This window comes from Homo sapiens, chromosome 20, assembly GCF_000001405.40.
Source record: "Homo sapiens chromosome 20, GRCh38.p14 Primary Assembly".
Taxonomy (NCBI): domain Eukaryota; kingdom Metazoa; phylum Chordata; class Mammalia; order Primates; family Hominidae; genus Homo; species Homo sapiens.
Genome location: NC_000020.11, coordinates 7,671,343 through 7,743,431, shown reverse-complemented (window position 1 = coordinate 7,743,431; position 72,089 = coordinate 7,671,343). Strand labels below are relative to the sequence as shown.

The 72,089-nt window shown below is 36.5% G+C and overlaps 1 long non-coding RNA gene across 4 annotated transcripts; it reads right to left on the bottom strand.

Moving 5' to 3' along the window:
* Positions 1-18,435: 18,435 nt before the first annotated feature.
* Positions 18,436-45,079, bottom strand: LOC105372518 (uncharacterized). Of its 4 annotated transcripts, XR_937230.2 has the most exons (4): positions 44,949-45,079; positions 42,540-42,627; positions 41,264-41,421; positions 38,974-39,150 (listed from the first exon to the last, which is right to left on the bottom strand). It is a non-coding gene; the product is annotated as an uncharacterized LOC105372518 (long non-coding RNA). The 4 variants fall into 4 exon arrangements; XR_937232.1 differs by lacking the exons at positions 38,974-39,150; positions 41,264-41,421 and adding an exon at positions 18,436-18,587; XR_937233.1 differs by lacking the exons at positions 38,974-39,150; positions 41,264-41,421 and adding an exon at positions 18,436-18,587 and having other exon boundaries at positions 42,544-42,627.
* Positions 45,080-72,089: the final 27,010 nt, after the last annotated feature.

The following is a 72,089-nucleotide window of genomic DNA, read 5'->3' as shown; positions in this document are numbered from 1 at the left end:
GCCTGGCCACAATACATGCTGGATTCAGGTAAGCAGTGGTCATTAAAAGGCTCCCTCGATTACAGTACTATCCTGCAGTTTACTGCAAGAGGAAAGAGAAATGGGAAGAGATCCCTTATGTATAATATTTTATTCTGCTTTGGCAAAATAAACCAATGGAAAAGAAATGCAAAATCATTGTTCAGCAAAGGAAAATACCTGTTTGGCTGACTGACAAGAAAAAAGATAATGATACGTTGGTGGTTCAACTAAATAAGCATACTGTTCTCACAGCGTCATCACCTTATGTGGAAGCTGCAGCTGCTCTGCTGGCCCCTAAGCTGGAGTCCTCACCCTACAGAGTTCAGGAGTTAGGAGCAACAAAAGTGGTCTTTCCCTCTCATTCCTGACAGGGAACTCAATTCAATCAGGATGCCATTTTGGCTCTGGGAGGACAATTCCCCTTACAGCTACTCATAAAAGAGTTTGATGCTGCTTACAGGCCAACCTATGGGATTTGTTTGGGTCCACTCTCCATTTTCTACCTCTGACTTGTTTAATTGGAAAAACAACATGCCCACCTGTCAGCAAGATGCAAAGTGGATAGAGAATCTGTTCTCCTCAATATTTGGTACTCATATCCCCACATGGACAAATGTCTAAAATTTTTTAAACATATTTTTAACCTTAGAGAATCAGAGAATGGGTTTAGATAAAGCTCAGGAGGAAACTTATTGACTGCATGCTGACTCACCCGGCAATCTGGTAAGAACAGCTGCCTAAGTTGCAGTGCCCGCCCTTTATCCAGGATTGAATGTAAACACTGCAGATAGACCTAAGCTGGAACATGATTGGGATTGCATTTTGGCTGGTCTGTGGAAGGGGGTGCCCAACCAAAGAAACCTCAGTAAGGACCAGGAATTTAGAGAGCAACCTAATGACAGTTTCTCAGAGTTCTTACAGTGGGGTTTTGAAGAGTTTGGACAATACATGGATATTGATCCAGAAGCCCCAGACAATTTAAAAATGGCATACATGAGGTTTGTTAGTCAAAGTGCCACAAATTCTTGGAAAAAGCTGAAAAAGGTGGACAGGCTTTTATGAATGTCTTTGTCTTAGTTGGTGGATATTGCTTTCAATGTATTTACTGATCCAGGTGAAGAAATGGAAATAAAAACGAAAAATGTACAAACAGCTGACTTGTTGGCTGAGGCTTTGACTCAAGGAGTCCCTAGACCATGATAGGGACCCCTGCAAGCACATCATCTAAGGTAGGACCACCTTGGCCCCAAACTATCAATAAAAATGGTTGTCTTACTGCAGGTCCCAAACAGTGTGCCTATTCAAAACGGAAAGATGACTGGAAAAAAGATTACTCATGCCTCAAAAGCCCAGTGCTGGGAAAAGTTAGCCTTCAGTTCACCTAATTCCCCAGATGTCTAAAGGGCTTGAAGCAGATCAGGAAGAATGGGGCTGAGGTCTTTCTCCTGACCCAAACCATACCTTCTGTATTTCCCATATGGAGCCTTGGGTAGCAATGACAATAGGAAATGAGTTTTTGAAGTATTATGTAGATGCCGGTACTGCTTATTCAGTATTGAACACTCAGTTGTCTAAATTTTCTTTTGAGTTTATAAAAGTGGCTGGGGTCTTTGGAAAGATACTGCCAAGATTACTTCTCCGAACTTTGTGCTTTCAACTAGGACAAACTCATTTAAAAGCTGGTTTCCTATACATGCCTGAATGTCCTATTTGTTTGTTGGGACAAGACTTCCTGGCCAAATTAAATGCTTAAGTTACCTTTTCTCTGCATTGGATGAACATTCAGGGGCCCCCAGAAAAAGCCTGTGTTCTTCAGGTTGCCTTCTTGCAAAGAGAAGTTATTGAAAATGCCCCCACACAGGAAGAGGTATAAGACAGGGGTCCCCAACCTCTGGGCCATGGACCAGTACCAGTCCATGGCCTGTTAGGAACCAGGCCACACAGCAAGATGTGAGCATTACCACCTGAGCTCTGCCTCCTGTCAGAACAGTGGCAGCATTAGATTCACACAGGAGTGCAAACTCTATTGTGAACTGTGCATGCAAGGAATCGAGGTTGTGTGCTCCTTATGAGAATCTAACCAATGCCTGATGATCTGAGGTGGAACAATTTCATCCCAAAACCATCACCACCACCCCCATTCCCCACCACTATCTGTGGAAAAATTGTCTTCCATGAAACCAGTCCCTGGTGCCAAAAATGTTGGGGACACTGCTTTAAGAGGTGAGTCCAGAAACTTGGGCAGATGAGGCCAGGGAAAGTGAAAACCACACTCCCAGTGTGAGTCAAGGTTATGCTAGAGTAACAGTGAAAAACCTAAAACAGTACACTAAGGGAGAACAGGCACAGTGGGGCATTTAGCCTTTATTGTTTGCCTTCTTACAATATGAGCGCATTAGACCCTGTCAGATCCTGTGCAATATGCCTATTCTGCCACTATAGAAGCCTGGACTTAAATAATATACATTTATACAGGATTTGAGGGCCAATAAGCAGATTATGGAAGACATCCATCCAGCGGTCCCCAATCCTTACACACTACTCATGACATTGCCTGGTAAGTTTGGCTGGTTTTCAGCCTTAGAGCTAAAAGATGTCTTTTTCTGTATTCCCCTGAATCCAGAGTCCCAATAACTGCTTGCCTTGGAATAACAATACCATGTTCTAAAGCCTAACAGCTGTTTTATTGGACAGTGCTTCACCAAGGTTTCGAAAACTCTCCAACTATCTTTGGGGAAATACTTGCCAAGGACCTGTGAGACCTCCAATTAAAAGATGAGACTTTGTTACAGTATGTTGATGACATAGTAATAGCCTGCACTACTAAGACAGACTCTGACCAGAACACTATATTGACTTTAAATTTCCTGGCAGAAGAGGGATACAAGGCCTTTGTGTTAGGCTGCTTTGCATTGCTATAAAGGAATACTTGAGACTGGGTAATTTATAAAGAAGGGAAGTTTTACCTTGTCCCATGGTTCTGCAGTCTGTACATGAAGCATAGAGCTGGCATCTGCTTCTGGTGAGGGCTTCAGAAAGCTTATATTCATGGCAGAAGGTGACAGGGGAAGCTGCTGTATTACATGGTGAGAGATGTCCCTTTCATTTACACGTCCTTGCATTTTCAGAATATCTTCCTTTACTCTTAAAGCTTTAATCACCCTTTTGTTCCTATTTCCATTACTGCAATGTTTAGAATAGCACAATAATACTGTAAACAAACTGTCTCAGAATACTGCTACTGGAGAAAACCTGTCAAATTGTTGGATCTGTCAGAAATTCCCAAAGATCATTCAAGATACACATTTTTCATTAGTGACTTCTTAGATCACAGACTTCTTAGATGTCCACAATCACACTGTGGTTCATTGTCTGTGAATAACGGAGAGTTTTGCTTCTTCTTCTTCAATCCTTTTATCTTTCATTTTTCTCTCTCTCTCTCTTTTCTGCTTGCCTGGGATCTTCAGACAAGATTTGATAGTAATGATGATAGCACATGTCTTTATCTTGTTTATATTTTCAATTGGATGGTTTTAGTGTTTTATCATTACCTGTGATCAGGTTTATGGTTTACCAGGCTATGGAACTTATCTGTTAAAAGACTTTTTTGTTTTTTAATAAAGACTGGTGCTATGCTTTGAATGTGTCTTTTCCAGATGTCATGTTGAAACTTATTCCCCATTGTAGTGGTACTAAGAGGTGGCACCTGTAGGGAAGTGACTAAGATATGAAGGTGCTCTGCCCTCATCAATGAATTAGTGTCTTATAAAAGGGCTAGAGGGAACTGGGTGAGGTCATTTTATGCCCTTCCTTCCCTTCTTCCAAGTGAGGATATAGCCTTCAAAGTGACATCTTTGAAACAGAGACTGGGCCCTCAGTGCACAGAACCTCTTGACACCTTAATCTTGGACTTTCCATCCTCCAGAACTGTGACAAATAAATTTCCATTCTTTATAAATTACAAATGATGAGGTATTTTGTATAGTAGTGCAAACAAACTAAGACAATTGGGTATTGGATTTTATTAAATGCATTCTGTGAATCTATTGAGATCACAATTTTATCTTAATTTGTGAATAATATTAAATATGCTAGTGTGAAAGTGGTAAAATAGATGAAAATTTTATTTAATTTTAAATAGTTAAATAATTAGATTAATAATTATCCAATATTTAATTTGAATAATACAATTAATGTAATTTAATATACTTTTTGCTAATAAAATATTATAATTTTGCACTTGTGCTCATAAGTGTAAATTGAGTTGTATTTTTTCCTCATATATTTAATTTCTGGTTTGAGCATTAAAACCTCATAAAACAAATTGTGTGTATTCTTTCATTTTCTGTTTTCTAAAACAGGTGAGTTTAAATTTGTTTGTAAACTCTCTGGGTCTGGTGTTTATTTTTGTGGTTTGTTTTAAACAACTGATTTGCTTGCTCTAATGGTTATAGGTCTATTTAGATTTCCATTTTTTTCCCCAGGGCAACCGCTGTCATGAAGGATTTTTTAAAATTCAATTTTGGTAAGTCTTATTTTTGCATTAACTTTGTTTTTATTTGCCTGCATTTTCAATATTATTGGCATACAAATAATGAATGAATAACTGAGAAAGGAAAAATATAAGGGACACAATTTGGAAAACAAATAGTAAAATGTTGAAATTCAAATATATCAGATTTTCCATTCAATATGAATATTGTAAATACTCTAATATAAATATTAAAATGTTACTTGTAAAAGGAGAAACCTTAAATTTAAAAATTGCAGAAAGGGTGAAAGAAAACATCTGAAAAATGTTTGTAAATCACACAAACATTAACTAGAATAAAGTTAGTATAGACACACTAGTATCAAACAGGGCAAAAAGAAGAGATAAGGGGAGATATTTAATGGTGATTAGTGACATCACCAGGAAGATATAATATAGTAATTTTAAACTTATAGCTATAAAATTTCATAGTATTAAAATAATTAGTGTAAAAATTGACAGATCTTATGGAGAAAGAAAAATCCATAATCATATTTGGAGATTTTACCACCTCTCTTTCAGAGTAACATAAGGACCAAGATTCAGGAAGGGTACATAAGCTCTGAACAACACAATTAATCATGCCAAGTTAACAGCCAAATTTGTAAATATAAAATACTATGTTAACAACTGATACATGTGCACGATTTCCCACACACATTGAAAATTCACCAAATAGGCCAAACCCTGGATCATAAAACAAGTCTCAACAAATTTCAAATAATGCACCATATAGAGTATGTCCATTTACTATAGTGGAACTAAGCTAGAAATTAACTGCAACATAAATATTAAGAAATGTTATTTAAACAACCTGGGGTTAAGAAATAATCACAATAGAAATTAGAAAATATTTTGAACTGAATTATAATAACAACATTACATAACAAAACTTGCAGGATCCAGCTAAAGTCATTGTTGAAGGGAAATTTATATTCATTTATTAAATAAGAGGAACCACTTGAAATTAATCCAAGAACCCATTACAAGATGTTAGAGAAAAAAAAGAGTAATTAAAGCCAATATAGAAAAAGAGCAACAACTAAATTTAATCAAGGAAATGGGGGGAAGAAACTGAAATAGATGAAATTTAAAAATATAATAGAAAGTATCAACAAAGCCAAAAAATGGTTTTCAGGGAGGAAAAATAAAATGATGCCTAACTGGAAAGACTGGTAAAGAGAAAGGACATTTAAAAAACTAATAAAATCAGGGATGAAGAGGGGCATCATTATGGATCCTGCAGACATTGACAAGACAACAAAATAGGATTATGAACAACTTTATCCTAATAAATATAAAAATATAGAAGAAAAAATATTTATAGGAAAACAAAACTTTCTAAAATTGACAGAGAAAAGAGAGAAAATTTAAATACCCCCACACATATTAAAGAAATAGAATCTACATTTCACCTACTGGGGAGGTGAGGAGACAACTCCAGACTCGGATGCTCCCCTAGTGAATTCAAAATAAAATCTTACTTTGAATTAATTCCAGACATATATGAAATTGTAAAAAAAAATTACAGAATTCTATGTGCAATTTATCCAGCTTTCTCAAATAGTAACATCTCACTATTGGTGAATTTTTATGAAATAGTTAAGGAAAAAAATAACAGAAAAAGATACATATATATAAACTTTCAGAGAATAGAAAAGAGTCATCAACTTCCCAGCTTTCTTCATGAGGCCAGCGTCATCTTGATCCAATATCTGACAAGGACAATATATGTAAGGAATACTACAGGCCAATCTCTCTGATTTGAAAATCTTAAACAAAATATCTTTAAAAATCAGTGATTTACAGAAATAAAATCATATCATCATCAAATTGGTTTCATTCTAATAATATATAAACGGTTAAAGATTTTAAAAATCAATAGGTGCAATTCACCACAGTAACAAAAAGAGAAAATCATATGATGATATGAGAAAACATGAATGATTAGATTCAAACTATATGTAAAAGAAACTGTTAAAAAACCAGAAATAAAAGGGAACTTCCTTAATCCAATTAGGTGTAGCTTAAAAAAAAACCAGTAGCAAGTATGCCATGATAAAATGTTGAAAGCTTAAGATTAGAAATAGTGGAAAATCTTATATGTTATTTTCTAAGAGTACTACCTCAAAAATAAATGACTATTTTAGGAGAGTTGGGCATTTTTCTAATATTTAGGAAAGATCCAAAAACCAGTGGGCAGTATTCAAAAGCAGGCCTGCCAACTGGAGTTTCCTGTGAAGAAATCCATTGTCTTTTAAAGGAAAGGGTTTGACCAGAAAACGCAATGACCTAATCCAACTATTTTAAATGACTTAATTGTATGTTTTGTTCTATTTGGATTGGAAGGTAACTATGAAATTAAAGATGATGCATTTTGTTAATGTTGAAATCTGTCTGGGCTATGATTAATGAGATGCCTCATATTCTAGTCACATTGATTGCCTTAATCATTGTCCATCTCTTTTTTCATACATTAATTACAACATGCATTTGTGAATTTTTCAGTAGACTGCCATTTTCTATACAAGGGAATGAGCTTAACTTAGATTAGCTGTTAAGAAAATTGACTTCAGGGTCATCCATCTTTGTAGGTTGACCTCATTGAGAAAAATGATTAAAAAGCCTAATTTTCTATTTTACATTAAGGTAAAATGTAGAAAATGTTTTGCCTGTACAAGGGCAATAGTGCATTTTCCCACATTTTATATGACTACACTAGTTCTCCCTTGTCTGTGTATTGAATTTTGTTGTAATAATATAATTTTAAAGTTAGGGATTTTAGAATGTATAAATAATTAACTCTTCCCACAATACTTTGTAGTTAGATTCTGCTTGAATGTGGCACACTGTTATAGCCGACCAACTGTTCCACTGCTGAATAGCTAACTTTTGGAAAATTCTTCCTTTTTTCTTTTTTCTTTTTTTTTGGCAGAGTCTTGCTCTGTCACCAAGGCTGGAGTGAAGTGGCATGATCTCTGCTCACTGCAATGTCTGCCTCCTGGGTTCAAGTGATTCTCCTGTCTCAGCCTCCCAAGCACCTGATATTACAGGTGTGCCACCATGCCCGGCTAATTTTTTCTTCTATTTTTAGTAGAGACAGGATTTCACCATGTTGGCCAGGCTGGTCTTGAACACCTGACTTGTGATCTTCCTGCCTTGGCCTCCCAAACTGTGAGGATTACAGGCGTGAGCTACCACGCCCAGCCTCTTCCTTTTATTCGTTGAAAGATTCAGGTATTCTTCATAAGTGGTGTCCCATGTATAATGTATTGATTATTCATTCATACTTTCCTTTTTTCTCACATTGTCACATTGTTCTGCTTGCCATCTTCAGCACTCCATTTTGGTTTTACATGCTTTATTTTGATTTCTGGTTTACTTATTTTATTCTAGCAATCTTTATCTTTTCTATTAAGCCAATAGCCTTAGTACTATTTCCCATAATTGAAGACCCTCTCAGGCAGTAAGACACATGCTATATACACTGGAGAACACTGTCCACAAGGATCTTTTGAAGTTCTTTTCTGGGATTTGACAACCTTATACCTTTGTAATTCTCTCTTGAAATTTTTTATACATACAATGATATGAGAAATTACCTTTCCCCTCATGGCTTTATGCAAAACATATCATTACAATCAAACATCATTCACAAGAATTTCACCTTTGAGAAGTCAGGGACGATTGTCTATCTCTTTCAGCAAATATAATATACCTCTGTGTGTGTGTGTGTGTGTGTGTGTGTGTGTGTGTGTATAATATATATATAATATATATAAAATATATATATAATATATACATATAATACATATAGTGATAACTCAATTGATTTGCATGGAATTAGTTAGTGAGGGTCTTATGTAGAATATATTCGTGTTAACACCCAAAGGTGCTTCTCATCAGTTATGGATATACCAGGGCCGGTGACAAGTCAAAGAAGTCCATCTTCTGTCATTTTTTCTCTTCTTTTTCATCCTCTCTTAAGGCTCAGTAGGCCACCTTGACTAAAAGCCAGGAGGCAATGCATGAGGCTGGCTCCCCAATCACCCATTGACCTTCCACCTCCTCCTACTGGTTCTAGGTCAACTCTTGGTCCTTCTGGTTATTGTTCAATACAGAGGGATGACTGGCCCAGGTTAGCAGCAGTGGCAGATGATAATTGCTTTGTGACGATTGTTATGATCGGGTTTCTGCCATCTTTCTCTTGGAAAACCTGCAGTTTGTCAGTTATCAGATGATTTGTGCAAATGATTGATTGATTTGATATTAAAAATAGAAGTATATATTGAGCATTGATCATAGTGAAAATAAAGCAAAGAATTATGTGCACAGAGATGTGAAATGTCCCTTGTAAAACAAGTGGTAAGTAAAAAGAAGTGAAGAAACTTCAACTTTTATAAATATTTGTTCAGGAAATATGATGTAATTGTCATACTAAGTCAAGAGGTTAATATTCCTGTAAATAGTGTAGCAATGGGTATGATGATTTCTGTTACGCAAACCACAGAAGTAGTGTATATGATGTTTTATTTGACAACTATATTTGAGTCTGAGTCTAATATAGAATGCAGGTCTGCCCCAAATACCTCTTTTTTCATACTTCACACCAATGGCAAATATGCCATAAAATATTCAAAGGGTTAAAGAGATCAACTTGCAGAAATCTATTTTCCCAACTTTCAAAAATACCTCTTTGGATGTTCTAAAGGGATACTAAAGGTAATATTTAAAGATGATGTACTTTAAAAAGACCTTTGTTTCACAAACCTGCAAGATGTCCATATATATATAGCATACTAAAATGTATTTTAACTGGTGTCTATTATACAATTAAATAATGGATTAAACATTAAAAGTAATAAGGTTTTTATAAGAGGTGGCACTCTGCTAACATTAATAATTACCATCATTAATCCTGCAAGACTTTCTTGCAGGATTTTATATTATTTCCTTCTGCCAGACTCTTCAAACACTCCCAAGGAAACAGTCCTCAGTTATATTGAGTCCACTGCTACATAGCTTAAATTAATTTGTCTTTACATTGCCACTATCTTGAAACTTTTCTCTGCAGGACCCATTCATTACCTGAATATGTAGGAGAAGCAGAATGAGTAATGGGCAAACCACTGCACCTTCAATTAATCCTAAATACTCCTTTTCCAACTTGAGTTAGAAATTTGGATCCCAGACAAATTTTGATTTAGCAGGAGTATACAGCACAGAACTGGGAGTTGGGAAAGTCGGACATTCACCAAGGAGTAAACAACAATAGGGATATCCATAGGGTTTTGTTTTACACTCCAGCTCCTCCTAATTAATGGTAACTGCATACAGTGCTGTGTGGAGAAGGGTTCTGAGTCAAATCAGATTCAAGAGAAAATAGTGCTGGGAAGCACTATCAATAATTCTGATATGCATGGGAAGGGCAGCAGACAGCATTCTTGTCATATATTTACCATTCGATATCAGTGGTTATTAGCAGGGGGGCAATTTTGCCTTTCTGACCTCCAAGTGAGGTTTGGTAATGTGTGGAGATGTGTTTGGTTGGTAAGAGCTCTGCTGTCATTGAATGGACAGAGTCCAGGGATGCTGCTCAACACCACACACACAGGACAGCTGCCCACAATAAAGGTTAGCTTGTACAAAATATCAATAGTGATAAGGCTGAGAAATCTTTTCCTGCATAATTTTTAAACATATTTTGTTAAATTCAACATATCTACTGCCACACACAACTTCACTAACTTATTTTTTTCTTTCATCTACATTTTTAAGTGATTAGCATTCTCAGCAAAACCAGAAGTAACAGTTTTAGAAGAAACAATTATTTTTCATTAAGATAATGCAAGTAGCTAGGCACGGTGGCTCACGCCTGTAATCCCAGCACTTTGGGAGGACAAGGCAGGCGGATCACGAGGTCAGGGGATCGAGGCCATCCTGGCTAACACGGAGAAACCCTGTCTCTACTAAAAATACAAAAAATTAGCTGGGTGTGGTGGCACGCGCCTGTAGTCCCAGCTACTCAGGAGGCTGAGGCAAGAGAATCACTTGAACCTGGGAGGCAGAGGTTGCAGTGAGCTGAGATTGTGCCATTGCACTCCAGGCTGGGTGACAGAGTGAGACTCTGCCAAAAAAAAAAAAAAAAAGATAATGCAAGTAAAGTTGATCTGAATTCTTAGCTGAACTCAAAGTGGGTAGCATTGGAATTGATGTGATGGATTTCTGTTATCCTTTGCTTATGGTCTGAAATGCAGATCTTGCTGCCTATTTGCTTCCGTTCACTTATATCAGCTGAAGTTTCTAGTGACAAACAAGACAACCCATTTTGAGTGGCTTCCACAGAAAGGGTATTTAGGATATTTGATAGCTCAGAGAATTTCCAAGAGGGCTAGATGATCAGAGATAGGAGCTACATATCCAGGAAAAACTTACAAAAAACATAAGAGTTGCTACAACAAATAACCCACTGCTGAAACCCAGAAACCAGCAACTCACATCCAGGATGCTAAGAGATGATGCTAGACATTTCCCCAAGGGAACTGACTTTGCCATCCTTCATGTCTTCTATAAATAATGTATTATTTCTGGTGCTTCCTTCCTAACTTTGCGTTCTTGTGAATGGAAGTCATCTCCTTGGTGCATCTGCTCTGTGAAACCTCGCTCCCTCTGTGTCTTATCTTCAGGGGCAGCTGAAAAAGCACATTCTTGACTCCCAGTTGGGAAGGTTGTTTGTATGATGGTGGGCAGCTGCACACCTGTCACATGCTCACATTGGTCCTCCATGTCATCAATAACAAACCATATGATTACATAATTTCTTTGCTGAGCCCTATGCTATGTCTAATTGGTTCAAAATCACTAGGTTATCATGCTTCAAAGTCAATGTGAGTGCGAGAAAATTATGTCCTGATCTTAGTACTTGTAGCAGTTTTTAAAAATCAATCAAAACATTTTCTGAGTTTATAATGTGATGGAAGAAGAAAAGAACATTAATGAGAATACATGGAACTATATTAAATTTCTCTGTTACCTGACCAAAAATATCTGAGACTCTCATATGCTGATTTTTGAGCATCTCATCTAAGTTAAAACAACAAAGAAAAAAGAATAAAAATTAAGAGAAGGAATTGACAATCGATACATTTTGGCTAAGTCCTCACCCAAATCTCATCTTGAATTGTAGTTCCCAAAATTCCCACTTGTCATGAGAGGGACCAAGTGGGAGGTAATTTAATAATGGGGGTGGGTCTTTCCTGTGCTGCTTTTGTGATAGTAAATAAATCTCATGAGATCTGATGGCTTAATAAGGGGAGATCCCCTGCACAAGCTCTCTTGCCAGCCACCATGTAAGACATGACTTTGCTTCTCCTTTGTCTTCCACCTTGATTGTGAGGCCTCCCCAGCCATGTGGAACTGTGAGTCCTAGACCTCTTTTTTCTTTTTTATAAATTACCCAGTCTCAGGTATGTTTTTATTAACAGTGTGAGAACAGACTAATACAACAATGCAAGAAAATTATAGGAAAAATTATAATAACACTAATCGAAAAAGTAGAATTCAAGACAACTTGCTCTAATTAAAAGATATCTATATTGAAACTAGATTAAAATAAAAAAGCAAAACCAACTAAATGCCACTTAAGGAGAAAATCAATAGAAATACAGAAGGTTTGAAACTAAGATAATGGAAAAGAATAGATCATAAATCAGGGTTTGTTATATTAAAATCAGAAAAAACGTATACAAAGTACTTTTTGAGACAAAAACTTTACCTAAAATAAGGAGAGATAATTTCCATTGATAAACTTTCTAGCATGAGAAATTGTGAAAAATTTTAACTGTATTCACCTGAAACATGGCCTTAGAACTACAAGAAAAAGTAAGCATACTCACAATTATAATGGATATTTCAGTACCTTCCTAGAAGCATTTGATAAGGTAATCATATAAAAAATCAACAAGCATGAAGAAAATTTGAAAAATATGATGAGCAAAGTTGATCTAATACAAGGTTAAGTATATAGGATATTTCTGAAGTAATAATTAAAAGTTCATATATAGCTTTAAATGAATATTTTGGAAAAAAGAAAGTAAATCAATAAATTTAGTATCCATCTTAGAAATTAGCAAAATATATCAGAAATAAAGTACAAGAAAGGGAATAATAGAAGTAAGAGCAGAATTCAACAAACTAGAAAACAGATACAAAATAGAGAAAGTAAGCTAATCTAAAATGATATTTTAAAAAGATTTAATGCAGTTGATAAACCAGTTACAAGACTAATTAAAACAAAAGTGAAAAGGCACAAATAACAAATGTCAACTAAATAGAATAAATCAATATATTCTGTGGATAATAAAATAAGACATGGATACTATATACATTTAAATATCATATGAAATAACAAATTCCTGGGAAATGACACATTATAAGTTTGTAGAAAAATGAACAGAAAAAAAACCCCACTGTCCTATAACTACTAAAGACATTGCAAATATGACTAAAATATTTCCATAAGAAAACTCCAGGCCAATGGTTTCCCCAGAGAATTTTATCATTCATTAGAAACAAACAACTAAAAACATAAATAATAAAACATTTACACTCTTTCAAAGAAAGAAAAAGGATGTTTCCCAACTTAGTGACTCAGTTTATGCAATCAGCATAACTTTAATATCAAAAGTGGACAAGGACATAACAAGAAAAGAAAATTAGAGGTTGGATCCCAGGCATGAACACAGAAGCAAAAGTCGTAATTAAAAGCTCAGTGAAAAAACAAAATTAAAGGGTAATGTATCACATCACAATAATTGTGTTTTATTCTGGAAAATCAAGTTTGGCTTAACATTTGAACTCCATAAATGTAAATATCAATAGTAACAATAAAGGAAAAAAATGTTAATTTTACTATTTAATAAAAGGGGTTGAATAAATTTTAATGTATATATTAATGATGGAAGCCCTTAGAAAATTAGAAAGAGAAAGGAACTTTATATATATGTGTATGAACAGCAAACACTGTTAATAGTAAATGTTGGAAGCTGTATAATTGGGATGGACCCTGAAGCAAGATGACCAGTCTGCTTGCAAAAGTTTTCCTGAACATGATACATGGAGGGTCCACACAAGAGGATGGCTAAAAATAGGTCAAAGCATTGGAAAGAAAGACATAAAATTGTCTTTATTTGAGTAATATAATTTTGAATGTAGAAAACCAATAGAATCCAAAGATTAATTAATTAAATTGATAAGCAAATTTAACTAGGTTTCTGGATATAAGATGATTGCAATTTGTATATAAGCCACAAACAGAAAAATAAAATGAAAAAGATGCCATTTACATGAAGTGAAAATATCAAATACCTTAGACTACAATTGAGAAAGATGTGCAAGACTTCTACATAGAAAATTATAAATCATTGCTGAGATAAGTCAAAGAATAGTTAATAAATGTGAGAAAAAGATCGTGCTTAGAAAATTCAGCATATAAATATGTCAATTATTCTCATAGTAATTGATTTAGAGATTCAAGGCACTCTCAGGCAAAATCATAATAGTTATTATTTTAAAAATGTGCTATATGTTAACAAGTTGATTATAACATTTATTTTGAAATGCAAAGGGCTAAGATTAGTTAAGACACTATTATAAAAAAAGAAGTGGGGAGACTTGATTTACCACATATAAATACTTGTTTTAAAAGCTTTACTAATTACACCTAACTAAAATGATAGACCAGTACCACAGACCCCGAAACAAACTCACAGATACGGACCCTTGATTTATAAAAATGTTGGCACTCTAGAGCAATGGAGAAGGGGAATTGAACTGAAATTCATTTAGTTGAATTGGGAAAATGAGTTGAATTGGGAAAGTCCATATCAATACAGAAAAAATGAAGTTTAATCGACATCAGCATCACACACAAAATTAATTCTATGTGGGTTGTACATGTAAAAGGCCAAACAATAAATCTTCTTAGATGGAAATACAGGAGAGTATATTCATGGCTTTGGTAAAAGGATGTTTTCTTTAAAAATAAAGGGAAAGATAAATGTAATTGACTATGTAAAAAGAATACATATTCAACAAAGGGAATGTTTCCTGAATATATGAAAAAGTCATATAAATCCACAGGAAAAAGAGCCACAACCTAGCAGAAAATTGACAATAAACCTCACAAAACAAAATATCCTAATGGTCTATGAATGTATGAAAGTGTGCCTTAACATCATTAGTAATCAGAGAAGTGCAAAGTAAAACCACAGTGAGACATTGTGACACACAGAAGGGCTAAAATGAAAATGACTCATGGTCATTTTGGTTGGAGCATATGGTGGAAAGGCACTTCTACCCCATGGCAGTGAGAGTGTGAATCAGTACACCTACAATGGGACAGCATTTGATGTTCAGATACCAAATGGAAGATATGTTTAACTTAGACCCATTTCAATACCACTCCAGAAATGCATGCACATGAGCACCAAGAAAATTCATATTATTATTCATAATTCTGAACTGAAAGCAAACCAAATGCATGTCAACAATTGCATAAGTTAATTGTAATATATTCATTCAAAATAATACACACTGCAGTGAGAATGTATGAACCCAGGCTGCAAAGTTGAAAAGACTTTCACAATTTTGTGTGAAATTAACAGGTCACAAAAGAGCACAAAACAAATTATTACATTAAAGTTACACATATCACATGCATGCATATGCGCACACAGACACGGGGATATGAAAACCATAAAGTTTAGAGATGCATGCTTAGGTGCCAAAATTATAGACAAAACCAAGGCAGAGATTGCCGTCAGCAGCAGGATAGTGGATAGCTGAAGAGGGATGATTAGGACAGAGAATGAAATGCTCATTTGGGGAACTGGCCATACTTATTACTCCAAAATTATATGATAACTTGTGTTGTATATCTTAATTTTTGTTATACTTAACATTTTTAAAGCAACTATCAAGTACCAGAAGAAAATACAGTTTAGTAATTTTTATAATCGTAGAGTGGGGAAAATATAAATATAAATAATAATAAATACAGTCCATAAGTGAAAGAAGGAATTAATTGAACTATATTTAAGAACAAATGAAGCCAAATAAAATACAATAAGATATGACAACAAAATATAGGTAGAAGGTAAGCACAGTTAATTGATAGATATAGAGACACAAATAGTTTCAACATATAAAGTATCATCCAAATCCTCTGATGGCAGATTTTTAAGAGGCAGTACAGCTTTTTTAGTGTAATACTACACCTCTCCCAGGTCCCCTGCTTTCCTCAGGAAAGGTCAAGAAGAAGCCCAAGAACTCTATCTGCCATTGGAAAGACCCTCATCTTTTCAATCCCTGAACACTCATAGCATTGCCTCCATTTTCTATGTTGAGGCTATCAACATTAATTGCACTGAAATTTTTTACTCTATTTCTGTCACCTACCACAAGAAGTCCAGATCACTGCGATAGCAGATTAAATATGGACATAGATTTTTTGATACAGTTAGTACTCTGTTTATCAGAAGTGAGGTACACTTCCCTTTCCCTTGAATCTCAGCAGGTCCTTTGGTTGCTTTGACCACTAATATACAACAGAAGTAAAGTTGTATCACTTTCCAGGACCTGACCTTAAGAGACTGGCAGCTTCCACTTTATGTTTCTTGAAACACTCACTTTGGAGCACTGAGCTACCATCTAAGAAGGCTAAGAGCCATTCTGCAGAATCCACCTGTAGAGGACCTCAGGCCACATGGAAGAGTGTCCTGCTGAGGTTAGCCTTCCAGCCAAGTCCATTAAGGCACCAGAAATGTAAGCTGAGCTGTCTTGGAGTTGGCTGAGATGAGGACAGCCATCAGATGAACACAGTCAACACAACACGGAGTGGAAGAATCATTTAGCTAAGTCTTGCCCAAATCTCTGACCTGCAAATCATGAGATATAATACTAAAATGGTTGCTTTTTTTAAACAACTAAATTTTAGGATAGGTTGTTACACATTCATGAACTATTAATATGTATTACTCTTTAATCTCTACATTTATTTCCATCTTACAGCTGCAAAATGCCCAAACCCTAAACATCCCTTGACCACTACTAGGATCTATCTATCTATCATCAATCTTACCGTTACAAAATCTCACTCGCTTCCTTCTTTTACCAGATAAACTCCAAAGCCAATCATAACTTCCTTGACATCTCTTTCCTTTTTATTCAAAACCCCAATTTCCATTAAATCCATCACTCCTTATACTATACACCTGCACTAGGCAGATGAATACTGGAAAGAAAAAAGCTATATTGATGGGTTTTGCTTCAAATTTATTGCCACTAACTTCAAATGGGTCTTTATTTTGCTCATCAGTCATTTTGTATTTTCCTAGATTTTCACTCTCCTACTTAATCCAGGTCTCTGTTTACAACTTTTCCTTTATTCTCAAGCCCTAAACTCACATTCAGTTGACAATCTTTGCTTCCTATTTTCTTGAGAAAAGAGAAAAACTCAGAGCGAAAATTGCAGAATTTCCCACCTCCACAAATACCTACTTATCAATATCAGTACCTGTTTACTCTCCTATTTCTAATAATTTTCTGTCTGTATATCCAAAGCAAATATTTCTACTTTTTTAGTAGATGATATTCTCTTTCAACCCCTCAGGGAAAAGCTCAGCTTTCCTTCCATCTCTTTTCTTCACCAGCAGTTTTTCCTTCTCAACTAAATCCTTTCCATAGAAAGCATATGCTTTAATTTCTCCCATTAAAAAAAAATCCTTTACTGATGTCACACACCCTCCACCTACTGTAACATAACTCTGTTCCTCATTAAGGCAAAATCTGTAGAAATGATTGTCTACTGTTTCAATTCTTCTTCTCCCTTTCGACCTCAGATTCCTTCTAATGAAGACTTTGCTTCCACCACTCCACTGAAATTGCTCTTACCTAGGTCAATATGACTTCTAATCTTACAAAATTCAACTGGTGATACTCAGTCTTCAACTGACTTGACCTATAAGCACCATTGGCATTCTCTTCATGAAATACTTAACTTGATTCCCAAGTCACTGCTCTCTCCTGGGTTTTCTCCTCGGTTTCTGGCTTTTCTTTCTCCACTGCCTTGGCTTGTTCTGACTTATTTTCTTGACCTTGTAACACTGGATTGCTCCACAGCTCGGTCCCCAAGATCTCTTCTTTACCAACCTCCACTCCATTCTAGATCTCACCCAGTCTTATGGCCTAAGCACCCTCCATTGGTTGACTTCCACATGTACATTTCCAGCCTGGACCTCTCCCGTGAACTCTAGCCTCTTACATCCAGCTTCTCACACAGCATTTCTGTTTGGATATCTAATAAGCATCTTAAACTTAACATGCCCAGAACTGAACTCCTCATATTCTCTCTAAAACTCAGGCTTCTCACAGTGTTTGCCATTAGAGTAAATGTAAACTCTATCTTTCCAAATGCTCAGGCCAAAATCCTTGGAGTCATTCTTGATTTCACTCTGTTGAATACCCTCTATCCAATATGTTAGTGAATTCTGTTGGCTCTACCTGTCCATAATTTACTACATTTTACATTTCACTGCTACTGTCATAACCCAAGACACCATAATTTCTTTCCTGAATTATTATAATAAACTTTTTTTTTTTTTTTTTTTTTTTTTTTGAGATGGAGTCTTACTCTGTCGCCCAGGCTGGAGTGCAGTGGCACGATCTCGGCTCACTGCAAGCTCCGCCTCCCGGGTTCACGCCATTCTCGTGCCTCAGCCTCCCGAGTAGCTGGGACTACAGGCGCCCGCTACCACGCCTGCCTAATTTTTTTGTATTTTTAGTAGAGACGGGGTTTCACAGTGTTAGCCAGGATGGTCTTGATCTCCTGACCTCGTGATCCGCCCGCCTCTGCCTCCCAAAGTGCTGGGATTACAGGCGTCAGCCATCGCGCCCGGACTATAATAAACTTCTACTTGGTCTTCTTGCTTCTGTCCTTGCCCCATAGTCTATGGTAAAGATCATAGACAGAGTGAACCTGTTAAAAAATAAGTCAGATCATGAAAATCTGCCACAAATTTTCCAATTGCTTCTATCTTACTCAAAATTAAAGTTAAAAACCTTATAATATCATATATACATCATACATCTGCACTCCTTTATTTCTTCTTGCCCCACCTTTTCTTGTTTGCACCGCTGGCTAATTGTTCCTAAACATCTCAGCCAAATTCGTGTCTAATTTCTATTTGCTCGTTGGTGTGCCTTGGATGTTACCTCCCCGGTGATCTCAGTGTCTCTTCTCCTTACTTCCTTAAGATGTTTGCTCAGGTGTCATCTTCTTCATGATGCCCACCCTGACCACTCTAGTTAAAACAACTAATCCTTCCCCAATCTAAGCACTCTATATCCCTTTACTGTTTTTTTTCCTAGAGCATACAATTATTGATTAATTTATTTTTGGTCTCAATGACAGAACATCAGCTTCATAAAGGCAGGGATTTTGATCTAATTTGTTCATAGCTGTGTCCCCAGCACCTGCAATAGTTTCTAGCATATAGTAGGCACTCAGTAAATATCTGTAGAATTAATAAATGAATGAAAATTAGACAAAGATGAAATACTCTTCACATATAGCAAGTTTCCACAAAATTACAAGGAAACGTTAATAACAAACAGAATTGCAAAGATTTTGAATAAATGTTAAAAATGGGCATTATATCTATGAGAAAAAGTTCATCCAGTCAGGGTTATTTTTAAAATTCAGTTGATTTTTCTATCAGACTGTTAAAAATAAAACTGATAGTACCCAAGAATAGGGGCAATTTTTAACAATCTTTTGGAAAAGCAATTAGGTATATAATAGTATATAATTTAGTCTTTACTTAAGAACTGATTGGGCTATATTGCTATTATTATTGTCATTTTATAGATCAGAAAATTCAGGCATAGGCAACAAATTAAGTAATTTGTTTTAGATCACACAGAATATAAGTAGAAAATGCCAACATTAAAATCAGGCATTTTGTTTTAGAGTTCATACATTTAATCACTGCTTATTACTTCCAATTTTATTGATGAAAATATTGAGTTTCTGGTGTTACGGAATTTTTTCAGAGCAACACAGGTGAGGGTTTGAACTCAGGCAGTTGTGTTCCAGGGACTATGTTTTAAATTGTTACATTATATGGCACTCTAGTAGTGGGAGAATTTCAACCCACTTCTGTTATGTCATAATTAATCATGTAATACAAAGTAAACAAAGTTGTATAATCATTAGGTTGATCCAAAAGTTACACATTAAATCCCATGTATAAAAAGGGTAGTTGGTGCAATATGTGGCATTCAAGTTGTAAAGATGGATCCCATCCACCACATGACAAAACTTGATTCTGACTCACGATGGGTGAGCAAACATGGAGTATGTCCTAATCAGAAATCAACAGGATATGGGGCTTCAGCTGGGCCAAGACTGTTCTGGAATAGCTCCATAACCCTCCCATGGCAGTCACTGCTGATAATCTATCCATAAACTTTTTTCCCTCTCCCACTCTTCTCCCCAAATTATACTTCCCTACCACTTTGCCATTAATAATGTAACCCTGAATTTTCTCAGGTAGTACCTACCGTATTTCTCCAAGGGATTCTATTGGCATTTTAGGAAGAAAAATCTTATTTTTAAAATTATTGCAAATAATCTCAATATAATTTAGAAAGTAAATAAGTTATAAACTTTAAGTCTATAAATAAATTTTTAATGTTTAAAAATGTAATCTCGCTTGTTTCAGATTGAATTTAGAACTTAAATGAGTGAATGTGTGATTAGCATTTATCACTTAGTAGGTTCACATGTCCAAATTATTTATTGAAAATAAGCTTTTGGGTGATGTAATTACACATTTCACTGCCTTTGATCTCACTTTCAGATTTTGCTGGAATCCCGTAAAGGCTTTCGTTTTGATTTCAAGTTTAATTTCAGATAGACTCTCCTGTAATTCAGTAAGTAGCATGCCAATTATTTTCCAAACAATTCAGCTGTCGGAAGTATGGTTCTGTGAAAAACTTTTGAGAAATTCCAGGACACTGGGAGTCACCAGTATTACTTTCTTTGGCAACATTCTTGGGACAGACATAGGCGGCATGATAAAGGACAGGAGTGATTCAGCCTCATAGTGAATACATCCCATGTGAAATCAGGGCTGACCACCCTTTTATTTAAAGCATATTAAAATGATGGGAATTGAACAATGAGAACACATGCACACAGGAAGGGGAACATCACACACCGGGGACTGTTGTGGGGTGGGGGAGTGGGGAGGGATAGCATTAGGAGATATACCTAATGCTAAATGACAAGTTAATGGGTGCAGCACACCAACATGGCACATGTATACATATGTAACAAACCTGCACGTTGTGCACATGTACCCTAAAACTTAAAGTATAATAATAATAAAATAAAATAAGTAAAAAAAAAAGATCCACCCATCTATTATTATCAGTGAGGGTTATATAATGATAATATCACTTTTAGGAAATGTTACACAATCATTTTTTGTTTAATAAAATTAACACATTTTATGACTTTTTGGTCTATTGTTTGTGTTCTCAAAGAATAGCCTTGAAAGTTACTTAGTAATAGCTACAGTATAATATTGTGGCCTTTAGTTTCCATTTCATAGACAATCTTAAAACACTATGTGCCTTGTGTTACTTCAATTGTGCTTTCCATTTTCTGAGACAGGGGCTGAAAAATATTTAATTAAGAAGACACAAATCCTGAGCAAACACACACCATGCTGTGTCCTTTATCAATGTTGATCTTTTCCTGGGGCTGGGGGTCTAGTTTTATTTTGGGGCAGTGTTAAGGATGTCTGGAGATCACTGGCAAGCAATATGTATTCTCAGGGCCAAACTAATCTAATCCAATGTGAATCTTGAAACAAAAGGAACACTGTTTCAAAATGATAACTGGAATTTCTAAGTACTTTTATGTTTAGATTGTCACCTACTTCAGTTGCTGGAGAAGTTTCAAAAGGTACATTCTGTGGTTATATTAAGCACAGGCTTCAGAAGAACTGGCCAGAAAACAGGAGTCAAATCGTCAGTGACAGGGTCTCCATCTACCCCTAAAAGAGTATCTTCAGCCAGCATGGTGGCCCAAGCCTGTGATCTCATCACTTCAGGAGCCTGAGGCTATGGGGATGGGTAGGAGCTTGTGTGGATAGGGAATGGGGGGAGAAGAGAGAAGGAAAGAGGAAGTTGTGTACCACTCTTTTGTAAGTTTCAGGGGGAAGAAGAAATGGGTTCCCGAATTCAACCATATGTCTTCTTGAAGGAAACTAAAGATATAATAAGCAGATCTTGCTACACATTGCAGCACTTACTGTTTTCTGTTTGAGTGGACTGATGCCCTATCCATTGGTAAATTTTAAGTTTTCTTTCTATTTTCCTATGGTGGGATGGCTGTGCTTGGGAGATAAGAGAAAAGAGAAAAGAAAAGAAGTGAAAACATTTATTAGAGAAAATTAAAATATCTTGGCTTAGTGTATCATTCAGTGGAGACTGGTCAGTTGAAACTTCTACTAGTATAAAAATAGAAATAAGGAAACATTGGCTGGGTGCGGTGGCTCACACCTGTAATCCCAACACTTTGGGAGGCTGAGGTGGGCAGATCACGAGGTCAGGAGTTTGAGACCAGCCTGGCCAACATAGTGAAACCCTGTCTCTACTAAAAATAAAAGAAATTAGCTGGGTGTGGTGGCATGTGCCTGTAATTCCAGCTAGTTGGGAGGCTGAGGCAGGAGAATCACTTGAACCTGGGAGTCGGAGGTTGCAGAGAGCCAAGATCACGCCATTGTATTCCAGCCTGTCCAGCCTGGGCAACAAGAGTGGAACTCCATCCCAAAAAAAAAAAAAAAAAGAAAGAAAAGAAAAGAAAAAGAAAATGTCATTTGTTAGATTTAGATTTAACTCCCACTTCAGGAATTAAGGAAATATAACAGTTTCCTTCCAATTAATTCAGGAAACCTGGAGAGTTGGGGTGGGGAAAGGAATTGTATCTTAAATGTGTGAGAATGCAGCTTATCATGTTGTTCTCTCTCTTTCCCTAATGTTCCTTTACAAACCCAGCCTTCCCAGGAAAAGTCTTTTTTCCCCCCTCTGATCTGGCTGTTCATGAGTGCTGTCCTTTGCCTCTCTTAGTTAGGGCTGGGTGAAACCCGTCAGGCTCACATCCATGGCTTTGATTGTCTCTCTTTTTACTTCCTGTATTGGATGTTTCTCACGTTTTCAATTGTATTTATGCTTAATTTTCCAAACATCTCTGTTCTGAACAGAGAAAAATATCTTATTTGGATATATACCCTAAATAGTGATAATAATAAGTTATTATTACAGTAACGCGCATTTACCGAGCACTTACTGTGTGGCACGTGCACCATGTTCCCTCCCACTTTGTTTCATTGCAGCAGCTTTTTTTTCCCCCAGGATGCTCTTCATCCTGCTGCCCTTTCTTAACCCTTACTTATACCTTAGGCCTCTGCTGACTGGGAATTTCTCAAGAAATTCTTGCAAAGTCCCTCACGGCATCATGAACTGCTCCTTCCTTGCTTACATCACAATTGTAGCTTGGCTTTTATTTATGGGTAGGCTTCATACACCACTGCACTCGGGATCTGCCTTCCACTCATCTTCCCACTGATCCTCCCCATCCCTGCCCACCTTCTTTTTCCATTAGCCCAAGACAACTGACAACATGATATACGTGGCAGGCGAGACCACCAGGTGAGGTAAGAAGGTATTCCCAAGACAACTCCCACAAAATTTGGGGGATGTTATGAGTGGTGGGAACCCATGGAAAGTGGTAGAAGAATCACTGTCCATGTGGTGGATTTAAAGCATTTCAAGGCTCCCCAGAGCACAGAGCTTGCATGTTGCTCAAGCATGGTCCTTAATTAGGGGCTGCAAGAAAGATGCAAACCTGGACATTAAGCCATTCCATAATGATCAGGGTGACCCAAGGATGACTGAAGGGCCTGCATGAATATTTTTCTTTATATACAATCTCTGAGCCCTCACAGATCAGTGGTGTGAGGGGAGGGTGGGCATTGATAAGTCCTGAGTAAATTTTGCGCCATGTAGGCGGCATGGTGTACACTGTAAGAGACAAGAAAAAGAAAGAAATGATTTGCTTTTTGCATTCACATTTTTGGAGTAATATTCACACTTACTTCACCTATGGTAATGGTGAGAAAGAAGAAAAGAGAGAATAGTGGTGGTCCTGCTTTCACTGAGGAGCTCTCAGGAAGCTCATATCTGAGTGCTATTTGGCATAAAATTCTTAGCACTATTAAGGTCATTGGAAGAATGAAGGAGGCAAGTAAACTGGTCATTTTCAGTCCTTGCCCCATGTCATTACTCACGCATGGCTCTGTGACTTAAGGCAAGTGATCACACTTCCTGGGACTCAGCTTTCTCATCTTAAAATTATAAATAATTGGTGTGTGTGTGTGTGTGTGTGTGTAAACTTTGAATGTTTTGGTGGAGGAAGTAATACAGATTCTCCAAACTAGGCCACTTTGATTTAAATGTCTTCAATTTCAACATAATATTCTTCAACTTTTCTCAGCATTGTGGTTTGACATATTTTCCAGGCTGATAATATTTATTTAGTTTATTGATGTGAACTGCTGTATAGTTTTCCGTTGCGTGAACATATCACTTGGTTTTATTACTTCATTCACTCAGCAAATGTGTGAAGACCTACTTTAGTAAAGGTACTAGGTTCTGGGGGCATCAGAGTGAACCAAACCCATAAAGTCCCACCTAGCACGTAGTTTACATTCTTATTGGGAAGAAGGGAGCAAGTGAAAAGAAAAAGAGAAAGTCGTTGGAGATGAAGTCTAAAAGATAAAATGTCCTATATGCCTAGGACATTTTAGACTACAGAAAGCATTTAATCCAGAATGTGATGTTTCAACCACAGGAATAACTTCATCTGATTTTGGTTGTCTAGGGATTATTCTAACTACCACGTGCAGAACAGAAGGTAATGTATAAGCTTGGAAGCAGAGAAACCAGTTAAGATGCTATTGCTATAATCGAGACTGGAAATGAGGAAGACCGGGACCAAAGTCACAGTGGTGGAAGTGATTGCATTTCACTATTTTTTTCTGTTTTTCTTTTTAATTATGTTATTATTTCCTCTTTTTTTAATGTTAGAGAGAGTCATCAATCTACGTTGATGCTTGGGATATTAAGTTGATAGAAGAGACAAGAAAACTCCACTTTTTATTAATTCTTGTACTGATATTTAGACACGTCCTACTTTTTTCTATTTTCAACTTAAATCTTTCTTTTTTGTCATTAGTTATCATTAGTTTATTATAAAAGAGAAATATGGAAATTATTTACATGATGAAAGATTTCAGAACTTCAGTGGAATGGGCAGCTTCATGTTGATGCCATTTCTTTTTTTTAATTATAATTATACTTTAAGTTTTAGGGTACATGTGCACAATGTGCAGGTTAGTTACATATGTATACATGTGCCATGCTGGTGTGCTGCACTCATTAACTCGTCATTTAGCATTAGGTATATCTCCTAATGCTATCCCTCCCCCCTCCCCCCACCCCACAACAGTCCCCAGAGTGTGATGTTCCCCTTCCTGTGTCCATGTGTTCTCATTGTTCAATTCCCATCTATGAGTGAAAACATGCGGTGTTTGGTTTTTTGTCCTTGTGACAGTTTACTGAGAATGATGATTTCCAGTTTCATCCACGTCCCTACAAAGGACGTGAACTCATCATTTTTTATGCATAGTATTCCATGGTGTATATGTGCCACATTTTCTTAATCCAGTCTGTCATTGTTGGACATTTGGGTTGGTTCCAAGTCTTTGCTATTGTGAATAGTGCCACAATAAACATACGTGTGCATGTGTCTTTATAGCAGCATGATTTATAGTCCTTTGGGTATATACCCAGTAATGGGATGGCTGGGTCAAATGTTATTTCTAGTTCTAGATCCCTGAGGAATCGCCACACTGACTTCCACAATGGTTGAAGTAGTTTACAGTCCCACCAACAGTGTAAAAGTGTTCCTATTTCTCCACATCCTCTCCAGCACCTGTTGTTTCCTGACTTTTTAATGATTGCCATTCTAACTGGTGTGAGATGGTATCTCATTGTGGTTTTGATTTGCATTTCTCTGATGGCCAGTGATGATGAGCATTTTTTCATGTGTCTTTTGGCTGCATAAAAGTCTTCTTTTGAGAAGTGTCTGTTCATATCCTTTGCCCACTTTTTGATGGGGTTGTTTGTTTTTTTCTTGTAAATTTGTTTGAGTTCATTGTAGATTCTGGATATTAGCCCTTTGTCAGATGATTAGGTTGCGAAAATTTTCTCCCATTTTGTAGGTTGCCTGTTCACTCTGATGGTAGTTTCTTTTGCTGTGCAGAAACTCTTTAGTTTAATTAGATCCCATTTGTCAGTTTTGGCTTTTGTTGCCATTGCTTTTGGTGTTTTAGACATGTAGTCCTTGCCCATGCCTATGTCCTGAATGGTAATGCCTAGGTTTTGTCTTTAATTATTTGCAGCATGGCTTCCATAAATCACTGAATTATTCCTTTATTCTTTTATAAATTTTGTGATTTCTGAGAGCTGCTCTTTTAGAAATTTTCAATGCCTACATAGAAATATGTAAGAATTTTCCTTTAAATAGGTGTTGCATCCCTCCTTTGCAGATTTGAACATGATATTCCAGTTATTAACATGTTCATTAGCAGAAAGTTCCTTTGGCATGTTTAAGTGGAACATGCATAAAGTGATTCTAAAATAATCATCTATTTACTCTATAATGTTGGAAACTCTTTAAATAGACAATATCCTGGTTCTTTATTTTTAAAATTTGCTAGTATTTTATTTAGCATTTTCTAATTAAACATTTTTTATTGTGGTAAACACTTAGCATGAGATCTAGCCTCTTGACAAACTCTAAGTGCACAATACAGTATTAAGTATGGACACAATGCTGTACAGCAGATCTCTAGAACCTATTCATCTTGCATGACTGAAACTATATATCCATTGAACAGCAACTTCCTATTTCCCCTTCCCCCAGCCCCAGGCAACCACCATTTCACTTTCTGTTTCTATGAGTTTGACTATTTTAGATACCTCCTATAAGTGGAATAATGCAGCATTTGTTATTCTGTGACTGGCTTATTTCGCTTAGCATAATGTCCTCCAGGTTCATCCATATGGTCACATATGGTACGGATGTAAAAAGATGGAGCAGTTGTGGAAAACAGTAGGAGAGTGCCTCAGAAAGTTAAAAATAGAACTACAGTATGGCCCAGCAATCTCACTTCTGGGTATACAGCCAAAGGAAATGAAATCAGGCTCTCGAAGAGGTACGTGTACTCCCACGTCTATTGCAGCACCCATCATACTATATGTATGTGTATATTTTCATAACAAAGCAACTGTTTTTATCGTCTCCTCCATGTCTTTGCAAATATACTTTGCAAATCCAGCACAACTGCTCCAAGTCATCTGCATGAAGATTTGACAGTGGTCTGTAGAGAAGGCAAAATATTAACCGCTTAGTAGCTGGAGGTGTAATTGGAAAGATTTAAGATGTAATGTTACTGCTTTGGGGGTTTGCTTTTTGGATCACAAATTGTCTTCTTTTCACATTTGATGGTAGCATCTTGAGGGGGTAAGATGAAATCTGGAGGAAAAAAAATCTAAGAGGAGCAATTACAAGCAATAGGAATTATACCAAATGATTAGTTGTACTTCTCACCAAGAATAATATTATAGTCAAAGAACACTTTTGTTACTGTGTTGAACTTAAAGATTTTAGTTGTATGTGAATTTCATTATATTTTACTGTTTTAAAATTTCAAACTGGGACTAGGACTTGACAAATGAAATAGTGAGGCCTGTAATGGTTGAGTTGTGGTAAGATTTATATATATATTTTTTATATATATGTGTGTATATATACAAACTCAATTTAATGAATCTAGAACCTAGACTAATTAGCAAAAAGATCAGTTCAAAAACATTTATAAAGTTTGTGTGCTGGGCTTAGTATCTCATACATCTGAGTCAAGGAACCCAGCCATTCACTAGGTAAGAGCTCTCTCAGGCCTTCAGATTTCTAGTCGATATAGTGGGGACAAAATGTAAATTATGCACCACTTAACTAAGAATTTAACCCATGTATGTCTGAGGTTTCAAGTTTTTGAATTTTTACAATCAGACCTTGGCTATGACCTTGCGCAGTAGGATATAAATAACTCCCACCTGCTTAGCGTTCCAATAATGGAACACTAGGCATAAATGGGCTGTCATAGGCTAGTCCTTAAAAAAATTGTATCAAGAGTAGAATCACTACTTTCCTTGTCTAACTTAAGGGAGTTGCTGAAAGTTGTAGTGTTCCTTCAATTATAGAACTTAATGTTTTAGAACTTTGGGCAGTTTATCAACGATAACTATCTAGTAGTTAAGGTTACACAAGTACACAAGTGTTAGTTAAGAACTGTTGGAGTGCAGTGAATTGTGGTTGCTGAACCAAGGAGCAGAGTACTGACCAGTACTTTTAAGAGAAACTTTCAAATCTATTTCAAAGCTGTATCTGATTATAACAGAATTCCTATTCTGTTTATTCCTGATACTGATATTTTAATGGTCCCTCATAGTCGTTTAAAGATTTTCAACAAAATATATTAGCTCAGAAATGGCATTGAAAGACCAAGCTTAAATTTTTTTTGTTTAAAAAAAACTAATCAACAGAATATATTGGCTAATTTGGTATCCTTTTCAAGGAATAATTTTATCTCCTCCCTACTTCCATCCCTACCTGCCTCCCTCCCTCCCTGCCTCCCTCCACCCATCTATCCATCCACCCATCATTAGGTACTCATACATTCAGTATATGTGCATTGGTGTGTTTGCACTAGATAGCAAGAGCTAATTCTGTGCATCTTTTCCCAGTTTTACATTCAGTATCCTCAAGGTGGTAGCATGAAATTGGACGTGGTGAGACTCTACATCACAGAAAGTAGCAAATGCTTTAAATCTGCAGTGCCCCTGAGCCACCACACACACCTCCTCACCCCCAACACACAGTGTCCTGGCTGTTAAACATTTACTAGCAGAGCACTGTCATGCCACTAAGTCCATTTGGGATTGGTTTAAAAATTAAACACAGTGCAAAATAGATGATTAACCTGAGGATAATGGGGTGCAAACTAAAGTAAGCTGTAAATTGCACATACAATTTAAAGACAAATTTAGTTTAAAAATCATAAACCAACAAATTTGAGGAAAAGAAAAACTATTTCCCTGAAACTGACCTAAGAACCACGTATTTTTGTCTTTAATGTTATAAAAGCCACTATTGAAATGGGCAGTTCTTTGGCTGATGATATACAAATGATAAAGTCATAATATTTAAAAAGATATAATTATTTTTAAAGATTATAAATGTACTACATTTCAATATATCAAATTTTTATTTTTCTAGCTCTTTGACTCAAATGCTTATTTATATTAATATTATTATTAAAATATTATTTTCCATTGAGTATAGGTTTACAGAACCTTTCATAAATTTTTACATATATTCCTTAACAATTATCATTATTGTTATTTTCTAAATTCTCTAAATCTTTAGCTTTGATTTTTTTATTTGGCCAAATATTTACTTAGGAGATTTATTTGTTAACATTCTAAGTAGTTTGAGTCTTAACTGTCATTCTTCTCTTTTTAAGTTCTAGTTTTATTTCGGTATGATCAAAGTATGTGGCTAAGTTCTACACTTTAGAATATAATTAGAATTTTTTTAACTACAGTAGAATTGGTTTTTATATATGTTCCATTAATATGTGTATCACGTGTGTATGTAGCTGCTTAATCAGCTCATTTTTTAAATCATTAAATTTATATGATGTTTTAAATATAATTTTTGTCTGTTACATCTAGCATTGATGAAGAAATAGCAATGTCAAATCATTTTAATTATATATAGGTATAATTTTAATTTGCTTAAGTGTAATTATTTGTGTTTTACATATATTTCGAATGTTATCTGATGCCTAACAGTTTATTACTGCTTCACTGTGAACTAAACCCTTATCAATATAAAATGTTTCTCTTTTTTAAATTTAATAATTTTGCCTAGAATTCTACTTTTTCTTGTATTTATTCACTGCCTTTGTTTTTTGTCTACATTTTCCTGTCATAGTTTGCCCATTCATCTATTTTGCTGAAAATATTGTCATCACATTTTATTAGTGTCTCCTGTTTACATCTAAAAATAGTTTAATGTAATCTAAAAATCACTTTCTTTTAACAAATGTTAAATCTATACAAGTTGACTGAAATTTCTCATGAACTTCATTTCATGACTTTTGCATTTATTGCTTTCTTGTTTCCCATCTGATCTTTGTTTCTATTTTTTGAAATATCGCTTAAACTTTCTTAACGCTTTACTTGCTATAGTGATTTTAAGTTACATACACTATCTTTACCCTCTTCTTTTTCACATTAAAAACAAACTAATTTGTAAATTAAATTGTATGCAGTATGAATAGAGAGCCAGTCCTGCTTGTTAATCTCTGCCACACCAACTTTGAACCAGATCTTTGCACAGGAAAATGCTGAACAACTATTTGCTAAATGGGTAAATAAATCAATAAACGTTATTGATAAAACATGATTCTTCTACTATATCAGAATAAGAAATTTAAAATACTGGCATTTCTTCTTTCTTCCTCAGTCCTGTTACTATTCTTATTTTATTGAAATAAAACTGGATATTGCTGTTAATTTGTTTTTAACAATATGTTCTTTTCCATCCATGAGTTAGTTTTTGACGTTTGTCAAGTTTCATAACTATGTTTATAACAATTACTCAGACACCAACTCTGTGTTAAGTTCATTACTCACTGCCTTTTCCTTTGAACCACACATACCCTCAAATTGAGTTAATTTATTGGTTTTGATTCATTTCTTGGTTGAATGAAGCACTTCCTTGAGTAATCTTTTCAAGACAGATAAGTGGGTAGCATACTTCCTGAGTCATTTTGTGTCTGAGAAGGTTGTTCTGCTCTCACTAATGAATGTTGATTTGGCTGAGGTTAGAAATCTTGGGTCACAAACTTTTCTCCTGAAACTCTAAAAATACTTCTCCAATGCCCCATTTTATATAGTGCTGTGGAAGAAAAGTCTGATGGTATCTCAATAGCTCTCACTTTATTCTGCATGGAAGCTTTTATTAATAGAATATTATCTTGGTATTCAAAGTAATACAAAATAAATCATCATTCATCTAATTGTAGGTTGATTTTTATTACTATCTGACATTCTTAGGTCCTTGAACTAAATGTTGAACTTTTATATTAAACTGCTGTATTTTTTCACAATCATTGAATTTTCTGCACACACAGGATTATAGAGTATATTGTGTAGTAGTACAACATGTGATTTGAAGTCCGTTCTGTTAGATACTATTTGGGTCATTAACACATGCACAAACATAATTCCTAAGAAGAAAATATGTCTATATTTTCTATATAGTTTCTTAAAACACTGTTTTAGGATCAATAGGCCATGAAATACAGTGGAAAAGCTCTTGAAGTTCAGTGTGCTGTAGGGAAATTCACAGGGGATCTATTGCTTTCTACTCAGCTGCTCTGCTTATGGACATGTGGGTGTCTTTCTCAAAGTTCTTCATGAAATTTTTGCGCCTTTTATTGACTGAGCCTTGTCTATATTTAATTCCATCTTCTGTGAATAATTTTAAGAAGACTTTGGCTGTGTGCGACAGAAATCCCAAGTAACAGTAGCTTCCAGGAATTGGATTCTATTTTTTTCTTTCATTGTTAAATGAATGAACAGTCAGTGGGAACACAGTAATATATTTTGAGAAAGGGAGAAAGAAGCAAGATCAGGCACCCAGTTATGGTTTCTGAGCTAGAATGAAGGAAAGCCAGAGCCTTAGAAAAGAAATTAAAGTCAAAATAGCCTCAGTGATTGATTTTACAAGAACACTTGACTATTAGCTGTGCAGGTCACTCCTACCTGAAAATATTTTATCATTATCATCCACAGATATGGAAGTCGTATTAGGCGGTGTGGTGATCAGGAATATGGGCAAGACATTCTGGCAGATTAGATCTGAATCTTGTCTTTGCCACTCTGCTAGCCCTGGGGCCTTTAGCAAGCTACAGCACCAGTCTGTGTCTCAGGTTCCCCACATCCAAGAGGAGTAAATAGACTGCCTTACAGCATTATGGACACTTGAAGAGTCACTTGTAAAGTCAAGTCTGGCACAGAGGAAGTACTCATCAAATTTAGACATTATTGTGACCATATATAATGACAAAACTATGTAGTAGGCATGTAGGTGATCACTAAGCCAGAAGGAAAAGAATCTCTCTTGTGAAAGTGTGATATTGAGAATAGTAGTCCTGTATTCTCAAATTTTAGACTGTTCTGATAAATACCCTAGATTACATTTAATGAAATGTAGAACATGAATAACTTCTAAGAACTTCCACATAAAAGAGTACGTGATTCTCGCTTGTGACCAAGGGTTTTCTGAATTTATCTTTACAGTGGAGCCAGCTAGGAATCTCTTCAAAATTCCAAAGCCCTGGTTACACTCTAGACCAAATAAACCATAATTTGTGGGGCTAGGATGGAGGCATCAATATTTTTGAAGCTCTCCAGGTGATTCTAATATGCAAGTAACTGTGGAAACCCACTATTCTAACATATAATATCTTTATCTGGCATTTAGTTTCCTTATTTGTAAAATAGAAGTAATAACATCTACAGAAGGGTGGACTTCAGGATTAAATGAGAGATGTGAAAACAAATTTCTAAGTATCACATAACAGTTGGCTCAATGAAAAATAGTTTAATTCTACAAACTTAATTTTCTTTCAGTGAATACTTTAAATAATTTGAAGTCATTTAGACAGGCTTGAGTTTTATATCTTTCAATTTAAAAATAATTTATATCCTCTTCTTAAAATCTTCAATGAATGAAAAATGTTAGTGCCCATAATCATATTGAAAATTCCGATTTTTAAAAGTTTGCTCGTATGTCCTTTTGTCTCTAAGAACAGTACAAATGTTTACCAACTCTGACTGAAGAGTGAGCAATGTGTTGAGTACTCTTTATAAGAGAAATATCGCATCATCCAGCGCACCATACTTTACTGACGTCAATGTCCTGAAACAATTTGTTTGCTGAAAGTCTCGCCAAATCAGTGACAGTAAAAGTCGCAAGAATTTTCTTTAAATGTGGTTTGTGGCCAGTGGCAAAACCACAAAATATCTACGGATGTCTAGAACTGTAATTGTTTTTTTTGTTTTTTGTTTTTTTTTGTAAAACAATCTGCCCACAAAACAGGTAAAAGTACATTTGAAAAATGGCAGGCACTATTATTTATTTTCAAAATGAGAGCATCTGTCATCTTTGTTTTCTTAGCATTATGAATTTCTATCTGTAATATGTACATTCGTGACACATGGCATGGACAAGAGTATAAAAAGGAAAAAGTAGACCACCTAGGACCACTGAGGAGTTCCTCTATTGCAGGTGATAGCAAGGATTTAGGACATAATATCTTTACAAAACATTTTAGTCTTTTGTAGGACAAGAACCTGAGATCAAGTAACATCTCTGGGGATAATTTGTTAAATACTTTTTTGGCATTATCCCCAGTGCCAGTTCTCTAATTTCACTTAACTAAATGGAACTGATGTGTATTTAGTTAGAATCAAATGAAACTACCCTCAAACATTATATCTACTACAAACTTTGAAGAAAACAAATATGGAGTCAGAATGTATTGCTGATCTGGGACAAGTTAAAATAAATATCCTGGCCGGGAGCGGTGGCTCATGCCTGTAATCACAGCACTTTGGGAAGCCGAGGAGGGTGGATCACCAAAGGTCAGGAGTTTGAGAACAGCCTGGCCAACATAGCGAAACCCCATCTCTACTAAAAATACAAAAAATTAGCCTGGCATTGTGGCGGGCGCCTGTAATCCTAGCTACTTTGGAGGCTGAGGCAGGAGAATTGCTTGAACCCAGGAGGCAGAGGTTGCAGTGAGCTGAGATTGTGCCATTGCACTCCAGTCTGGGCGACAGAGCGAGACTCCATCTCAAAATAAAATAAATAGATCATTAACTAAATAAATAAATATCATTTCACTTAATATTCTCAAATATGTCAAAGGCACAGTAGGAAAAGGAACCACTAGAAGGAATTATTTTATATTTAACAAGATAAATAAATAAACTGTTGATAAATTCAAATTAAGTAGCCTGCAAATTCCATACTGGAATTGTCTATCTGCGTGTCTCATAGGTCCAATATACAATTTTACATTCTCAATGTGAGTTTGATAGAGAAATTTAGATTCCATAATTAGTGGGCATTTTATTCTATGCCTGAGCTTTCTTTAAATTAAAGTAAAACTATTTAAAAAGGAATTAGAATTTCTAACATGGGTATAGGCTGTTCCTGAGGAAGGGGGACAGGCTTTTGAAATTTATCAGGAGTACAAGTTTCCTCCCACCACATTGACATTAGTTTTAACTGCCAGGTGGAGAGAATACTGAAAATAGATTGTGCTACACAATTTAGAGTATATGCAAACAAAGCATGATAAAAAATGTTACCCCAACATCAAACATTTCTCTTGTAAGAAACTGCAATAATCCTTATTATTGCAATATCTCCTTTGAAAGAAATATATTGTCATATTGAGAAAAATAAATACATTCCCACCCTTCTGAGACAACAATTATCTAGAAAAGGTGCATTGCAGGAAATGGAGTTAGGCGTATTGGGAACTAGGGCGCTGGGCTGCAAAGTCAGCAGAAATTCCTTCAGAAAATGGGCACTCAGAAAAATCTGCTTTCTTACTTACAGGTTTCTCTTCTTCCTTTTTTAATACTGGGCATTCTCAGACCAGGTTATTCTTTACATTCTCATCACACTGCACAGTGCAAAGCCATGGAAGAGCTCAGTTTTCAGACAATGTGGGATGATGTTCAAGTCTTGACACATAATCAACAGTAAGACCAGCGCTCTGGCCAACAGAGTGGAAATATTCACTTTGAAAAGGCAAATCATAAACCAGAGTATGAGAATCACATTAAAGTATGCGTCTATAAAACACAACCTCTGTCCCCGAAGCTGACATTTGACCTGCAATACTTGCACATGAGAAATTATTTTCGGCCTCCCAAACATGTGCTTCAGAAATTGATCTGGAGATAATTGGTGAACCTTTCATATATAGACAGAATTTCAGAAAGCCATGCTTCTCTCCCAGTTCAGTCTCATTTACTCTCACCTATAAAGCAGAAGAACTAGAAGCTTAGGTCTAATAGAAATATAATAAGACCTGCCTGGTGACATTTATCTTCATGCTAAGAGAGTTGGTTTATGTACTTGTCCTCCACTTTCAGATGGTGTTAAATTCAACCATATTAGACCCCTCTCCTTATCTTCCATTGTTTTCCATAATTAATATGCTTACTCGTCACTTAAAATCTATTAAATATTGATGTAATAGGGAGGAAAGGTATACCTTTTATTTTTATTCTATTGTTATGTTTTATCATTCAAAATGTATTCTGATACATTTTAGAATTAGGAATACTAAGTAATGGGGTCCCCTTTTTTTCCTAGGGATCCTTAAGTCAATTGTATGGTTAAGATTTAATCGAATTTGTAGACTCTCTTGTCATATGTCACTAGTGTCACCATGCTATGGTGGGAATAAAAATGACTGTGGGAACTAATGCCTTGAATTTGAATCATAGTGCTTGTCCTTTAGATATATGGCCTTGAGCAGTTTGTCCTGCCTCAGTAATTTCCAGTTTTCCAGTGTGTAAAATGGGAGTGATAAACCCTACCTACTGCAGACAGGTGTAGTTGAGACTTTAGTACTGACACAAGTAAAGTGCAGTACCGTTATATAAATGTAGAAGGGTGTGAAGAATACAATAAAAATGGAGATATAAATTCTGCTGCTTTCTGATGTTACTCATGCTGCTCTGAAAGCAGGAAGGAGAACAAAAGAGTGGACCTGGCGTGATGCAGCTGATGACATGAGCGACCTGCTCAGGTCCCTTCCGTCTCACCCCTGTGATGCTCAATGGCCCAGCTTCTCAGGGCCTGAGGGTTTTCTGTGGTGAGCTCTGAGCATAGTCTGCTCAACTATAGGCATGCTGTTGTGAGGTGCTGGGAAATTAATGTTTCACCCTCCCCTACACAGTACCCTTCAATCCAAGAGTACTGAGAAACAATGAGTAAAGACACGGCCTGCTTTGCCTCTTGGGTGAGATACTTCCGAGGTACGTGTCCTATACCGGATCCCCATTCCCTGGCAGCTGGAGGAAGCTCAGGTGCCCGCAGTGGTGACTTGCTTGGTCACCCATTCTTGATCTTCCCTTCTCTATCACATCTCTCTGGTGTTTCCTGGGATCACCTCCAACTGGAACCTTTGTCTCATGGTCTGCTTCTGAGGAACCCAAACAAAGACAAGAGACTTCTACTGTCCCTCAAAGCCCTTCAGGCTTAAACCCCTCCAGGGTCATTCTTCACCTTTGCTGAATTCCTTTCAGTCCCATAAATTTCTTTCAATTCCTACAGGATATTCAGCTTGATCCTGTCTCAGAGCCATTGCCCGCGCTGTTTCCCCTCACTGGTTTGGGTTCTACCCTGTATCACTTTCACAACAGTTAATGGCAACTCATTTTTTTCTGATATCAGTCCGAAAGTTTATTTTTCAGGGAAGTTTTTCTTGACATTCCAGCCTACACTGGTTTCTACTTTTATATATTGTCTTATCCTTTAATCCTCATATAATTTATTATAGTTCATAATTACATACATGTGGAGGTATTTGACTGTCTCTCCCAAAGCAGCATAGAACTCTTAAGAAGACATAGATTATTTCTATTTTACTCACTAATTTTTCCCTAACTCCTGGCAGAGTGATGACTGTTTATTGAATGAAGAAGTAGTATAATCAATAGGTTGAGTATATATGTGTATACGTGTAACTGTATCCATTTATTGAATTTTAGTGCAACTTCTGCTTCCAGTAGTTTCACTTAATAGCCTTACTTTTAGAATAAAAGACTCCTGGCTCTAAAATTGCCGTAGGTCTGTTGTGATAAAAGTGAACACCTTTATGGTCAGAGCTTTGTCTAGAGTACAGTTGATTGGGAAGATTGTGTGCCAGGTTGTGTGTCGTGAAGACAAAGGCTGTCGTAGTAGCTCTGATGGGCAGGTGGCTGGAAGGTGAAAAGAAAGTGACCAGTCAGCTGTTGTCAATACAGGATTGAGTCTTTCAGTCAGCTCTTGGAGTGGCCTGGGGTTGAGATTGAGCGTTGGAAACCAAAATACCCTTCTCCATTTTGCTGATGGATTTAGAGGCTTTCCTTTAGGGGCTTACTTTTCCTTCACTACCCCCACCACAGAATTACTCAGAGCATGTTTTTTTTGTTTTTAATTTTTATTATTTATTTATTCATATGAAACAGAGTCTCACTCTGTGGCCCAGGCTTGAGATCAGTGACATGATCATGGCTCACTGCAGTTTTGACCTTCCAGGTTCAAGCGATCTTCTAGCCTCAGCCTCCTGAGGAGCCGGGACTGTAGGCACATGCCACCACGCCTGCCTAATTTCTTTTATTTTTTGTAAAGATGAGGCCTTGCTATGTTGCTCAGGCTTGTCTTGAACTCCTGGCCTCAAGTGAACCTCCCACCTTGGCCTCCCAATGTGCTGGGATTACAGGTGTGAGCCATCATGGTCAGACCTCAGTGCATGTTTTAATTCATGTATCGGAATTTACACACATAAGACATCTGTTATCTTAGAGTCTCCTTGGCCCCTTAGACCCTTCCTGATTGCATGGTTTCAGGCTATGGGTACAAACTGCGTTTAAAGGAAATTGTTTAAAATGAAGGAATGTATACTGGAATGTTCAAATATTCTAGTGAAATATCAGAATCCCAAATAAAATTATTCAGTCTAAAATGTAAAACAAAATGTATCATAAATGAAAAACTGTTTTAAAGTATATGAACAATGCTCAATATCATTAATTATCAGGGAAATGCCAATTAAAATAACAACAAAATATCATCTCACACCTGTCAGAATGGCTATTATCAAAAAGACAAAGGCCGGGCATAGTGGCTCACAACTATAATCTTAGCACTTTGGGAGGCTGAGATGGGAGGATCACTTGAGCCCAGTTGTTAGAGACCAGCAGCCTGAACAACATGGTGAGACCACGTCTTACTGTAGTCCTGGCGGCTCTGGAGGTTGAGGCTGGAGTACTGCTTGAGCCATGATTGAACCACTGCACTCTAGCCTGGGCCACAGAGCAAGACCGTGTCTTCAAAAGAAAACAACAAAAGATAACAAGTGTTGGCAAGAGGTGAGAAAAGGAAACACTTGCACACTGTTGGTGGGAATGTAAGTTAGTACAGCCATTATAGAAAACTGTATGGAGATTCCCAAAGAGCTTAAAAATAAAATTATCATATGGGCCAGCCACCTCACTATTTGATACACATCCAAAGGAAAGGAAATTTGTATGTCCAAGAGACATCCGCACTCTTGGACATACCAATTTCCTTATTTTATTTATTATATTATTTTATTTATTTATTATATTATTTTATTTATCCTGTTAATTGCAGCACTATTCACAATAGCCAAAATGTGGAATCAGCCCAAGTGTCTATCAACAGATGACTGGATAAAGAAAACGTAGCATATATACGCAATGGCATACAATTCACCTATAAAAGAGAAGGAAATCCTGCCATTCGTGACAACATGGGTGAACCTAGAGGACATTATGTAAAATAGGCCAGGCATGTGACAAATACCACATGATCTCGCTCCCATGTGGAGTCTAAAAACGTTGATCTCATAGAAGCAGAGAGTGCAGTGATGGTTTCTAGGGGCTGGGGCGCTAGAGGAAGGTAATGGGGACCTGTTGGTAAAAAGTTACAAAACTTCAGTTAAATAAGAAGAATATTTTTAAGAGCTCTATTCTACAACATGGAGGTATAGTTCATCACAATGTATTATATTCTTGAAAAATGCTAAGAGAGTAGATTTTAAATATGCTTATTACAAAAATAACAACTATGTAAGGTAATGTGCATATTAATTAGCTTAATTTAGCTATCCTACAATGTCCATATATTTTAAAACATCCTGTTGTACATAGTATGTATATACAATTTTATCTGTCAAATTTTAAAAAGAAAAAAGTGTTTTAAAATTTTCTACCAAATTATCTTGGAGGATTGTATGTAGACATCCTTTGAATAGATAAAGTATAAATTCCAGCAGTTCATCCTTCTAGAGGCTTTAATAGGACAGCTTCTTATTAACTATGCAAATGAGAGGCAATGTCTCTCTTATTCACAATGTTTCTACATGTCAAATTTGTACGGGGAAAAAAAATCTACTCAACTATTGGGATAATACAGTTTATCCTCTCCATCTCTTGCCCCAGAAATCTCCAGATATCTGAAACAAAATGACAAAAATTGTTTTCTATTTTTCTATTTTGCTTGAACAATGGCCTCATTCTCGACTTTGTGTGTGTTGACACTGTCCTTGTGCTCTGAGCAGTTGTGCATGATCAGCTGCACCAATTAAGAGAATCATTCCCCCAGCTTGGTAGTCAGAAATGCAGGGGAAGTTTAGAATGAGCCCTGGGGGAAGAACTCACATGTACAAATGAAATTATAGTAATATCAGTAGAGAGGATACCTGTTGTATTTTCTTTTTTTCTTAGTGCAAAAGGAATCTTAGGGGAACTGAACACCTGGTGAAATAGTTTGCTCAAATTCATTTAGCAATTTTTTTTCATTCCTATAGGGGAATTAGTAGAGTGCTAAAGGTTTTAAAGAATTCAGATGAAAAGCCATCTGTTCCCTGGGCTTTGTTCAATGTCAATTTAAGGATGGCTTTGGAGATTTCCTATTCCCTAATTAATTCCTCTAGATGAGCTCGTGGGGTTGGCTCAATTTATTTTTTGAAAGATGGAAAAAATGCTCCCATCAATTAGTCCTTTGTTATGTTGTGACTGAGATGGAAATAGCTTTTTGCCAAATGGAGCGAGGAGCTGAGAGATGCTTGTGTTTGCCGTGGCCAGGTGTCCTTTGTCATTAGGACTGGCTTTGATGTAAGTACCATTCTCTGGGCCTTTCAGATAATTGGTGAGAAAGCACCTGGCCTCGCAGAAATCTGAGTAATATTTAGCCTGAAGCACAAAGACAGGGAAACCAAAGCAGTGAACAGGAGTCATATTTTAAATAGAAAAAAACTGTTCTAATAATTTTTTGCATTACCACACGTAATGCATTTTAGTTGGAGGCTGTTTGAGTACTGTTCTCTAGAACCAGATTTTCTGTGTGGACAAGGACTAGGGGGCAGGGAAAGGGTTAACTGAGGGGTTTGGAGAAACAGAAAAGGGAAATAGAGAAAAAGAGGAGGGGGAAAAAGAGACACACGAGAGGAGAGGTGATGGGTGTCATGTAAAAGTGTACAGATCTGCCTGCTTAAATTCTATCTCCTCAAAGATTGGACCATTGAGCCAGTGGCTTGAGCAGGAATCTCCATCCAGGACAAGACACAAAGATGTTTGAGGCTCTCTGCTCTCACTCGTTGGGAGACTAGGCTCATTGGGAGTCTAAGGTCATTCTGCGCAGCATACTGAAAGAAATGATTTTCAAGGAAAAATGATGATCTGAGAGTATTATTTTTAGAATATTAACTAATGAGCTATCATCCTCCAATTGCCTTATTCCTAAGGTGTCTGACAATTCTGTACTGAGGTCATGTCTGGTTTACCTAAATCATAGGTTGTTTCACTAGTTAGGTTAAGCCTTGAACTTTAGTATGCCAGTGGGAAGGAGGGTATGACAGGGGAAATGCCAGCCAGAAAGGAATAGGATGGGAACATCCCAGAACTTCTGCCTGTGTGGATTGTCGGAAAGAGAAGGGAATCAATGAGGAGGGAGAGCAGCAGGTCAGATTCATGCAGTGCCTTTACATTCCTCTCTCAAATCTTGTAGGGTGTCTTTGTCAATCAGTTAAGGGAAAGAAAACAAGTGCAGTTACTGTTTTTCCTGTTTGGGATTTTGGGAATACACTGCCTCTCAGGATATCCCAGTAACAGGGTGATATATATTATTAGCAATGTGACCTGCTCTGTGTGTGTGTGTGTGTGTGTGTGTGTGTGTGTGTGTGAGAGAGAGAGAGAGAGAGAGAGAGAGGAGAGAGAGAGAAAGAGAGAGAGAGAACAGGCATGATGGAGTAGCAGCTGCAATTTCCGGCTTGTCTCATTATGGAGTGGAAGCCATTGCCGATGACAACTAGAGAGGAGGAACATCATGGTGTAGGAATAGAAACCTCTGTAGCCAAGAGTTTCAGGGTTTACTGCCTGGCTAAAATTGGGCAAGAATCATGGTCAGGCATCTGTGGGAAGGTTGCCAGCAAAAGCCAAGAAAGATCTAAGTCAGCAGGAGGGAACATCATTCTTTGACTAGGCTTAGAAAGCATGGATCACAGTCAGGAGCAGTTAACTATCACAGTAATGCTAGCCAGGCAAGCAATGAAAAGGCAGATACAAGACCTTATTGCCATAGTAGCTCCTGGATAGCCAGACATCATCACAGGACCCTCTCCTGCCAACACACACATGTCCTCATGTCAAGATGGAACACAAGAGCTCTCCCTCTGTTGGGGGGAGAAGAGAGGGAGATGGAACACAGAATGGCCAAATAGGAGCAGCTGTAAAATTAGAGAAAAAGAAGATATGACATTCACATCACGTTTAAGTTGACTTTTGTACATAAGAAAGATCAAACCAATTGTAAAAGCAATCACTTAAAATGCTCTGTTATCTCTGTCCATCTGTATGTAGTATAAGAAAATGTGTGACTCTACACCACAGGATCATTTCAAATATTGAGGAAATAAGATTGAGAAAAAAAGTTATTTGGAAAGAACAATTTTTTTTAAATTGAGGAATAAATAATTTTGAAAATTTTGCTTCAAAAGTTTTATTCACCACCCAGTGTCTTAAGATGAAATTTACATTTCTCCGCATGCCTCTTCAGAGCTTACAGACCTGTTCCTTGCTTGTCTTGCGTCTCTTTTTTTTTTTTAATTTTTTTTCTTTTTTTTAAATTTTATTATTATTGTACTTTAAGTTTTAGGGTACATGTGTACAATGTGCAGGTTTGTTACATATGTATACATGTGCCATGCTGGTGTGCTGCACCCATTAACTCATCATTTAGCATTAGGTATATCTCCTAATGCTATCCCTCCCCCCTCCCCCCACCCCACAACAGTCCCCGGAGTGTGATGTTCCCCTTCCTGTGTCCATGTGTTCTCATTGCTCAATTCCCATCTAAGTGAGAACATGTGGTGTTTGGTTTTTTTGTCCTTGTGATAGTTTGCTGAGAATGATGGTTTCCAATTTCATCCATGTCCCTACAAAGGACACGAACTCATCATTTTTTATGACTGCATAGTATTCCATGGTGTATATGTGCCACATTTTCTTAATCCAGTCTATCGTTGTTGGACATTTGGGTTGGTTCCAAGTCTTTGCTATTGTGAATAGTGCCGCAATAAACATACGTGTGCATGTGTCTTTATAGCAGCATGATTTATAATTTGTCTTGCGTCTCTTAACCACATTGCTTCCCTCCAAGCTCTTCCTCTCTGGCAGGATCCAGAGACTCGGGACATTTGTCTCTCCCAGTGCTCGCTGCTCTGGTGTTGCACACTCTGTTCCCTCTGCCTGGAACACCACTTATTTGTTTCTTATAAACAGGCAACCTCTCTCTCCCCACCTCCACTTGCAATCCCATGGGTTACCCGGTCTTCCAAGCATCTACCTACTGTTCTCCAGGGATCTTCCTTTTTTGGCATCATAGACCCATGTGACATCTGGTCATGATGATGAATCCTTCCCAATGTAGTGTTCTAAATGCATAAAATAAAGAAACTAAGCAAAGGGAACAGGTCCTATTGAAATAAACCTATCAAAATACTAGAGGAAATAAAATTTGATATATGAACATCTTTATTAATGTTTTAAGTGACAACATGTAGTGGTGGAACTAATAACCTCTCTAATTTCAACGTGATAATAAGCATAAATGATGTTTAGATATATTTCCTATAGTTGTGATGTGGTGTGAAAATATCTATAATTTCTATTCTGTGATCACATATTCTGCTGCTACTGTGGTTTGTTGCCTACAGTCATTACAGAAGGAAATGTTAAGTTTTAGTTAGTTATTGAAAATAAAGATGTAATATTTTTCTTAATCCAACTGCATGGCACTAGGTGAGGAGCCCCTGATTTTTTCACCTGCGCTTCCTGACCCCACAAGTCTAGATTAAACTGTTTCTCTGTCCTCAAGGCATGCAGAACCACTCCTTTCTTACCACATAGCACCCTAGATTGGAACCATTTGTTTATCATCTAAGAACTGTCACTAGATGTTAAGCTTTATGAAGGCAGATTTATCTGGTCATGATGTCCTTATGTTCAGCACTACTGAAATTCAGGAGAAGGTTCCCCATGTAGAACTGTGGCATTACATTGAACCTTTATTTGGTCTGATCATGTTTTAAAAGTATACATAATCTTAGCCCTCAGTTCCACACATCATGGCATTTTAAAATAGTTTTTCACATTTAAATCACAGATTCTGTTTGTAAAGACATGTTGAAAATATCTTAGACTGCCTTTAGACGTTTATGTAAATAATGTAAATGATGTCAGCTCGACGACAATATTTATTATCAACTCATTGATAACAACAATCTGGATTATATTCACTAATTCATTTAATCACCATCAATTTGGAATATTTGCCCCTTGGATGTGACATTACTGAAGGTGAGACTTTGGGTAAGTGACAACAGCACAAACAAGAGCAAAAACTCAGAAGTGCTCACATACAGGTCTGCAGGAGCAGCACTCACTGGACAAACTCACCGCCCTAGGATCAGTAGTAGGTATTCATATCCCCTGGTAGCCTCATTGTGTTGAGGCAGTAACCTAAGATTTGGAAAACCCTGATTTCTGACTTTGCAAGAGTGATTCTGACCCTTGGGCCATGGAGCTCTGAAGCTGCATGGTTAGGGAAGCACTGGCCTTCTCCTGGTGTTATCAGGGACCAGGATATGATAGCAAAATGATGTGGCAGAAACTGCGCCCCTCTTCTACCAGCTTAGTAGTGATGACTGGCAGTGGAGGGAGGCACAAGTTCCTGTCCTGCTTTCATGATTCCAGAAGTTGAAATTGCAGGTGGATTACGTGGTGAACTAGCAGAGAGGTGTTCTTGTTAGTAAGCTAGCAACAACACTGGTGTTCTTGGTTCTTGAAGCATAAACCTCTCCTCTGGCATATTGAGGGTGGGAGGAGGAAGAGTTGGGGTTCAAGCTTCAATGTTGCTCAGTATTGATTGGCTTAAAGATTGCTCAGAGTGGGTTTCCCACAGAACATTGCAGAAGGAAAATTCCCTTTCTGAGAAGCCAGGCTGCAGGGGTCAGTCTTGGACAAGTTAGCCCCTATCTCTCAACTCTTAACTTATCACTTCCTAAATTTTGTCTCCTTTAAAGATAGGGATGTAATGACAAACTTTTCTAGAACCGTTGGAAAAAGTAAGTTAAATAATGCATATAAAACCCTTAGCACGACTCTTGGCAGGTAATTAGAACTCAAATTTTATTATTATTTTTCTATAACAGTTCATACAATATTGTTGAGGACTTGCTTACAATATTTAAGAAAATTACAATATTTAAGAAAATCAGACTTTCTTCAAGTGCCAAGATTTTTTAGAATACTGTATCAATCTTTTCTTTTCTCTCTTGAGAGTCCAACTTCCTAAGTAGTATATTTAGGTTCCGTATGTATTACTCTGTTCTCTATTGGTTTCCTATGTATGTTCTGATTTCCTAACTAGATTGTACAATTTATACTTCTGCCATGCCTCTCACCCCTGGATCCATACCTTTGTTTAGACCAGAGAACAAAGAAGTTCAGCAGATATATATTTATGATTAGGATAGATATAAGTCTCTTAAAATAGATTCCTTGAAGAAAAGCCAAGGAGATATTCTGCTATATAAATTTGGTATATTTCATTTGGGTTTTGGAATACACTTTAATATATTTATACATTTCAAATTACATTTTTCCAACTATTTGGTGTTTTAGTCCATCATACTACTACAACAAAATACTGTAGGCTGGGTAATTTATAAAGAAGAGAAATTTATATTCTCACAGTTCTCAAGGCTGGGAAGTCTAAGTTCAAGGTGGTGGCAGATTTGGTTTTCTGGTGAGGGCTGATCCCTGCTTCCAAGATGACACCTTGTTGCTGCATCCTCCCAATAGCAGGAAGGCTCTGTCCTCACATGGCAGAATAGCTGCAGGGTAAGCGAACAGAACACTGCGTGAAGCCTCTTTTGTAAGGGTCATAATCCCATTCATGAGAGAAGGAGTCCTCATGACTGAATCACCTCTTAAAGGGGCCACCGTTTAATATCATCACGTTGACCATTAAGTTTCAACACCTACATTTTATAGGGGACACATTCAAACCATAATATTTGGTCTTTTTACTAATCCCAATAGTCACAGCTTAATTTGTTACATTTTTACAAATATTTTTCTTATTAAAGTTAAACATGCAATGTCATGTTTAATACTTCTCCAGAGATATATTTAACTTGCCAGACTTTAACAGATTCACATCAATGGCTTCTTCTTTTTTTAATCTTATTCAAGGAATCTAACAATTTTTTTAAAGGTGCTGCATCCCACCTCTTTTTCCTCTTCCCTGTGTGGAAGGATGCTGTCAACTCACATCAGTGATGGTCCTGAAATTGACAATCACGGATACGTTTCTTCTCTCACGAGTCCTTTTTCTAGGAAGTGTCTACGCTTCCGACCATGTCATTTCCATGCCACTGCACCCCAATCTACTCAGGCAGATATGGCTCTCACGACACCTAGTCCTTCATTCTGCCAGCTGATCTGCAAATCAGTTCCTCTTGTGACATCTAGATTAACGGAATTGATTCACCTACCTGGAAATTTACCAAATACTTTCCATATGCATAATTGTTCATGTCTTCTTTCCTCTATCTTCTGAATAAAACTAGTAACTCTTTAAGAGATCTAGTTCCAAAATTCCAGTTCTTCCATTTTTTAGCTTGATGGCCGTCAGCAAACTATTTAATTTTCTTGCAGCTCAAAGTTCTCATCTTTAAATTTTTATAAACACGTACCTCATTTTTGTTATCTGGAGATGAAATGAGAACATGTATAAATTCTCCTAGATCAAATATTAAAAAAAAATCACACTTACATATCCCCTCCTCCACCCTCAGCCTTATCCCCAGTAAAATTTTTTATATCTTATCTGCTGCAAAATATACCACTATGATTGGTGAGACACGTTAGTCCTTTTTTTATAACTTCGATTATACTCCCGACATTACCTTATTCTTGGCAATATTAATGTAGCTTGCATATAAATGTTTTCATACTTTTCTCTCTCTTTACCCCCTTCACACTCTGTTTCCTGGGGATAGAGAAAAGGTTAACAAATAAAATGGAAAATGAAAAGAGAAAGAAAGTGTAGGGAGAAAGAGGGAGAGAGGAAGGAAAAGAAAGAGAGAGCCAACACATTATGGACACCGTGGTGCATAGAAAGAGTGTGTGTATTTGTTAGTGGAGATTAGAGATATGGGTTGGAGTAGACAGTGATAAAAGAGGAGGAGTATTCAGGGTGACCTAAAGTCCTGGTTTGCCTGGGACTGAGGGGCTTCTCGGGACGCAGGACATTCAGTGGCAAGCATAATGAGTTGGTCACTTTAGGTGGAACGGAAGTACAGCAGGCCAAATTCAATAACTAGAAACTAAATCAGAAGGCAATGAGTTGGTTGTTTTGGAGAGTGGATTCAGACACTCAAACCACTGGTTGTTAAAACATTTCTTAATACTAAAAGGAAAAATTATGGTAAATCCTTTAAGAATGGAAGCCAAAACTAATTTCCATAAAAGGGGACCTGAAGATGAAAGAGGGAGCTCTCCCTGACTGTGGTCAAAGAACCACTGTCACCAAAGTGTGAGGAGCAAGCACACTGAGGCCAGAATACCAGAATAATCAGGCCAGAGTAAGAGTAAGGTACAGTGAAGACCCAGAGAGTCAAGTCCAAGTCATTGCTCCATTTGTGAGTCAACCCTGAGGACCAGTTACACACAGGGCAAACACTCAGGCGAGGTCATGAATGCTATTCTTCCTGATTTCTGGTGCTGCTTATCAGAAAAAAAACAAATTAGTGTCAACCTTCTTCATCACCACTGATAGGGCCTTCTTGATTTACCTGTGGCATTATCACAGTCTCAGTCTTTGCCACAAACATTAATTTCTTAATATAAAACTGCTACAGACAAAATGAAAAATGTCTCTGGAGAAGAATTTTAATATTTCTGATCCAAAGGCACAAGGAAAAGCATGGTACTTATGAATCTGAAGTCAGGGTTTAAAAGTCCTCAAATCCCTTGGAAAAGGATCATTTTCGGCTCTGTTTGTTTTTTTCCATGAAAGAATAATGGTAATTTTTAAAAGGATTTTCAAAGCATGCGGTGATATCATCAAGTGAACAAGCTAGAAGGCCTAACATTAAAAACCCGTAGAATGATCTTGAACTATCATTAGTGCTGGAGGCAGGCCTGTGATCTGCTTGAACTGCTTGCCTTTGCTTCCAGTTCTGATACAGATTTTAGTTTATTTTTTCAATATCAAAGAGCTGATAGAACTGGGGAAATCCAGATTCCTTTCTCTAAGTCACTGGCCTCATGACAAGCTATATTAGACATGCCCTTGTGGTGAGGGGATTAAAATATTACTAGCTTTGTTTTGAAACAGTGACACAGAGTGTGTTTTTGGAATCTTTCTGAGGTGGTTTGGGACCTCAACTTGCCTGGTAACCACAGCTTCTGGACTAATCCAACTCACAGTTTGGGAATTTCCAAAGTGACTATTAACAGGGGGCCTTGGTTTATGTAACACTGTCTGTTCTAGTCTACAGCTTGCCTTCTAACAGGTGAGCAGACCCTTTCTTTAAACAGCAGGTGGGGGACTTATTTATATTTCACCTCCAGACAGCAAATTTGGAGGGCATTTCTTATGCCAAAGCTTCTCTAACTTTAATGGACACCCAGGTCACAGAATCTTCTGGAAACCTTGCTGAATAGTTAAGCAAAGCATTTCCAATCCGGTGATGGTGCTGCTATGAGTCCACAAACGATTCTCTGCAAAATAAAGTGTGCTTGTGGCAGGAGAGTACCATGTGTTTTCAGGACACTCAGAATTTATGAGTCTAATTTGTCCTTAGGGACCAGTGCAGCAACGTCAAATCAAGTAAATGTCTTTGGCTCTAATAAACTTGTCTGAATTTATGTATTATGAAAATGCCTCTGGAGATCATTTTCTTCATGACATTTATGATACTCTGTTAGAGTTTTGTGGTATCTCTCCTCTGCTACTCAATGTGATAGTGGGTGTTGCACATTTGATTCGCTGAGCTAAGTTTTGCTATCCTTGCTTATTATTACACAGAGGAATTGGTAGTTCACGGTCTGACTCAACACATGGGCTTCCTAATACTCTATCTAGAGAGGAATAGGTACAAAATACCCATCCTCAGATTAAACAAAACAGATGGCTCTTATTCAAAGAAACTCTTACTCAAATGGAATGAACATTTAAATAAATGTGGTTATTGCTGCGAAGAGAATATAAAATGAAAATTAAAAAGTGGAAAGCATATATTCAAAGCCAAAGCCAATGAGTTAAAACAGTGGCCCTGTTTCCTCTTTATTCTAACTGGTCTCATGAAGAAAGCACCCCAGAGAGCCACCCACCGTGACACCCACCCTGAGCATTAAGGCATAGGAACTGGGTTGAAATACTTTTAGATGAGAAGCAGGAGTCTTCAGATGTAAAGAGTTAGAATTTACACACTTTATTCCCTGTGTGGAGGGTGTGTTTCTGACAGCTGAATGTGGGCTGAACTTTGTCTAGTTTCTTTAAGTCACATGATCACTTGGAAATCATTTCTTTTCTTTTTTTTCAATAATTTAGTTCACAGCTATTCCCAACAGCTGAGACCTGTCAAATATTACTGAATTTAAAGGAATCGCTTAATGCCAGCCTTCATCCTCTCCTAATTCACTGTGGTGGTTAGTAGCAGGCTTTCAGATTTGCCATTTTCCTTCAATATATAATGGAGTGGAAAGCTGCTTCATAGCAAGGCTTATTACTCTATTTCTGTGTAGTTGTTAATCAGAGGACAAATGAACACTCACTAGAGCCTTCTGTTTGCACATAAAATAAGAGTCTTGTGGTCATGAGTGTTTTCGCGCTAACCAAAATAGAAACCCAAATGGAACAGAGGGCATGGGGGTTATTTAATTGTATATAATTCCATGATAAACCTATGTGAATATACCTCTTGAATATGAATTAATTTTTTATCTTCTTCATGCAAAGGTGATCAATTTCAGTTTCTAAGTTTTTCTCATCCACTCACCAGCCATTTCTCCCTTTTCCATGACTCCAACTTCTAGCTGAACAACAGAAGAGTTGAATCATAAAAGAAGAGTCCAAAAAAACTTTTATTTGTTTGAAGAAAATTCTTTCCATGTGTTCTGCTTCTTCCTTTGCTAATTTGGGTCATGTGCTTTTCTTTAGTCATCTATCCCAGGCAGAGAATGGCCTGGGTCCCCCTCCCCTCACCACAGAGAGGTCTGGAGGTCTACAAGTGGTAACTGAAGACTGCTGGACTCACCACATCCTACAAAAACTGTAATAGCTGCTTTAGGCTAAGAGGTTCCACTGGAATTTGAGGCTAAGAACACAAAGTAAGCCAAAAAACTAAAAGGGCTGCAAGGCAGGACTTGTGTTGATTGAAGGAGAGAAGGAAAAGGAGGAGGGAAGAACAAGAAAGAACCAATATCAAGAGTACAGAGTATAGGCCAGGAGAAAGCAAGAGAGCTTCATGTTTGCATAACAATTTGTGTTCTGCACACCTGGAGAAAAAAGATGTAGTTTCATATTAAGGATAAAATCAAACTATTAGTGCAGATTGCTACTTCTGAAGATAAAATTGCATGTATGTTAGGTAAACAGAACGACTAACCTGCAAAAGTTCAGAATTCACCCAGGTTTGTACCTAACTTCTATATGACCTGCTCTTTTAAAGTCTGGGGGAAATAGAGGGTTTCCCTATAATTTTCTACTTTATTTTTAGGGAAACTGGATAATGCTTTTTGGAAGCCATGCTTAACTTTTTTCAGTGATTTTTCTCTGCAGATCTCATGAAACATTCATTGCCTGTGCTACTTTTTGGCCATAATTCAAGGTCCATTGTGATGTACATTGTTGTACTCTTTTCTAGTATTTTTTTCTTAGTCCTTGCATTCTTATTTGAATTTTGTTCTAGTTTTTGAATTTTATTTTTCTTTGTGACTAGAATAATTTGTTTTAAAATATGTCTATGTGTTCTTTTATATCCTCATTTGGAGGCAATCTACATTCCCCCTTGCATTGAATCTAGGTGGGCTTGTGATTGCTTTGATTAACAGAATACAGCAAAAGTGATAACTTATTACCAAAAACACAGAGCTGGAAAACCACAATCTGCTTCCAACAGTGTATCATAAAAGACCATGTAGACTTAGCCTTGTTTGCTGGTCAGATTCACTCTTGGTGCCCTGAAATACTGTGTTTAAAATTCGGCCAACCTGACACCACAATGCTGCAGCAGCCACCTGCAGGTATTTCAGTTGATAGTCCTTGCTGTGTTGGTCCTTTGGTTATCACAATGCAGGCACAGATCTGTGCATGAAGATGTTATGTTGAAAGACTATCCTCCAGCCACAGCCTTTACAGTTAGCCTAGCTGAGGCCCCATACACCATGAAGCAGACAAGCCATAGTTACCACACCTCTCTGTAAGCATAATGCAATGGTTGTGGTTTTACAGCACTATGTATTTAGGTAGTTTGCTACATAGCAATAGATAACTGGAATGCAAGAGAAAAACTCATAAAAAGTACATTTTTCATTGACTTGAGGGTAGTTTCAGCCAGTAATTATTGGGTAGACTTGAGGGTGAGAGTAGGAGACAAACCAAGATATTTATCTCTCTCTCTGTGCGTCAGGCAATGTCTTGTGTGACTGTCTCTTTTATGGTTCCAGCTCCTGGCAGGTTGTCCTTGAAGTGGTTTTAGCAACTACCTGGAGAGGCCAGCTCCTGGTCTCTAGGAAAAACCTCTTTCCTCTGACTACTTCATCCTAGTGTTACCAGAAAGGGGTCCTGATCCAGACCCCAAGAGAGGGTTTTTGAACCTTGCGCAGGGAAGAATTTGGGATGAGTCCACAGAGTGAAGTGAAATCAAATTGATTAAAAAAGTAAAGGAATAATGAATGTCTGCTCCATATGCAGAGCAGGCGCAGCGTTATGGGCTGCTCAACTGAGTATACTTATAGTTATTTCTTTATTATATGCTAAACAAGTGTGGATTATTCATGAGTATTTTGGGAACGGGATGGGCAATTCCCAGAACTGAGGTTTCCTCCTCTTTTTAGACCATATAGGGTAACTTCCTGACATTGCCATGGCATTTGTAAACTTAGACCATATAGGGTAACTTCCTGACATTGCCATGGCATTTGTAAACTGTCATGGCACTGGTGGGAGTGTGTTTTAGCATGCTAATGTATTATAATTAACATATAATGAGCAGTGAGGAAGAACAGAAGTCACTTTCATCAGCATCTTGGTTTTCGTGGGTTTTGGCTGGCTTCTTTACTGCATGCTGTTTTATCTGCAAGGTCTTTGTGACCTTTATCTTATGCTCCTATCTCATCCTATGACTAAGAATTCCTAACCTCCTGGGAATGCAGCCCAGTAGGTCTGAACCTTATTTTACCTAGCCCTGATTCAAGATGGATTCACTCTGGTTCAAATTCCTCTGACAGTAGATGTTGTCTGTTATTGTTCATCTCTGAATTGCCCTCCTGTCCCCTCACTTACCTTTCAACTCTCTTTTTAAGCTAGTTGCCAATATTTGTTTTTTTGTTTTGTTTTGTTTTGTTTTTTCTGTTAAACTACTTTTTTGCCTCACTGGCTCTTGTTGATACAGGCTTCAAGTTATATTTCTTTACATACTCAACTGAACACAGAAAATATGTAACTGATTTTAGTTGGTTCATTATATACATACCAGTCTGCAGAAAAGTCATCCTAATGAGGTGGGATTGGAGATTCCCTTGTAGTATCAAGTTGACTGTAATCCTTCCAGAAGTCTACCATCACACTTACACTTGAGTATGATTTTATAAGAACTCCTGTGCGCTCAGTCAATTCCCTTGAAGGAGCAAATTGACAAAAGTTTTAATGAGTCACTCTTTGATATGGAAGAAGGTTATTTGAGCCACTGTTCTCTAACTGGTGCTTCCAGCTTAACCTTTGATTTTTTTTGAAGGCAAGAGAATGGGAAATATATTAGAAGTTAATACATAGCACAGGTTTATAACTGCTCTGCTTCAGCTATAGGACTTACTCATCTCATTGGTATCTATTTAAAAAAAACTTAGATCTTATAAAAATTTATCTATATATCTATATTATATGAAATTGTGATTGAGGCAGATAAGATATCCATGGAAAGTTTGATTCCTTCTAACCTCAACAGATTAGCTAATATATGGAAAGTACTATGAAAGTAGCTTGAATGACCTGTTATAGTAACACAGATTCAAGAGTAAATGTCCCCTTTTCCATCCTGTAGTATTACATTTGCTGTAGTGGGCTGTAGTCATAGATCTGTAAGACCTGCCAGGTAACCATGTTTGAATTACTTATTTTATTTTTGATCCATGAAGTCCATATGTATAAAGTGAAAGCTTAGTGTATTGGGTCATTCTTGCATTGCTATAAAGAAATATCTGAGACTGAGTAACTTATAAAGAAAGATGTTTAATGGCCTCACAACTCCACATGCTGTACAGAAAGCATGATGCTGGTATCTATTTGGCTTCTTGGAAGCCCACAGGAAACTTACAATCATGGCGGAAAGTGAGGGGGAAGCAGCACTTCTCATGGTCAGAGAAGGAGCATAAGAGAGAGGGAGGAGGTGCTACACACGTTTAAACAACCAGATCTTGCAAGAACTCACTCACTGTCATGACAACAGCACCAAGAGGATAGTGCTAAACCATTCATGAAGGATCTACCCCACGATTCAATCACCTCTAACCAGGTCCCACTTCCAACATTGGGGATTAAAATTTGACATGAGATTTGGGTGGGGACATGGATCCAAACCACATCATTTGGACTTACCCCTCAGATCACTTTAACTTAAACATTCTGAATCATTCAGTCTTAATACCTGATTTCATGCTTTTTCCAAGGTGGCCTCCTTCCTTATTGTTGTTATTTTTTAACATTGTTTCCTTATGCAAATAAAGCAATACATTCATTGCTGTCTTAGTTCATTTTGTGCTGATACCAAAATGCTACAGACTAGGTAATTTATAATGAAACAGAAATTTATTTCTCACAATTCTGGAGGCTGGGGTTTCCAAGATCAGTGTGCCAGCATCTGGTGAGGGCTTTCTTCCTGCAGTCTCACATGGTAGAAGGAAAAAGGGCAAGAGAAGACCAACTCCCTCTCTGAAGCCCCTTTGTAAGGGAACCTAATCCCATTCACGGAGGAAGTGTCATCAGGGCATTAGGCCCTGCCTGCCAATACTATCACATTGACAACACATGGATTTTGGAGAGAACACTTTCAAACTATAGCATTCTTCTCCTGCTCCTCAAGATTTATGTTCCTCTCCCATACAAAATACTTTCATTCCACCCCAATGGGTCTTAACTCATTCCAACATTAAATTCTAAGCACAAAGTCTCATCTAAATCAAATATAGGTGAGACTCAGGGCACAATTCATGCTGAGGCAAATTTTCCTTCAGAGGAAAGCCTGTGAAGTCAAACAAATTATGTGCTTTCAAAAGACACTGGTGGGATAGGCATTCACATTCCCAAAGGCAGAACTAGGAAAGAGGAACGAAGTAACAGGTTCTAAGTAAATCCAAAATCTAACAGGGCAAGCAACATTAAATCTTAAGGCTTAAGGATTCTCATCATTGATCTTATGTCCCACTTTTCAAGCACACTAGGGTGGTGGTTCAGCCCCCAAAAACTTGGGTAGCCCTGCCTGATGGCTTTGCTGAAAACGTTTCTTACTTCAGCTTTCATGCATCGAATTCGCATGCCTGTGGCTTTCCCAGGCTGGCACTACATGCTTGTGGCTCTACAGTGCTGGGGTTTGGGGGCAGCTCCACATTCATAGCTTCATTTGGCATTGCCTTAGTTGGGATTCTTCATCATCCCTTGAAATCTAAGTGGAAAAAGTCATACCTCCAACACTCTTGCTCTCTGTGCTCCTGCAGAATTAGCACCATGTGGATGCTACCAAGGCTCACCACTTGTACCCTCCAGAGTGGCAGCCTGAGCTGCACCTGGGCTTGCTTGAGCCACATTTGGAGTGCCCAAAAGGCATGGTGCTAGAATGTGGAAAGCTGAGCTCCTTGGCAGCAATTGCAGTAAGCCCTGAGGTCCCTGGGTTCCCTGGATCCATGTGTTTAAATCATTCCGCCCTTAAGTCCCTAACACTGTGGGCCTGTGATGGAAAGGACAACCTGAAGACCTCTAAAATGCCCTTGGGGCCATTCTCCCATTGTCTTGATGAATAACACTTTGCTTTCTTCTATCCATTCTAATCTCAAATGGTCACTTGTCCACACTCTTTGTTTTCTTTCCTAAACACTCTTTTTCACTCTTCACATATGGCTAGGCTGAGAATTTCCCAAATCTTTACGTATGGTTTCCCTTTTAATTATAGATTCCATCTTTAAACTATTTCTCTCTTCTCCTCGTTTACTATAAGCAGTTAAGAGAAGCCATGAGGCACCATGAATTGTTTGGTGCTTAGAGATTTCTTCCAGCAAACATCCTAGCTTATTGCTCTTAAGTTCCGCCTTCCTTAAGTCCTGGAACTGGACATAACTCAGCCAAGAGTTTAGCCACTTTGTAACAAAGATGACCTTTCCTCCAGTTTTCAATACCTTGTTCCTCATTTTCATCTGAGACTTCATCAGCATAGTTTCCATTGTCAGGACCTTTCTTAAGTAAGAAGATTTAGGCTTTCTTCTTCTGAGCCCTCACCAGAATCACTTTTAATGCTTTATTCTTGTCAAAAGATATTTTCTCCAGTGTTCACTCAGAGACTGTTCTAGTCTCTATCTATTACCCAGTTTCAAAGCCACTTCCAGCATTTTCATTATTTATTATAGCAGCACCTCACTTCTGACACAATTTTTGCCTTAGTTTCTTCTGTGCTGCTATAACAGAGTACCATCGACTAGGTAATAAAGAACAAAAAATTATTTCTCACAGTTCCAGTGGCTGCAAAGTCCAAGATTAAGGATTCAGCATCTGGTGAGGGCTTTCTTGCTGCCTCTTCACATGGCAGAAGGCAGAAGGGCAAAGGACCAAATCTATAGATTCATTGCAATCCCTGTCAAAATGCCAGTATCATTTTTTCACTGAATTAGACAAAATCAATTCTAAAATTTATATGAAACCAAAAGAGAGCCCAAATAATCAAAGAAATCCTAAGCAAAAAGAACATAGCTGGAGGCATCACATTACCTGGCTTCAAATTATACTACTACAAGGCTATAGTAACCAAAACAACAGGGTACTGGTGTAAAAATAGACACATAGATCGGCAGAACAGAATAGAAACCACAGAAATAAAGCCACATATCTACAGTCAACTGATCTTTTACCAAGATGACAAAAACATACACTGAGGAAAGGGCATCCTTGTCAATAAATGGCGCTGGAAAAATTGAATTGCCATATGCAGAAGAATGAAACTGGACCCATATCTCTCACCATATACTAAAATTAACACACAATGGATTAAAGACTTAAATGTAAGTTCTAAAACCATAAAAATACTAGATAAAACCAGCAAAAACTCTTTTGGATATTGGTCTAGGCAAGCAAGACTAAGACCTCAAAAACACAAGGAACAAAAACAAAAATAGACAAATGGAACTGAAAAAGCTTCTGCTCAGCAAGAGAAATACTTAACAGAGTGAACATACAACCTGCAGAATAGAAGGAAATATTTGCAAAGTATGCGTCTGACAGGTACTGATATCTAAAATTTACAAGAAACTCAAACAACTCAACAACTACAACAAAAATAACCCCATTAAAAAGTGGGCAAAGGACATGATAGACAGTTTTTAAAAGAAGACATGCAAATGGCCAACAGGCATCTGAAAAAATGCTCAACATCACTACTCATAAGAGAAATGCAAATTAAAACCACCATGAGATATCATCTTACACCAGTCAGAATGGCTATTATTAAAAATTCAAAAAATAACAGATGTTGGCAAGGATGCAGAGAAAAGGGAATACATTTGCTATTGGTGGGAATGTAAATTAGTACAACCTCTATGGAAAACAGTATGGAGATTTCTCCAAGAACTAAAAATGGAGTTAGTATTCAATCCAGCAATCCCACTACTGGATATTTACCCGGAGTAAAAGAAATTGTTGAGTAAAAAAGATATCTGCACTCATAAGTTTATTGCAGTACTAACCACAACTGCAAAGATACGGAATCAACCTTAGTGTCCATCAATGGATGATTGGATAAAGAAAATGTGGTGTGTGTGTATATATATACATATATACACACATACATACACAACATATATATATATATATATATATATATACACACATACATATACAACGGCATACTAGTCAGTAATAAAAAAGAATGAAATCATGTCTTTTGCAGCAACATGGATGGAATTGGAGGCTGTTACCTTAAGTGAAACAACTCAGAAATAGAAAGTCAAATACTACATGTTTTCACTTATAGGTGGGAGCTAAATAATGTGGACACATGGATGTAGAGTGTGGAATAATAGACACTGGAGAGTCAGAAGGGTGGGAGATTAGGTGAAGGGTGAGGGATGAGAAATTACTGATAGGGTACAAGGTATGCCGTTTGGGTGATAATTGCACTAAAAGCCCAAACTTCACCACTATGCAATGTATCCACATAACAAGATTGCTCTTGTACCAATTAAATGTTTACAACTTATTTTTTTTTTAAAAAAAGAATAGCAAAAGAGAACTAAGTCTTTCAATGAAGACCTTTCATAAAGGCACCTAATCCCATCCACAAGGGAGGAGACTTCATGGTTTAGTTAAGTTTTAAAAGACTCAGCCTGTTGATACTGTTACATTTACCAACACCTGAATTTTGAAGGAGACATATTCAAATCATAATAGTCAGATGTGTCATTCATGGAAAGCTGGATTCCTTCTAACCTCAGCAGTTTAGTTAACACATGAAGGCAGCTTGAAAGAACCATTAGAGTGGCACAGATTCAAAAGCAAATGTCCTCTTTTTTAGCCTGTTTTCTTAAGCTTGCAGAACTGGGCTGTAGTCATGGGTCTGTAAGACCTGCTACATAACCCTGCCTGAATCACTTAGTCTTTTTGGTCCACGAAGTCCATATGTATAAAATGAAAGTGTTGTATTTGCCCCTTATATCACGTCAGGTGGAATATTCTGATCATTTCCTCTAAATGCTTCATTGTATGCGCTTTCCCAGGCAGCTTCTTCATTTGTCATTGCTGTTTTTCTTAAAACATTATGAAATCATTGCTTCTAAAGCAAAAGAAGGAATGAGATCCCTGATACAGGATGTTGAATTACAAGCAACTTTATCATAGTTGCATCCTACCTTCATTTGCACCTAAATCTGATGTTATAGTGAATGATGGAGTAAAGCAACCCCAGGATGGGGCCCTTCCCTATCTGTGACTATTTAGATTTGGTTTGGAGCCTCCTGTAAGGTATAGATGACAGCCAACCCTTCTTATAGTTTATTAAATCTACACAACACTGATTTTTAAAAATATGATTGTTAAAGGACTTTTCCATTGAAATCCATTACAATTTTTTACAACAGTAGCAATGCAGCATGAGAGCTACATTTGTGTGGGTAACTGAATGAGTAAGGTATAGATCACAGCCTATACTTCCTATAGTTTATCAAATATATACAACATTGATTTTAAAAAATACGATTGTTAAATGACTTTTCCATTGAAATTCATTATATTTTTTTACGACAGGAACAATGCAACATGAGAGCTACATTTGTGTGGGTAACTGTATGAAATGAACTTACTTTTCCCACCTTATTCCTAAGACTAAGAAAGCAAAACTAATTCCTTCCATTGATCACCAGGATGCCCATGAAAATTGGAAACCTCAAATGATCTTTGGTAACTATTCTGCCTTTCTCTAAATAAACAGCCTTCCCAGTAGCCCAAAGGCCCTAGGTTTTATAGAGCATTTGAAGACTCAAGTTAATACTTGTGGGTATGTCTTACTTTGTTTGTCATTATTCTTATAGTGAGAGTTCTGCAGTGATAATTTGGAGGGCAGAGGCAGCTTATAAACAATGGTTTAGGGCCTTTTTCATGTTTGTGGACCTGTTTTCATTGACCAAAGAAGATTATCTCTGGAGTTGAACCAGATGAGTTTAAATCCTTATTTTTTCATCCCGCTATGAGATCAGGTTTTTAAACTCTCTGATTATTTTGGGATTTTTACCTACAATTTTTAATAAGCATTATGGAAAGAGAGATGTATGTATGGTGTAGTGCCTCAAGCATAATGTCAGCTCATGAAAGACATTTAATATTCATTGTTGCTTTCTTGTTCCTCTCAGAAAGTGGATACCAGAAAACTCCCTAGCACATATTTTCTTTGCATAAAATACATAGTAAGGGGTATATCCTCCAAAAATTAGAGTAATATAGAGAGGACAAGAGGGCAATTGAATGTGATGACCAAAAAGTTACCATTGTGTGAAGTTCATTTTGGCAGTAGAATTTTGGAGCTTACTTTATTTTGTTTATTTTTCAATTTTATCTTTAATTTATTTAAATAAACCTACTGTCATTAATTTTTTGCAACAAGATGACCAGATATATGAAACTTGAACTTGAGATTCCTAGAAGATAATCATGCTGATGTCTTTGAAAACTGTGATTTTTAAAAAATCTTTTAAAAGATGTATTTTCTTGATTTTTTTTCTTAAAAAGAATTGTATTCAATGAACTCCTAAGAGTTATGTGTCAAAGGTACTATATAAGAGCAGTGACATGTCCCATTAATATTTTTATCTTCATTTTCTTTTCATACATAAGCACTTTTCTCCTGAATACTATCATTTGTGTAGCTTGTATGTACTACTTTAAATACTGTAATGCTATTCAGCTAACATTGGCAGGGGTAAACTTCTGACCTAACTATAGGTATTTTTTATCAAAATATATTTTCAAACTTTGCTAAGTGCTTCTTGGTGGTAAATGTGTCAGGCAAGTGAGTCTTAGTCTCAGCTGACCTTGGGGCTCTGTGGCAGTCTTTGAAAGACTGTAAAGCAAGTCTTCACATCTCCAAATAGCTTTGAGGCAATACTCGTAGGCACACAGACCAAATGGATTGTGGAGCATTTAAGAGATCCAAGACACCAACTACAACATTTTATAGATACGAGCTTAGAGGCCTATTATATGTTGATAACATAGCTTATTAGTGGTAACAATCTTGGGTCCAAATCCAACAGTTTCCATTTGAGAGTTGCAGTAGTTTCAGAAAGTTACTGAACCTCTTTAAAACACACTTTTTCAAAGAATAAAGTCGTTGCTCAAAGTCAAATGGTATAGTTATTATCTCCGTTGTACAGTGCAGAAAATAAAGTTGTATTGTAAAATTTGTCCTACCTTTGTACCCTACCATTCTTGATGCCAAAACAGACACGGATGCCTTCCAATGTAATGAATATTGGTATGTTCATCATAGTATTTGTTCACAGTTCTTACTTATTTCCCACTCTGTGGGTGGTATGTACTTCCTCACTTCATTGTCTTGGGGGCACATGACTTGCCGTAACCAATGAAATGTCAGTTCTGAATGGAAGTTAAATACCTTAAATACTAGATACTATGTCTGACTTGAGGGTTCAAGCCAGATGGGGTGATAACAAAAATATATCCAAATCTAAGAGAGTATTTTCACTTGATAAGGACAAAGGTTAGTATAATTTCAAGTCTGGTGCTAATCTGCGTAAATACTATCCTTATTGAAAGTTGAAAGTGTGTTGCACCTTATTGTAACCACCCAATGGGTTCTCCTTGCCTGCTGCCTAGATAGAGCAGATTGATCAGGTCAGGGGAATTGCAATAAAGAGTTTAATTCATGCAGAAACAGCTGCACAGGAGACTGGAGTTGTATTATTACTCAAATAGGTGTTTCTGAAAACTCGGGGATCAAAGTTTTTGAGGATAATTTGACGGGTAGGGGGTCAGAAAGTGTGAAGTGTTGATTGGTCAGGTTGAAGATGAAATCATAGGGAGTTGAAGCTGTCCTCTTGTGCTGAGTCAGTTCCTGGTGGGGGCCATAAGACCAGATGAGTCAGTTTATGGATCTGAGTTATGCCAACTGATCAATTGAATGCAGAGTCTGCAAAATATCCCAAGCTCTAATCTTAGGTTTTACAATAGAGATGTTATCCCGAGGAGCAATTTGGGGAGTTTCAGAATCTTGTGGCCTCCAGTTGTGTGACTCCTAAACTACAATTTTTAATCTCATAGCTAATTTGTTAGTCCCACATAGGCATTCTAGTCCCCAGGCAGGAAGGGGGTTTGTTTTGGGAAAAGGCTGTTATTGTCTTTATTTCAAAGTTAAATGATAAACTAAGTTCCTCTCAAAGTTAGTTTGGTCTATATCCAGTAATGAACATGGAGAGCTTGGAGGTTAGAAGCAAGAGGAAGATGGATAGTTCAAATATATTTCACTATCATAATTGTTTTAGTTATAATTTTTGCAAAGACAGTTTCATTATCAGCAGTAAGAAAATTATTTTGAAGTCAAGCTTCCATAGCAGCCACTTAACAACACTTTAATGTTCATTTATTTCTGGTGAAATAACAGACCACAACAATGACCACATCTTTCCCAAAAAGTGTGAACTGCTGCGCCCATGACTTGTGGTCCATGAACTGACCAGATCTGTGCTCTGCAAATCAAAGTTGAATATAATCAGAGGCAATTCTGGGTGCTTACATTTATGCAGTAAAAACAAACAAAAAACTCCTTTGAAATCATTAAAGGGATGATTACTTTTATGTTTACTGCTAAAAATTTAGAAAATATAGAATACCTCAGGAAATAGTGAAATAAATATATATGTACAATATCCAGATTTAACAAATATTTAGTCACTTTTCATGTATTTTAAATAAAGGAATGAGGGCATTAAAGGTAAAGTTTCTACTTTTCCCTCCCCCATCTTATTCTCTGAGGCAACCATTATGGTGAGTTTGGTGTACATGTTTCCAGTCCATGTTTTTATAATTTTGCTTGATAGATTCATAATTTATTCATAAATAACACGTGGTCTTACTTTGCATTTTAACATTTACGTAGATGTTATCATACTCTATGTATCATTTTGTGACTACATATTTCAATGTCAATATTCTTTTGAAATTTCAGGTTATTGCAAATATATATAATCATATATGTATATAAATAAATGCATGTATTTTATTTATTTTAAATATTGTATATTGCATTATATAATTTTAACATATCTTTATTCATTTCCCTTTTGATGAACATTTGCCTTCCAATATTTTACTGCTACATAAAATGTTACACTAAGAATAAAGCAATAAACACCTGAAACTAATGTGTAAAGAAGCTAATGAGTAAACACATGAAAGTAATGTGTTTTTTTTACCATTTTTGATATTGTGTGAAATCCAATTTACTTTTCTTCTTTATAGTTATACTCTAAAGTACCTTACATTTTCTTAAAAACAAAACATAATACAGTACAAACTAGGAAAATGATGTCTCTGAATGAACCAACTGGGAAAAGAGTGGCAGGCCATTAGCATTTGAAGAGAAAATATGATATTTTTCAGAATGAGATCAGAAAAGTTCTGTGTCTGTGGGGGGGAAATGAACTACAACTGCGGTAGAGGATGTTCTCATGCAAGCATTTTAATTACTTCATCCCAACTAACTGTAACTAACCTCAACAGTGTGTGTTTTCTTAACAATTCTACTTCAAAAAGTCAATGTTTCAGTAAGACCAAAAAGGAAATATTCCCCCAATTTTCTTAAAGTGTAGATATTTCCAAAACGATGTCTTAAAATATTCTTCTCTTTGTTACATAACCACCAGTTAACATTTCCTGACTTGACTACCAATAAAATGATTTACTCCCATGGGGGCATTTGGCTTAAATTTTTTTTTCTTCTTCTTCTATCCCTTTTCTTAAAATTGCCTCAAACATTTGATTTCACATTACTCTATAGCAAGTTTACTACCTAAAGAAAACTGAAAATATCTGGATATATCTTTCCATTAATTTAAAGTGTAAAATGTTTCATAAAAATTAAACAAGAATATACACTATCCTAACATAAAAACCTCACCTAATAGGGTGATATTTTAAGCATGTGGGTAGACGACTTTTATTTAGGTCTGTAAAGTAGGACAGGAAATGCTATGAATTGATACTTATGTAATCTTAGAGTACACATCAACTGAGTCTTCTGGTTAAATTTGCAATAGCTGCCTTCCTGGTTGAGGTAGAAGAGAAACGCTTCATGTTTTTCATTGATGAAATAAAAATATATTCAACTTTCTCCTCTACAATCCTCAAAAATTACTTTGCCGTTACTCCTATAAGAATAAACATCTATTATAATTGGAGTTTTCTTATCTTTTAAGTCCCAATTTTAAATAGTTTTGCCAAGGGAGAGAAGAAGGCAGAAGAGAAAAGATGATTCTGTAAATTTTTAAAACAATAATATACCTGAAAGAGTTTTTTCTTTTCCCTAAATTTTTAACCAGCATTATATAGGACTTATCCCATGCCAGACACTGTTTAAAGCACTTTACAAATATAATGAAATTTAACCCTTATAATATCTCTATGACATCCTCATTTAAAGAATAAGCAAGTTGAGGCACAGAGAAATAAATTAACTTCCTCAGGATCACACAGATAGTAAGTGGCAGAGCTGGAATTTTAACCTAGGTAGCCCACATTCACCATCCCTAGACAATGCTGGTTAACAACATACCTAAACAGCTTTGGGGATCACAATTCTTACTAAAGATGAGAAAACCGGCCAAGTGCAGTGACTCAAGCCTGTAATCTCAACAATTTGGGAGGCCAAGGCAGCAGGATCACTTGAGCCCAGGAGTTTGAGACCAGCCTGGGCAACATAGCTAGACCTTGTCTCTACAAAAAATAATGATAAATAAATAATTAGCCGGACTTGGTGGTGCACGCCTGTAGTTCCAGCTACTCAGGTGGCTGAGGGAAGAGGATTGCTTGAGCCTGGGACGCTGAGGCTACAGTGAGCTATGATCGTGGCATGCACTCCAATCTGGGTGATAGAGTGAAATGCTGTCTCAAAAAAAAAAAAAAAAGAAAAGAAAAGAAAAAAAAGACATACATTGGTGAAGATGTGCCAGATTTAGATAGGAAGCTGGGAAACTTAATTTTCATAAATAAGAAAAGGTAGAATGAAAGGAAATATTCAAAAAAATTTTTTAAGAATAATTTTGCTTAAGTCTAAGTTAGCAGTTCCTAGGTATTAGGGTCATTATTAAGGCTGGTAAAATTCATTTCTATTAGGTTTGAATGTGACCATTCCTAGAGGTAAGAGGTGAATAAGATGGTTTATTAATACTAATTATAACCTGAGGGGTTTTAAAATAAGTGCCAACTTGTTGTGTTTAAGTATTGGCCTGGGATCCTACTTTCCCTAAAGTTTGCATCTACCAAGACTCTTGGGTCTCAAATATTACTCTAAATATTTCCCATATTTTCCTTAAATATTTTTATTCTGATCAAATATGCATATGTATGTGTGAATGTATGTATGTATATACAGCTTTTTAAAAGGACCGGAGTTAGTTTTATTATCTTGCCCTCAACGTTGTATTCCTGAATTAAACTCTCTTAGACTCACTTAATCCTAGACTCCTATCAACTAAGTTTTTCTTTGTTTTTTCTAAATATCTTTATTTTCATGAAATTATACACACACACACACACACACACACACACAGAGGGAGATAACACATGTGAATAATTTGTTGATGGGTTTCATTTCTCAATATGACAGTTCTGGACAGAATAATATGGTTCTCAAGATCCAACTGCATTTGCAGCAATGTCGGTATATTGTAAAATAATTGAACTGCAATTGGTGATGCTAGTTTTGTCTATCTTTGTAATCATACATTCAGGCTGTATCATGTCTGGTTAAACTGCAAGCTGTTGGCCGGTGACTGGATGGGTTTTGCTGTATCAGGAGGCAATTTGTCATAGACATGCCTACCAGTTGAACAAAATAAATAAATAAATAAATAAATAATACTTTATGTAATTCTGGGGTTAAAAATGGATTAAATATTTCCACCTAATATTGCAAAATTTATTAATTAAATAAATGGAGATCATTTTTTAAGGTTAATTTTAAGGGCTAATACACTTTTTTTTGCTCTAAATATTTCCAAATGAATGGGGTATTTATTACCTAGACATATTTTAATGGTGGCATATTTCATCAGATTTGTTTAAAACGGGCCCTTATGCCAGATAGTAGAAGAATATATTCTGAATGATTTCAATTTTTTCCCAATTTTTTTGAGATTTGCTTTATGGTCCAGAATATGCTCTATCTTCGTAAATGTCCCATTTATACTTAAAAAGAGTGTGTGTTTTCTTGTGGTTGAGTGGAGTGTTCTTTAAATATTTGGATACAGTAGTTGAAAAGGTTCATATATGCAATATCCTTATTGATTTTCTATACACTTGTTTCTGATAATCACTAATATTTGTTTCATTTTCCTTTTGATTCTGTCAATTTTTGATTCATGCATTTTGCAGCTTTGTAACTTAGGGACATTATATATTCTTGATGAATTGAACCTTTTGTCATTATGAAATGTTCCTTTTATCTCTGATAATATCCCCTGCCCTGAAGTATATTTTGTCTTTTATTAATATAGCCACTCCAGCTTTCTTATGATTACTCTTTTTATGGTATTTTTTTCATCTTTGTAATCTACTTATGTCATTTTAATTTGAGCGGTTTTATTGTACACAGCAAGTGCGTTTTTCTTTTTTATTCAGTCTGAAAATCTCTTTTATTTTTATTTATTTTTTATTATACTTTAAGTTCTAGGGTACATGTGCAACCTGCAGGTTCGTTACATATGTATACATGTGCCATGTTGGTGTGCTGCACCCATTAACTCGTCATTTACATTAAGTATATCTCCTAATGCTATCCCTTCCCCCTCCTCCCACCCCATGACAGACCCCAGTGTGTGATGTTCCCCACCCTGTGTCCAAGTGTTCTCATTGTTCAATTCGAACCTATGAGTGAGAACATGCGGAGTAAATCTCTGCCTTTTAAAGGGAAGGTTAGGCCATCTGCATTCAATATAATTATTGATGTAAATGTGCTTAAATCGATCTTCTTGGTTTTACCTTTCAGTTGTCCACAAATTTGTTTCTCTTTTCTTTTCACCCTGCTTTATTTTAGCCAACGAGGAAGTTTCATACTTCATTTTGTCTCCACTACTGGCTTATTTGCTTTGCTACATTTTTGAGTAGTCATTGTCTAGGGTGGTAATTTGCATTTTTATTTGCAGTGTTCCTTCAAATAATATCGCATCCCTTCAAGTGAAATTCAATAACCTTATAAATGATATACTCCCATATCTTTTCTCCTGTTCTTTGTGTGTGACTTTCCATACATTTTATTTTTACATATGTGGCAAACTCTACACCGGATTTTGATTACTGTTCTTTAAATTAGTGGTCTGCCATTTTTTTCCCTAAAAGGCCAGATAGTAAATATTTTAGGCTGTGCAGACCATTCTGTCTCTGTCAAAACTGTTGAATTCTGCCACTGTAGTGTGAAAGTAGTCATAGATAACATGTAAATAAATAGGTGTGCCGGTGTGCCAGTTAAATTTTATTTACAAAAGGAGGAAGGGGGCCATATCCTATAGGAGACAGTTTGCTGACCCTTGCTTAAATTAATTATTTAATCAATTATCTTCTGTTGACACTAAAACAAAAGTAAACAACAACAACAACAACAAAAAACCCTCAAAAACATATTCACCACTTTTGGCTCTTTTTATTTCTTTGAGTGAGTCTGAGTTTCAATGTGACATAATTTTTCTTCTGCATGAAGAATTTCTTATGCCATCTTTTCTGGAAAACAGTCAATAAACAAAATTCATCAGAATACAAACAAATGACAAGTTTTCAGCATTCTAATGTTGAAAATATTTTTATTTTATTTTAGTTTTTGAAAGATACATTCGGGGGTAAGGATATTTTTATGTAGTATAAGAGCATTTTTTTTTTTCAATACTTCAAATATTCCTTTGATTTTTGTTTTGTATTGTTTCTGGCAAAAAGTCTGTGGAAATTCTAATCTTTGTTTCCCTGTAAGTAACATGCCTTCCCTCCTCACTCATGTTCCCTTTCCTCTGGCTGCTTGTAAGATTTCCTCTTTATCACTGGATTTCAAAAATTTGATGATGATATTCCTTGATGTTGTTTATCCTTCTTAATTTTTTGTACTTGTTGGGTTTTTGAGTTTACAATTTTTATCAAATTAAGAAAATTGTATGGCCAGGCATGGTGGCTCACACCTGTAATCCCAACACTTTGGGAGGCTAAGGTGGAAGGATTACTTGAGCCCAGGAGTTCCAGAGCAAACTGGACAATTTAGTGAGACACATAGCCCTATAGGAAATTTTTTTAAAAAACAGCTGGGCATGTAGGTGCATGCCTGTCATCCCAGCTACTTGGGTGGCTGAGGAGGGTAGATCCAAGCTCCAGGAGTTTGAGGCTGCAGTGAGCTATGGTTGTGCCACTGTACTCCAGCCTGGGCCACAGAGCAAGAACCTGTCCCATTAAAAAAAAAATTGCTTGGGACTTTTTTTTTTTTCCAAACTTTTTTTCTGCCTGTTCCCTCTCTCTTCTTCTGTGATTCCATAATAGACTGAGTAATGCACCTCCCCATTCCCTAATCTCTGGAACCTGTAAATATGTTGCTTTAAATGGTAAAGTGAACTTTTCAGATGTGGTTAGCTTAAGGATTTTAATATGGGACAGTTATCCTGGATTATCTGGGCAAGTCCAGCATAATCACAAGGATCGCTATAAGAGGGAGACAGGAGGATGAGAGTGAGAAGGTGATGTCATGACCAAAGCAGAAGTTGGAGTGATACACTTTAAAAATGGAAGAAGAGGTCAGAAGCCCAGAAATGCAAGTGACCTCTAGATGGAAAAGGCCAAGAAGTCGACTCCTTTCTAGAATGTGCAGAAGTCATGCAGCTCTGCCAATTCCTTGATTTTAGCCCAAAAGACTCATTCCTGATTTCTGACCTCCAGAACTCTTTAATGTTTTTTAGCTGTTACTTTTATTACAATCTCTTACAGCAGCAGTAGGAAACTAATACAGGCTCCAATTTTAGGTATGTTAGACTGCTTGATATTGTCTCATAGGTAACTGGCTCTTTTCATTTTTTGGCAGTCTTTTAAATTCTGTGTTTTATATTAAATGTCTTCTTTGGCTATGTCTCAACATTCTCTTATCTTTTCTTTTGCAATGTCCAATCATCTGGCAAGCCCATCTCATTATTTTTAACAAAAAATATATGTATGCTTATTGTTTTTCTCCAGAAGTTTTATTTGATTTGTTTTTATATCTTGCTTCTTTCTTTGATAGAAAAACATAAATATCAAGTTCTGTTTTGATATAAAAACCTAACTATCAAAACACAACTTGATATTTATGTTTTTCTTTAAATCTTTGAGCTTATTTATAGGTCTTTAAAACTCCCTCTCTCTTATACTATTATCTTTATTTTTACTATTTCTATTCGCAGATTTTTTTTTCTTCTGGTTATGTGTCATAATTTCCTGATTCTTTATATGTCTCACTGTGTTTGATTACATTGATATTGGTAATTTGATGATAAATTTGATGGTAATTTGATTGGTAAATTCAATGCTTTTGAGAGTCCAGATTTTGTTATTTACCTTTAAAAAATGTTGAACTTTGTTTGGACAGTAGTTAAGTAACTTACAAATCAGTTCAATCACTTCCATGCTGGTTTTTAAGATTTGTTAGGACATGTCTGTACTATTTTTTATCATAGGGCTACTTGAGTCTTAACTACTGAAGTTAACTCTTCTATGCTTCCTACAACATGTTTGATGTATTCATTGAAATAACTGCATTCTTCTAGATAAAACTTTAACGTCTTCCAGCCCTGTTTACACTTTTGTAATGGTTCAAGTTAAATCATCCTGATAATTATTTGCCAAGCATCAGGAAATACCATTCTATTCATGTGGGTCTTAGTACTTAGAAACAGGCTCAAAGGAACCCCTATGCTGATATCTGGAACTCACTCTCTCTGTGCAGTTCCTTGCTCTATGGTATTTTGTCCCACAAAATCAAACTGTCCCCATCTCTCCAGACCTGATCTCTTTTTTCTCATCTCAATGGGATCTTCCAGCTCTGCTTGTGGCCTACCTTGCTGTGTCACAGTCTGTGGTATGGGTTGAGGTGAAAAGCTGGTAGATTTTAGAGCTCATCTCATTTGTTTTACCTTCTGTTATATATCACAGTCATGCACAGATAGTTGTTCAATGTCTGAAAGGCACTCTTTTACATATATTTTTTAATCTTCTGGTTGTTTCCACTGGGCGGGCAAGTTCAGATTCAGTTACTCTAACATGGCAAGTAGTGGAGATCTCTGTATTCTAACCAGTGATTTTTATTTCAGGTCCTTTCCAGAAGGATTTGGATTAACCATAAATTGTGTCATAATTACCTAATTTTTTAATGTTTCCATATTCCAAAGTCAATGTGAATTTTATAAGCAATATGCTTACATTTTTTCTTAAACCTTGATGAGGAATTTCATTTCTTGGCTCAAAAATTGTTAGTAAGTATTTATAAATTTGACACTCAAAACAATTGAAAATGAAAAAAATGCAAATATATGGTCTTTTATGCCTTGTTTTCAGCAAGAAGCTCAACCTTGGGGAATATCTTTAAAAGAGGGGGAAGAATAAACCTTTTGGCAATGTTATGCAAATATATGACCACTTAATGAAATTTTAAATTCATTTTTTAAAATGTGGTTTTTGCCAAAGGTAGGTTAATTCTTCCCTAACCTTCTTCTTCCTCTTTTGGTAAAAAGTAGTTTAAACATGGCATTCCTATCCCACTGTTCCATATAAATAAGTTTCTTTTGAGGCCCATATTAGCTCTGTATGAGCATCACATACTTATTTTTTTAGTCACTCAATGCTTTGTTGGTTGATCTGGGTCCCAGTTTTCTTCATGACCTATAAAATTGTCTTTTCCAACTTCTTGGCAGCAGCCTCTTACAGCCTTGATGATGTTTCATGTGGCCTGCCCCTTTTCTTGGCTAAGCTCAGATCATATGTCCATCATCGGAAGTGTACACAATGTGGTCTAACCACGAAAGAGACTTCCAAGACAAAATCATAAATAGAGATGCTTTACTTTAGAAAGCCAAAATATCTGTACCATCTGTGAATACAGAATTTGCCAAAGAAAAATAAGTGGGAAATATATGGTTTTCCTTTTGAACTTCCATATTAAAATGGGTTCAGTGTTGAGGTTATTTAGCCATAAAATATATTTTTAAAAATAGTGTTAATTATTGTTATGCTGGCTCTCCATACACTATTTTCTTCTGTCATCATAACACAAACAATTCTGTGGTTTCATTTTTTCTTACAATATCAAAAAATTCTTAAAGCATCTTCTGAGCAAAGAACAGAAATAATAATAGTTGTTAGTGTGATGGTCATTTACTGTGGTATGTCATTTATATATTGCTTTATTTTATGGTAGGAATGTTAGGGAGTTGATAATATAATTATGTAATTACTAGCACAAACCATTAGTGCCAAAGATGAACTATAAAAAATTAATTAGCCTTTTAAAAAAATATGGCTTACAGTATTACACACTGGTTGGATGAAGTCAAGAAGTGCTTGAAGTAATCTGAAACAGTGACAGGGAGGGCTAGCAGAAGGAATATTTCTACCTAGAAATTCTACCATAGCTATTCAGATCTGACTAATGGCACATGATTAGGTAGCTTGGAAAATCTTGATCTTTTTAGCTGTCAGGTATTTTAAATATTTTTAAAGTTAAAAATATTTTTAATTAAAATAAACAGGTGAAATGGCCAAAACATTTAAAAATGTGTAGAATAATCTTCAATTCCTTGTCATAAAGAAAAATGTAAATAAGCTGCTGCTTAGAAAATAAAATCTCTCCTGGTGGTTTTTGACTTATAAATTAAATTTTGGTTGGTGTACTATATCTCATTTAAAATTTAGTTTAATTGTTTCATTAGATAAAAATTTAGACAATATAAAATGACATGAAAAATAATTATTTCTCTAGTCATTACTGCTAGCTGCTATAACAAACAATCTTTAGATTATAATGCGGAACATAATAAATGCTATTTCTTTCTGTATCATAGTCTAACATAGGACATGTAGCTTTTCTGCCTGGCCTTTCTCCAAGTGCTAATTTAGGGATCTAATTAGCGAGCGAATGCAGCTTTCATTGTTATCCGTGCTCTTTCCTTGACCGCCTTAGAATCCAGTGCAGACTCCCTGCGTTCAGTAGAATCAATGAGCAAAAGGAGGGGAGATGTGGAAAGAAGGCACTCTGGTTTCTTAATCGCTTCAGTCTGAAACAGACACACTTAGCTTCTTCTCATACATCCTTGGCCAGAACTTGTCATATAATACAAATCTATTTCATAACTGAAGAAAGAAAGGGAATGTATGTGAAAGAAGTTGAAACAGCATCTAAGAAATCTCTGGTATCTTCCTCCTCCTCAATTCCTCAGTCCTTAATGCCCACATGTCTCCCTTTTAGAAGGAAATGTGTATTTGTGTATATGTGTGTATTCATATTTATCTTTTCTTTAAACCAAAGTAGTGCCCTAGGCCGGGCACAGGACTTCCCCTGTAACTCCAGCACTTTGGGAGGCTGAGGCAGGTGGATCACTTGAGACCAACATGACAAAACCCCGTTTCTACTAAAAATATAAAACTCATCCGCGTGTGGTGGCACACGCCTGTAATCCCAAGAATCACTTGAACCCAGGAAGCGGAGGTTGCAGTGAGCCGAGATCGCGCCACTGCACTCCAGCCTGGGAGACAGAATGAGATTCTGTTTAAAAAAAAAAAAAAAGGAGTAGGACTACCCTAATACATTCTTTCTATTACAATTTCCTTTATCATTTAATTAATCATATTAATATATTGATCAGTCTTTATATAGACAAATATACATACATGTTATATAAATATATTTCTCTTTCTCATTCTTTTTAATGACCATATAGTATTACATTGTAGAAATATGGCATATTTAACTATTTCACTATCAGTAATCATTTAGGTTAATTTAACCATTAACTAACAATTTAAAATATTAATAAATAACACTTTGTAAGCAGTTAATATGTGCCATGTAATGAACTAAGTGCTTCTCATTAATTATTTTGTTTAATCTTTAATTCTGTGATGAATTAATATTATCCCCATTTTACGGTAGATGAGACAGAAGTTTAAAGATTCTTAGTAACCCCATTCAATAAATCAGAGAAAGTAGGTGGTAAAATTGCTATATAAACCCAAAAGTGTTATTCAAAGTCATCAATCATGAGTGCTGACCACAGTGACTCTCAAGCTATACATACATAATAGGTTTCAGTTTTATAATTGGCTATTATAAAATGAGTCTATGGTTTCCTTTTATATTCAAATTGTTGAATATAAAATATACTCATGGGGCAAGAGGTCCCATGAGTATATTTATGGGAAAAAACTCTACATCAAGGTGTTGTCTGCTACCCACATTTCCTCTTCTCTAACCAGCTGCATCTGAAAATTTTTCTGTATTTGCATCTCCTCACATGGACTGTGTAACAAATCCTTAGTCTCTATCTTCCACGAAGCCACTTGCTGCCTTTTTTGCTGATTTCTCATGGGCGAGAATTAGGTTGAATCAATACCTAGCTGCAAGGGGGT